The sequence below is a fragment of the Dioscorea cayenensis genome, chromosome 15, assembly GCF_009730915.1.
Source record: "Dioscorea cayenensis subsp. rotundata cultivar TDr96_F1 chromosome 15, TDr96_F1_v2_PseudoChromosome.rev07_lg8_w22 25.fasta, whole genome shotgun sequence".
Lineage (NCBI taxonomy): Eukaryota > Viridiplantae > Streptophyta > Magnoliopsida > Dioscoreales > Dioscoreaceae > Dioscorea > Dioscorea cayenensis.
In genome coordinates, this window is record NC_052485.1 from 6082547 (window position 1) to 6152606 (window position 70060).

The 70060-nt window shown below is 34.3% G+C and overlaps 9 protein-coding genes and 2 long non-coding RNA genes across 17 annotated transcripts; 7 read left to right on the forward strand and 4 right to left on the reverse strand.

Moving 5' to 3' along the window:
- Positions 1-1994: 1994 nt before the first annotated feature.
- On the forward strand, positions 1995-3154 carry LOC120276812. Its single transcript, XR_005541372.1, has 3 exons — positions 1995-2053; positions 2124-2190; positions 3079-3154. It is a non-coding gene; the product is annotated as an uncharacterized LOC120276812 (long non-coding RNA).
- Positions 3155-17317: 14163 nt separating this feature from the next.
- LOC120278138 (non-specific lipid transfer protein GPI-anchored 25-like) lies at positions 17318-19668 on the reverse strand. Of its 2 annotated transcripts, none has more exons than XM_039285060.1 (4): positions 19219-19668; positions 18653-18703; positions 18494-18547; positions 17318-17567 (listed from the first exon to the last, which is right to left on the reverse strand). In XM_039285060.1, exons 1-4 carry the CDS (start codon positions 19589-19591, stop codon positions 17434-17436), a joined length of 612 nt encoding a protein of 203 aa, XP_039140994.1. In that variant the 5' UTR covers positions 19592-19668; the 3' UTR covers positions 17318-17433. The 2 variants fall into 2 exon arrangements, with proteins under 2 accessions (XP_039140994.1, XP_039140993.1); XM_039285059.1 differs by having other exon boundaries at positions 17318-17570.
- Positions 19669-20066: 398 nt separating this feature from the next.
- Positions 20067-21591, reverse strand: LOC120277885 (non-specific lipid transfer protein GPI-anchored 19-like). Its single transcript, XM_039284737.1, has 4 exons — positions 21195-21591; positions 20644-20670; positions 20506-20541; positions 20067-20362 (listed from the first exon to the last, which is right to left on the reverse strand). Exons 1-4 carry the CDS (start codon positions 21532-21534, stop codon positions 20142-20144), a joined length of 624 nt encoding a protein of 207 aa, XP_039140671.1. The 5' UTR covers positions 21535-21591; the 3' UTR covers positions 20067-20141.
- A 1377-nt stretch (positions 21592-22968) lies between these two features.
- LOC120276986 (non-specific lipid transfer protein GPI-anchored 19-like) lies at positions 22969-24546 on the forward strand. The gene is made up of 3 exons (XM_039283725.1): positions 22969-23380; positions 23509-23652; positions 24180-24546. The coding sequence occupies exons 1-3, from the start codon at positions 23047-23049 to the stop codon at positions 24311-24313; spliced, it is 612 nt and encodes a 203-aa protein (XP_039139659.1). The 5' UTR covers positions 22969-23046; the 3' UTR covers positions 24314-24546.
- Positions 24547-28576: 4030 nt separating this feature from the next.
- On the forward strand, positions 28577-30363 carry LOC120277909 (non-specific lipid transfer protein GPI-anchored 19-like). Of its 2 annotated transcripts, none has more exons than XM_039284771.1 (3): positions 28577-28975; positions 29073-29213; positions 30095-30363. In XM_039284771.1, exons 1-3 carry the CDS (start codon positions 28645-28647, stop codon positions 30220-30222), a joined length of 600 nt encoding a protein of 199 aa, XP_039140705.1. In that variant the 5' UTR covers positions 28577-28644; the 3' UTR covers positions 30223-30363. The 2 variants fall into 2 exon arrangements, with proteins under 2 accessions (XP_039140705.1, XP_039140706.1); XM_039284772.1 differs by having other exon boundaries at positions 30098-30363.
- Positions 30364-31447: 1084 nt separating this feature from the next.
- LOC120277165 (non-specific lipid transfer protein GPI-anchored 19-like) lies at positions 31448-34088 on the forward strand. Of its 2 annotated transcripts, none has more exons than XM_039283917.1 (2): positions 31448-32222; positions 32302-34088. In XM_039283917.1, the coding sequence occupies exons 1-2, from the start codon at positions 31901-31903 to the stop codon at positions 32538-32540; spliced, it is 561 nt and encodes a 186-aa protein (XP_039139851.1). In that variant the 5' UTR covers positions 31448-31900; the 3' UTR covers positions 32541-34088. The 2 variants fall into 2 exon arrangements, with proteins under 2 accessions (XP_039139851.1, XP_039139850.1); XM_039283916.1 differs by having other exon boundaries at positions 31449-32222; positions 32299-34088.
- Positions 32473-35892, reverse strand: LOC120277164 (protein CDC73 homolog). Of its 3 annotated transcripts, none has more exons than XM_039283915.1 (4): positions 34803-35892; positions 34307-34389; positions 34097-34212; positions 32473-32609 (listed from the first exon to the last, which is right to left on the reverse strand). In XM_039283915.1, exons 1-3 carry the CDS (start codon positions 35788-35790, stop codon positions 34120-34122), a joined length of 1164 nt encoding a protein of 387 aa, XP_039139849.1. In that variant the 5' UTR covers positions 35791-35892; the 3' UTR covers positions 32473-32609; positions 34097-34119. The 3 variants fall into 3 exon arrangements, with proteins under 3 accessions (XP_039139849.1, XP_039139847.1, XP_039139846.1); XM_039283913.1 differs by lacking the exon at positions 32473-32609 and adding an exon at positions 32742-32849; XM_039283912.1 differs by lacking the exon at positions 32473-32609 and having other exon boundaries at positions 33981-34212.
- Positions 35893-41822: 5930 nt separating this feature from the next.
- On the forward strand, positions 41823-43550 carry LOC120276748. Of its 2 annotated transcripts, none has more exons than XM_039283431.1 (3): positions 41823-41910; positions 42020-42291; positions 43531-43550. In XM_039283431.1, the coding sequence occupies exons 1-3, from the start codon at positions 41853-41855 to the stop codon at positions 43537-43539; spliced, it is 339 nt and encodes a 112-aa protein (XP_039139365.1). In that variant the 5' UTR covers positions 41823-41852; the 3' UTR covers positions 43540-43550. The 2 variants fall into 2 exon arrangements, with proteins under 2 accessions (XP_039139365.1, XP_039139366.1); XM_039283432.1 differs by having other exon boundaries at positions 42065-42291.
- A 41-nt stretch (positions 43551-43591) lies between these two features.
- Positions 43592-44190, forward strand: LOC120276972. The gene is made up of 4 exons (XR_005541420.1): positions 43592-43688; positions 43778-43831; positions 43920-43993; positions 44126-44190. It is a non-coding gene; the product is annotated as an uncharacterized LOC120276972 (long non-coding RNA).
- A 2606-nt stretch (positions 44191-46796) lies between these two features.
- LOC120276718 (protein ANTAGONIST OF LIKE HETEROCHROMATIN PROTEIN 1) lies at positions 46797-51426 on the reverse strand. The gene is made up of 2 exons (XM_039283397.1): positions 51201-51426; positions 46797-47957 (listed from the first exon to the last, which is right to left on the reverse strand). Exons 1-2 carry the CDS (start codon positions 51346-51348, stop codon positions 46912-46914), a joined length of 1194 nt encoding a protein of 397 aa, XP_039139331.1. The 5' UTR covers positions 51349-51426; the 3' UTR covers positions 46797-46911.
- A 9581-nt stretch (positions 51427-61007) lies between these two features.
- Positions 61008-61611, forward strand: LOC120278099 (uncharacterized N-acetyltransferase p20-like). The gene has a single exon (XM_039285007.1). It carries the CDS (start codon positions 61043-61045, stop codon positions 61559-61561), a length of 519 nt encoding a protein of 172 aa, XP_039140941.1. The 5' UTR covers positions 61008-61042; the 3' UTR covers positions 61562-61611.
- Positions 61612-70060: the final 8449 nt, after the last annotated feature.

Consider the following 70060-nt stretch of genomic DNA (forward strand, 5'->3'; position numbering starts at 1 on the left):
TACTTTCCAAAAATAGTTGATCATCACATGACTCCATTGCTAAATATGCGTCTTTTCTTTAAATATAGTATGTTAGGTTGGGGATGGCGACTCGTTTAAATCGTGTATTTTCCACATGATCCTATTTTACCTATTTATTTGAAAAAGAGCTGCTTTGATTTAACTTATCTTGCTTCCATTTAACTCTCTTTCATATTTTTTTTTTTCAAATTTTCAATCTAAATCTTTTTCTATATTTTCAATTATTTTTTTTAAATTTTTTAAATTGTATATATTGTTTAGGAAAATTTTGGCTAAACTACCTTGTGGTTTATCATGTTATCAATTCGGGACTTGTTCTTTGAGTTGTAATACTTTAGTACCTTGTAATCTAAACTTTTTTTGCAAAAAGATATCAAAACACTTAACTTAGATACTTTTAAAGTCTTAACTATGCTTTTAATAAAGAATCCCATTTCCCACTGGATTTTAATTTAAAATTTCATCCTTGTTTATATTTTCTCTACAGTTGCCAAATTTTTATTTATACTCATATTTTCACTCATGGGTTTTATTTGTGCCATGTAACATGTAATTGGTTCTATTCCCTCACCTCAACTTTCATGTATAGATTGCTGTCATGATTTTTCATGTTACATATCTATGACTTTTGTTTTGTATCAAACTAACCTTATTCTTCTACTTTGCAATTATAGTTCGGATGACAATTGGCACTCAAAAATATCTGCGGCTAGCAAGGTTTCAATCCTTGTTCTGATGAAAAGATGTGGATGCATACTTAAGCGGTTTCTGATCGACGAAAATGATATAGGTAGTCCTGGAAATTTTCACACATTTTTTAACGAGGAATATTTTTTGATATTCAAAGTCATAGTGCAAATTAGATAGATGTGTTGTTTTCTTCTTTAAAAGTTTCCTTTTCCTGGTGTCAGGTGAGACTCCACTCCCAGCAGTGAGAATTGAAGAAAAAATTTGCGTCTTGCAAGAGTTTGCTCGGTTAATCGTTCATCCAGATACAGCTTCTGCATTGCAGTTGAAACCATCCTCGAGAGGAGCATTGGTAGATAATGAGAAACCTAGCGGGCGTGCTCATTTATTGTTCTGCTTCCATTAATATTTTACGAACTTCATGTTGCAAGGTTAGTACATTTCTGTTTCTGTGCCTACCAGCATTTATTGATCTCTAACTCGAGCTTTATAAATTGAGTAAAGGCATTTTTTGTCAGTGTACTTCGTGTTGATGTCCATTTTCATCAATATAGTTTGAAAATGTTAAGTGCCTTTCTTGTTTACTTTCATCCTATGAATGATGTGCCATTTGGCGACTTATGTGTCGTCAATATTTCATGAACTGTTTTTAAAAGGGTAGTTTTTTAGTGAACATGGAGATTAACATTGCTTTACTTTCATCCTATGAACGATGTGGTGCCATTTGGCGACTTATGTGTCGTCAACATTTCATGAATTGTTTTTAAAAGGGTAGTTTTTTAGTGAACATGGAGATTAACATTGCTGACTTCTACGAGCATGGGTAGGTCAAGTGACCATTATTCTAGCCATGTCACTTCCAAGAATAAAAATAAATAAAAAGATATCATATGGACCATATTAAAAACTTTGAAGGTAAAGCGATGAAAAATAATCGTCAGGGCAAAATGCATCATGGACCAAAAATGACTTTTCCCATTGATTGCATCAAGGTCCTATAGTTTTCAAAACCTGCAATTTAATCTAATAATACGAGATAATGGAAGTTCTTTTTAATATTAATTACACTAGCGTTTGATGTTGGCTTTTCATGAAGATAAATTTAAATGAAAATTTCTTTGTATTGATATGATGGAGAATTGACACTAGTAATGTTATAACCCAGTTTTTCTTTATGCCGTACTGCAGCACTTTCAACCCAACACTGTAGCGCTTACTTGCTACTGTAGCAGCCCGAGAACTTGTTTAAAATCTCAAATTTTCCTTTCCATTTCACCTCCAACCTTGAGCTAAGAACCCTAGCTTCTCCTCCATTCATCCTCTCCAGGCTTTTGAATGATTAAAGGTAAATAAATACTTTAATTTCCCTTAGGTTTGAGTTATCTCTTTGCTTATTTTGTTGATCTTAACCCTAGGTTGGTCCCCATCTCCTCTCTTTTGTTTCCTAGATCCATTGAAGTGAGAAGGACATGAGGAAGAAAGGTGAGTGGGCTAACCGAATTTCCTTTTGATCTATTTCGACTTTTTCATCATGTATTTGCTTGATTTGGTGCTGTTTTGATGTGATTTATTATATTGGAATTTTGGTTAGCTTTTGATGGATTATCATAAAATGTTTACATGAGAGATTTTCAAGAATTTATTTGATGATTCCATTGAAGTTCAAGGCTTGTATATATATCAATGTTGACTCACTATTATCCTATTTGTCAACTCATTTTGTTTCTCATAGTCAACTTGATAATTGTGGCATGTTGTTGATGAGGAAAATTAATGACCTTTGGGAGGGAGGTTTATCATGTTTGATGCAAAGAGAGGTGTGTGAACCTTTTTCACTAGATATGGTGAGTGGTTGATTTGGGTTGAGGAATAATGCACAATGAATGATGCATGTAAATTGGTCATATTCTTGACTTGTGTTGAATTCATGAGATGGAATTTGGTTAATGCATGCAAAGTGTTTGACATAATGCTTTTAAGGACAATATGTAAGCAATGACCAATTGATTGTTAGAATATGATAGTATGAGTTTATGGATTGTTGGAGATGATGCTATGTGTGAGATTTTTGTATATTAATGTTAATGGCATGGGTATATATGCTTATATGAGGTGTGTGTGAAATTGTTAATATAGAATGTCACATTGGTGAAAGAAGGCATTATTTTCCCTACATCTACTTTTGAAATGGAAAATAGTCTTAGAGTTGTGAAGAGTGTGTGCATGTTTATTTATGGATGTAAATTACAAGTGTTTGAGCATGTTGGCAAATGAAATTTGATTATGTGAGGTACTTATACTTATGTAATTAGTTGGTTTGGATATGGGAGAGATTGTTTATGTTTTTTTTTGTGTTACGATTATGTGAAGGAGTTCGAGAAAGGAAGAAAGATGTATTGATGCAGTGGTATACTCGAGACCGTTGATTCGCGCACGAATACCCGGTAACAAGCTTCCAACACCTGTTGATCAAAGATAGCCAGGAATTGGGAAGAGTAAAATCTTTATTACTCAATGAAATATTGATCACCAAACTGATTTTCTCTTGCCCGTAGGCTTACAATAAATAGGCGAAAATAGCACTAAGAAAAGAGATAATTTGAAAATATACCAAAAATGGTAAATTCTCAAATATCAGCAAAAAATAAAAGGCTTGACAAAATAAAGACTATTGCCACAAACGGCTTACAAATTAGAGATTTCTAGCCTAAGATATAACGGAATCAATTCTTACCAAAAAGGGCAAAATTAGGGTTTTCGAGGCCTAAACGATGGAATTCGGCCAAAAACTGGCATGACACACAAGCATAGCTAGTGACTTGTACTCGTTGACCCATTTTCCTTCAAGTAAGACCCTTAAAAATCAAAACTCCACCACTTGAAAAATTACCAGAATACCCTTGTTAGGCCATGTCTCATTTGTCCAGAAAGACACATGCTTGCTCCTCAATACGCCCCTCATCATGTATGCTCATATTAAAAAGTAAGGCATTAATGGAAACCTATGTAAAACAATGCAAAAGCATGAATGTTCAAGAATGAAAATGGTAATATGAGTTGCAATTGAATCGATAGGAATTGAGTGGTATGAATCTAGGATTGAAGGCATTTTAAGGGTGAGGTGACATGATGATTATGTTAGGTAAAGAAATGAAAAGTTGGTGAGTTTCTTTAGTGTTATTGCATCTTTGATATTAGAGGTGATCTTGAACTAATGTTAAATCATAATTGGGATAATTGCTTTATATAGCATACAACGGTTGATGATGCATGATGTTTCAAGGTTAGTTTAATATTGGAGGGGGAAAATTAGATTTATGTCTTCGAATTGATAACTTGTTTTAAATTGACAATTATGATAAGATGCATTGTTGATAAAATTGAAATGATGGGAAAAACCATGGGTGTGGATTGGATATGCAATTATAGCCTTTGTCAATGCAATACTCTCAATATAGAATTGTTGAGCATGCTAGTGTGTGGAAATAAAAGAGAGACATGATTGATGATATATGTATGTATGTGAGGAATTAAGGGCCAATGTTACCGTAGCTATCACTATAGTACACCCGACCTATTTACTTGTGTGTTGGTGTTTATGGCCTTGGCATTGAGGTTAATTATGACCTACTTATTGTGATTGAAGTTTGATGGAAGGACTTTGATGTTCTAGCCTTTGTAGGCTTATTTTGTTACGAATATTGTAAGTAATCTACTGATATTTTCTGTATATCATTTCGTTTTTATTTATGTCCTTATTTTCAAAATTTTTTGAAAATATGGTTGTGTTGAACATCCAATCATCTTTTAAATATTTGTTTTACCACCCATTTGTTTATAAGATCTATGTATTCTTATGCAATAGGATTGTGATCATGTTTTGGTATGATATTAAGATCAAAGTTCATGAAGTTAATGTATAGTGGATGCCATATATGTTTTGAAGGATGTATGTTGATCATAGATAATGTCGAATTGATGTCCAAGTGACATATAGGTGCTTGGAAGAAATGTCAACATGGGTGAATGTCAGAAGTGAATAAGTTAAGAGAAATGTTGTACTACAACCATGAGGCAAAATTGAGTCTTGAATTTCATGTTTTGATTTATTGTCTAGGATGAGGATAGCCTCTCTTTGATGATATTGTTACTGAAATTATGAGGATGCACTTTAGAAGTAAAGTAGATCATTTGGTGGCTTAGAGCTTAGAGACAATATTTCAGGGGCTATTGGGATATTTCCATACATATTTGAGACCTTTACATTGTAAGCTTCATGCTTGGAATTACTAGAGTTAATTTGCAAGTTACGATAATGAGTTGAGTGGAAATTGTGACCTGAATTCGGAGGTCATAGAGGCGGGATTTGTAGAAGATTAAAATTGAAAAATTGTAATGATTTATTTGATCTATCTATCTGCCAAATTTCATATTTATTGGGCTTACACTCTATAAGATATGATCCATTCTATTTGACGTGTCCTAAAAATAATATTGTATGGACTTATGGATTCATAGACAAATTCCGGACTTAATTAGTAAAATGAGACAAAGTGCTCAGTATAGAAAATATTCCTTATTACCTTGACCTTTAATCTACAAAATTTCAAGTTATTGGATTTGTAGATTAGAAGTTACGATCTATTAAAAGACTTGTACAAGATGATGTCTTTACAGAAAATCTTCAGGTTTAGCATGATTTTTCTCACTTCTGGAGACTAAATTTTGTGAATGATTTGACAAGGAAAAATATTCAGGATTGTCCTAAGTTTGTTACGGTCAAATATCTTTGCAATTTTTGGTATGATGTTGGAGTTATGTGTTGAGAAATGAAACATGTTAGAATTGATATTATGCTGAGACCTTGAGAGTGTAAACTTTCAAGGTGATTGGTTTTTATTTGATGATTTTTCATTTATATACTTTTGTAAATAATTTCTGTTTATTCAGTTATTTTCCCTAAAGTGGGATTCTGAAATTCTGTATTTTTGCTCGTGTGAGTATTTTGGGAAATACTTGTGAATATTCTGTATTTTGGCTTTGAAATCTGTCTGAATGTTTTGGTCTCTAATTGAGCGATATGCAACCCACTGCCGCTGGGGGGTTAAACCTCGACCTTGTCGACAAGAAATTCGGAAAAAAATGAGATCTGCAGTTTAGCACGTGTCCGATTACGTGAAATAATCAACGACTATTTGATATTCGGGTCTCGGGTCACCGAGGGTAAATAAATGACTTTTTTTATTCTGGCTCTGGGTCACCGAGGGTAAACAAATGACCTCTGGCATCTATAGTGAATTTGGAGACATATACTAAAATCAGTTACTTTCTGCTTTGTTCTTTTGATTTTGATTATCTGCAAGGATACGAACTTTTTGTTTTGTCTTTAAGTTGTATTTCTGAGATCGTATTCTGGGTTTTAAATTTTTATGATTGACATGGAATTAATCTTTTATTAGAATATTATACTCTGCATTTTGTTTAAATTATAATTTCGGAGATTTGTATTATTCTGAAAATTCGATAAGCTTGAAACACACTTTTAGATTTTCTGGTTGGAGTAATTTTATGTTTTGGAAATGTTTAGAGAACCAGTTTCCGTATTTTTGCTGGTAGTTATGAGTTATCCACTTGTTTTCACCCCACTCACTGAGTAACCGAGTTACCCAGCCTCTCTTCTTCTATCTTTTCAGGTTCTGGACTCTAAGGTTATTGTGCTTAAGACTAGTGATGTTCAGCCAGTGCTAGGATGGATCCACTAGGGTTGTCATTTTCTTGAAATTTGTGAAAACCCTCAGTATTTGTACTTTTGGATTCTTGTATCCGCAAGAGCTGCCTTGTATTTCTGCATCCATTTTTTATATTTTCTTTTTTCCTCCTCAATTGGTTTGTTATAAGTTATCTGCTCTGAATCAAGTTCTGAGGCCTTGCAGGCTTATGGGGTTTATGCCTTGTGGATCTGCGCCGCTTTGTCCGCATTAGGTCCGCGAGCCGAGTTCGAGGCGTGACAAGTAAACATTCTTTTTGGATGACGGCTTTGGAACCTAATGTGTTGATTTTGTTAGATACAAACTAAGCATGTTAACCACCTTTACATTAGAAGGTTGGTAATTATTTCCCTCGCCAAAACAAAAAAACCTGAAATGATTGAAGTTTTTCGATTTGGAATCGTCTTAGGACCAATTCCTATTACTTTGGTAGGATTATTTGTATGCATATTTACAATATAGGCATGGTGATCAATTGGATCTTTACTTGAGTAATATTTTTTTTATTAACCTCTGCTAAGTGAGAGGTTGAGGATCAACTCCCTCTCACGACATTGATCAAGATGGGTGGCTTATCCACTTTATCGAAAAAATAATAAGGGACTAAGCATATTATCTAGGCCCACTAAAGCTTAAGTTAATAGGTTGAGAAACCTGGGATTATATATCTTGGTCTACATGTACTAAATTAACCATTGTGGTATTATTAATTATGCTAATATGTCCTTTTCGGTATGTGGTAGCATACTTTAACTTGCCATGTTGTAAATAAATCAAATAAATCAAGCTATAATACTATGTTACATACAAACTAAATATATTATTAAACTTTAGTTCAGGCCAAAAATTAAGCTAATAAGTTGAGGAACCCAAGCTTGTATATTTGTTCAATGCAAGCTTAACATATTATCTAAGCCCGAGTTAACTCAAAAGCATTCATGTATAAGATGAGAAACACAAGCTTTATATATATTCAGGACTATATTTACTAAATAACTGATTCCGGATTATTAGCAACTCCACTAGATATGATAGAAAACAATTGTCATTTTCTGATTGTTTTGCAATTTATGAGCGCTTTATGTATGTGCATTTTTCGGAGATCAATACAAGTCTAGAGAACACCACTGCCTGTCCAAATGCACATCTATGGTATGAGGCACTTGCTTTTTCATGTGCCAATTGATTTTCAATTTTGGTATTCATGTCTGAAGATCTTCAAAAATACGCACACAGAAAACATGCAGCACAAGTGTTTTCAACCTTCTGTAATATTTACAAAGAGTTTGCTCGCCATGGTATATGCAATGACAATGATCTGTGTACTTTGTCCCTTTTAGATATTACGACAATTATAGTGTGAACATACTCACAAGCAGACATGCATACACCAGAAGACATCATGACATGAGCAATTTTCATTCTCGGCTTTCATCCTTCATTGTGTGATATCTACATAAGACAACATGCCATGCTTGGTGGGATGTGTGATATAAATAATGAACCAATACATGAGCCCTTTTTATTTATCACATGACCTTTAAGGCTTTATCGTATATTTTTATTCCAAATAACTAACAACAATATGATTGTTTTCATTGCCCAATTGTAAAAACACATTTTTCTTTTTTGGGGGGGATAATCTTTACTATGGTGGATCTGTAGGGGAAACGCGTGTAAGAGAACTTGTGACGGTGTTGCTTCGACTCACCGACGCAGAGCTGGGACTGCAGAAAAGCTAGATTTGGAGCATGATCAGAAAAAGCAGAGAAGATCAGTTCTTGATACCCCATTATTGATTTATCACTCCTGCTCAAGTTAAAGAACCACTGTGTGACACACAAGATATATATATATATATGTACAGCTAAAGTGGCTGGTTTTTCCAGTGTAGTTAGTTGTGTATTCGAGTTGTATATAGTAAAGAAATATATTCAAAATGAAATACTAAATTTGGAAATAGAAGACTTCTGTGTTGATCCTGCGCACTATAAATGATGCCCTTTGATTTTAAATAACATGTTTCATTTTCTCTTTCTCGTATTAATTTCTTTGCCTTTCATTTTCTATGTTCTCCACTTAATTTAATTATTGATAGAATTTCAATTCTATGTCTTATAATAAGAGTTATACACGTACGATATACATGAGAGATAATTATAATAACAATATACATGAAAGATAGTTATAATAGATGAGTTTTATAATATAGTGTGCACTAACAATATGATCTTCATGTAACAGTTACGGATTTTTGACTAAAATTCAGAGCATGGCATATCCAAAAAAAAACCTCATAATTTGTATGCTCAATATTCATCATGCCTTGTCAACATTGATTTCATTGATAAAAACCAACTATCCCCTATGCATTTAAAAATGTTTAAAAAATAACAATCTCAAAAATTGAATCAGTAAAATGTTATAAAAAAAATTGAAAAGCTTATATAGGGTTCTTATTAATAGATAAACTTTTTATGTCAATAATTTAAGAATTTTCAGAAATATACTTTAATATATTATAAGATATAAATATTTTTAGATCTTTTTATACAACTTATATATAAATGAGACAGATATATATAAATGAACATCAATCCGAGTAGCATCGGAGATAGATCACCTATAGTTTTTGTGGAGCATGATTGAAGAGCTACCGATCCATTTAGGGCATGTGGTGGCCTATTTAATCAAAGCACTAGTCTAAAATTCTCGAGTTGCGAGATTATTCGCAGGTCATATATCATGAGATATATTATTATTATTCACACGTCAGTATGTCTAGTAGTTCATCGGAGAGTTATGTTTCTTGTTTATCTTTCTGTGACGATGACCTCCCTTAGTGCAAAAACAATGCTGAGGTGCAAGAACGTCACTCGTAGAACGGGCAAGAGGGCGAGAGAGAAGGGAGAAGCTCTCGTCTGCTGCAGACTACCCTAGAGCTTTTTGCACAATGCTGTGCGCTATATGAATATATATATATATATATTTATGCTTTGAGTGCTATGATTATGATATTTGATTTACGCATTTATCGCATCAATCATTATCATATATATATATATATATATATATATATATATATATATATATATATCTTGTGTTTCATGTTTTTAAGTTAAAAATAGTATTTTTAGTTCTATACCAATTAGGAAACTACTAGCATATTACCATAAATATTGTACTCCGATCCTTATTAAAATAAAGATATCAAACATTTGTAGCCGCTATATATATCCACAAACATTATTAACTTTAGGGCCACAGAAAAAAAGAAAAGAGAGAAGCATGCCAATGTCCACATCTACAAAGAGCAACTTACGATGTCCGTGTCCATGAACCTCCCAAACGATTGTCTGATGGAGATTCTTTCATGGCTTCCGGCCAAAAAAACAGCAATTTTGAAGACTGTGAACAAGAACTTCTTTCACTTAATATCCAACTCTTTCTTCAACGCTTTACAAGCGAGTCATGTTAAGAGTACCAACGCCGGCATCTTGATGAACATGCACGGTTGGCTGTACAGAAGTGAAGTTCTTTTCTTTGATCACGCATCCAATGTCCCACCAGATTCTATGAAGTTTTTGAGCAGGAAAATAGAAATATTTTTGGGCTCATTTAATGGATTAATCTTTTTTGAGGGATATGATCATCGTTTATATGTGTTTAATCCTGTGACAAAAGCTATTGCGGAGATACATTCTCCCCCAAACGTTAACCTTGATAAAAATCTCATCGAATGGTCTAGTTCCGTGTGTGTGAGCTCTGACAATGGTGAAGAATTTGAGATGATATTCATAGCCAAAAAACCGTATCTTCATACAGAACCCCATCTGAAGGAGAGCTGCTTCAGGTTGGAGTGCATGTCTTACTCATCTAAATACATGTCCTGGGGAGTATCTTGCTGGAGATTGATCATGATGAGAGGAATATAGAGGCTGAAGATCCGGTGTTTCTGAATGGGTATATCTATTTTGTTTGTTTTAAACTAGTAAATCTCACGAAGATGGACGTCGAACAATACATTCTTGCCTTTCATGTTGAGAAGAGAAGGTCAGAGATTGTGCTTTTGCCAGAACAAGTGCAAAAAATGGATGGTCATAGTTATGAGGTTAGAATTGCACCATCTAGCAATAATAATACTGATGGACAGTTGTATATGATTCAAAAATATTATGAACGAGGGGTTGTGGTGTGGGTGATGATGTGTCATTCATCATCATCATCATCATCATCACAAAGGCTTATGGAGGAAAGTCCATGAGGTTGATATATTCATATTGGGATTAGATGTGGTTGATATAATGTCATGGGGTGAGGAACCAGATAAGGAGATAGGTAACTACATATTGATCGATGGCAAGCTTCTTGTGTTTTCGGTTTCAAAGTGGATATATACTTATGATTTTGTTGAAGGATCTTTGAACAAGGTTGGAGAACATAGTCAAGGCTCGTTTCCTCTACTTAGTCCATATGCCAATACTTTGCATTCATGTGGGAAATTTGAGCAACTAATTGAGGACGATTGATATGATCTAGCTCTCCTATATATCTTAGGAATATAAACAGTTGATTTGGTTCGATGGTTTGAAATTTTTAGCTTGTTATTCACGTAAATATCACTTGTCAGGGTTTGCAGCTGAGGTATTTGCCCTTGCTGTAAATACTCTGTTTATCTTTAAATTAATGAATTCACAGAAATAATGTATTATTATTATTATTATTATTAATTAATACATTATTATTATTATCTGTTTACATATATATATCATTAATCTTAAAGCATTACCTAGCTGAAAATTTTTCAATAAATCCAAAGATAATATATCTCATACATATATACTTAAATAATATGGGCTTAATTACTTAAATAATCCTCAGTACTTTTCTCTCTTTGTTTTTACATGGGAGATAAACCAAAGTCCAAATTATTACTGTCAGTGTATTTTAATGAAGCATTTTTAATAAAATATTAATAAGCAATAACAAATCAATATTTTGAAAAATAATAATGAAAAATTACAAAATAATAAAATATTAATAATAAAATAAAAAACTTAGTTCGATTGCATCCAAGAGTCCATCAACAAAGAGGTAAACTTGCCACTACATGACCGATATGATAACCCTATGTCACCATCGTCCGTCGAGGCAACTCTCGTCACCTCCACCGTCCTCACCCGCCTTCTTTCTATCACCCCAACGCCAATCTTTAAAAGCCGCCACCGCACCAAGAACCTCATTTTTGTCAAGAAGGAAGAGTCATTGGCGTAGTGACTAACTAGGCTTTAGTGTCAAAAATCCATAACACGCACAATCATGCATGGATCCCAACATTATGGAACTCAAAGTGGTAGTGAGTTCATGCGAACATGATGGATTATTTGATGCCACTAGAGTCATGGAGACTTAAAAGCATATCTCGGAATGAGCGAGTCCTTGCTCGTAATGAATATCACTCCCCTCAACTCACGGTCAAGCACGAGACAACTGCCGTGTTAATCCAAGTGAGATGAACAATTACACCTTCTCTGAATTAGCGAAGGTCGACAAAAGAACTCCGAGCAAAACCAAAAGTTGGATAGAACACAATGGATAAGGATGAAAGCTTCTAAACAATAGAGCTTTTACAATCTCAAGGCTATAGATAACATTCCACTTTTAAAGAGTCATGGTCGCTTAAAAAAGTAATTAAAACAATCAAAGAAGAATAAAAACAAGCTTGGTCATCAACAGTCACAATAACGTTTGCCTGATCAACTTAGTCAAACTTGGTCAAAAGGAATCAATCTTGGTCAAAATGGTTCAAACGACAACTAAAACACAATGATCAAAAAGACAAACTCGATTTTTGAAGTGAAATGGCTCATTTTCATGCCCAAAGAGCAAAAAACGACTCAATTTGTGTTACATGCGGCATACCGGAAAAACATGCAAAAAGCTAGGTCTCACAATCTACTTCCCTTAAAGGAATTTCGTCCACAAAATTGCCATTCTAGGGGGCAGAACTACTCGAGACACACTACAACAACTACCTCCACGTAGACTGCTACCTTCTCTCATGCTCTTTCTTTGTCCAAAAACTCACTCTGTAAACATATAGTCTAACACTAATAATGACATCACGGAGTCAAACACAAAAACTTAAGCAAAGTGAAAAGCTCTCACCCAATCGTAGACATCATCTACAATACACAAATATACATAAAAGATATACAATCCTAAAGCACAACAAGTTCGGATGTAGCACAAAAAGAAAGTAGCCAAGACCACAACAAAACACACATACAACTAGGAAATAGCAACAACAATAGTCCGAAAGCATGACAATCGCTTACAAGACAAGCCTTTAGATTCACACTAACACCTCTTATTCCTCTACTAAACTGCCAAACCTGAATAAATCGCATGAGCGCCATCATAGGTTGTCACCATATCTCCAATTACTCCGCACCATCTCGCGTAGTTGCAACATGTATCATGGCTCTATGTGGCATTGCTCCATGTAGATGTTCTAGGTCTCATGCTCACCACCGTGTGTGTCTCGCAAAGACTAAGACGTGAGTCTAAACTTGCTCTTGCCCGCTATTTCCCAAGTTGAGTTGGTTCTAAGAGTTATGCATGAGGTTTCTGGGACACCTCCGAAATTTCTCCTTGCTCATCCACGTAGTAGCACAGTAGCTGCACATGCCAGTAGTCTGTCAGCTTCCCTCTTCCTCATTTGCTCCTCTAGAAGATAGCTCTCCACTCTCTATCATTCGAGGAGGCAATCGTCGTTGTCGTCTGGGTGGCATGTTGGCTGACTCTCCAAGTGCGTTGCCTTTGGTCTTCACTCTTGCCTTTTATTTATAGCCAAGGTCCAACAATGTAGGCCATGAAGTCTATATATAGCGCAATTTCCACGAGTAGGTAGTCCGAACACTGTCATGACACATCACATCATTGGCTTCCATGCTTCAACAATCCTCAGCCTCATCTTCCGGCACATCCCAAGTGGTGGTGTTGTCGACGTAACAGAGCTAAAAATGACTCTAGTTATCACACCACTCGCACCTTTTGAGATCGACAGTGATGGCGATTAGGGGACCCAACCAGTGACTTATTCATCGGGGGAGGGACTGAGGGTAAAATGTCAAAAAACTATTTTAGTCAATATAACAATTGTATTCAATACAAAATAGTGCGATATTGTGACATTTAATTAAATCAATTACAAAAAACATAAAACGCTTTATCTACGCACGCTCGAGCTAGAACTCGTCATCCAGGCGACTCATGCTACTCGGAGGAGGTAATTGAATACGATCTAGCTTTGCACTTTTCGGAAAATATTGTAGAATCGCCTCATTGTCAATAGTTGCAAAAACTTCTTTCTCAATATAGGCAATCATGCATTTTGCTATATAGATTTAACACTAAACATTATTTAGTTATACATATATACATTATGAATTTATGATACATATTAATATTTGATATTTTCAACATTTTAACTCATTAAGGCATTTAATCGAACACATTGTAGATATATTTATAAAAATGAAGTTTATCATTCATGTTCTCTTTAATTCACCCATAAATTCAATTAATAAAATTTTTATAATTTTTTAAATTTATTTAAATGTTAATTTATATTTTAGTTTATAAAAATTAAGTGTCAAAACAATAATTTTTAAAAAATTCTACTAATAATATAATTTTATATATTATATAAATTAATTGGGTTTTTAAATTAATTTATAACATATCCATAGATTAAATTATAATTTTGTAAATATTTTTAAAAATATTATTATATTTTAGACTATAGCTATTAATTTATAAACAAATGATTTGTTTTTAAATAAAAATAAAAACCTAAAAAAATATTTACAAAAAATAAAAATAAAAATTCTATGAAGATATAGTGATAAAGAGAGATATTTAAAAAATAAAAATATATATATGAAGAATTAAAGATATATATATATATATATATATATATATATATATATATATATATAGAGAGAGAGAGAGAGAGAGAGAGAGAAGTGAAAGATGAGGAGGGGTTTGGTCGGGGAGAGCGGGCGGAGAGGGATTGAGAAAGAGAAGTATAAGGGAGAGAGGGGCTCACGGCCGACAAGGTCACCGCCAGTGAGCTGGGAGGTCCGGAGGAGGGGCCGTTGGCTACGTCGAAGGGGTTGATTTTGAGTTTTTGGCCAAGATGAGAAAAACTCCAGGTCGAGGGGAGCCGGCCCCTCGCTAGCCCCCTTGGTTTTCGTCCCGCGATGATAACAAAAAGTACTCTGCTCGAACCAATAACTTAATTGCACCTCGATGTTTCCACTAATATTCATGCTTGTGGTACTGGCACCACTAGCTGCCAAGAACACCAAAAACTGACTAGACTTATTCTCTATATATACACTAATTCTACATGCAAGACTCTAATTGGATCCACTAGTCGCTATAGAAGAAAATCCAAGTCAAGATCAAGAAATATATAAGGCTAAAGGAGTAGCTCTGATAGCACTAAAATTGTCTCACCCCAACTCACGGTCAGATATTAGACAACCACCTCGTTAATCGTAGTGAGGTGAATAACACCTTTTCGAATTAGCACAAGGCTAACAAAGAACCTGGGCAAATCAATAAGGGAATACGCCAAACCAAAAGCTGGATAGAATACAGTGGATTAATATGAAAACTTCTGCACAATGGAGCTTCTACAATTCTAAAGCTATAGGTAACATTCAGCTTCAAAGAACTAGCCAGCAAAAAGTAATTAAAACAACCAAAGAAGAATGAAAACAAGCTTGTTCAACATTCACAATGACTTTTGACCAGCCAACTTGGTCAAACTTAGTCAAAATGGGTCAAACTTGGTTAAAATTGTTCAAACGACAACTTGAACACAATGATCAAAAGACAAATTGATTTTCAAAGTGAAATGGCTTATTTTCATGCCAAAAAAAAAATTTCGATTTGTGTTTTTGTGTATACCGAAAGACAACAACATGCAAAAGCTAGATCTCACAATAAAAGCTTGGATACTACTGTTAAGTTCACCGATTCCAAAATTTAAGATTTTTTATAATTTTTTTAATTTAGTTTATCTATTAAAAATAATATTTTATTTTAAAAAAACCACATAAGTTAAATTGATCAGCAAATCTAATAGTCCCAAGGATTTAGACTTAAATTTACCCTGTTTTAAAGTTGTAAAGACCTAATGTAAAATCTAGAGGGTAGGAATAACAAGAAAGTGAAAAAAAAAATATAAAGCTTATTTCAGTGATTTATATAATAATATATAATGATTTCTCGTGGGAAAATGCACATGCCTCTTAATTTTTTGTTTATATATATATATATATATATATTTGTTGTTTTTAAATATTTACTATGTCTCCACATAGAGCAGGGAAGTATTGAACTATGTTTAAATATGAAGATGTCTAATGTACTAGATTCTTAAACTAAGTGAACAAATATATCATAGAATTATATATGATTACCCACAAATTTTGCCCAATTTTGTAGAATTATATTAAAAAAATATTAAATTTAGAAATGCTTACTGTCATTTTGTGTTGATCCTGTGCAGTACTGGTACATGAATGTCCCTTAATTTTTTTTATAAAAAACAGTATGTTATATTTTGTTTTCTTTATTTTTTTTTTAATTTGCAATGTCTTGCTTTATTTAGAAATTTTCAAAAAAATAAAATAAAAATTAATATTAATTTTTAAAAAATAATTCTAACAATATAAAATTATCTTTTTCAATACAAACCCAATTTGTTCTCACTAATAAGCATATGCATGAAAAATAATTCTAGCAATATAAAATTATCTTTTCAAAACAAACCCAATTTGTTCTCACCAATAAGCATATGCATGCCAAAAAGACTCACAGTAGATGTACTATAAACAAACAATTACTTAATATACAAAAATCCTCAATTTGATGTATATTACTATTTTCTGGGTTTTATGGAAAAAAATATATATAATAGACTTTATATTAAATGAGGTCTCTTTAAATTTATATCATTATCATTATTATTATTTTAATTTAAGACTCTTTGAATACTTGAGATAATATGTAGAACATATATATATATTTATATATATGGTACATTAGAGAAAAAACAAGTTATTATTCAAATGTGTGTATATTCAAGTAATTAATGAACATGAGTAAGAACAGAATAATGTAGCAGAGAACCTTTATAAACTTATTATTCAGAAAGAGAGACAATGGCAATTGTCACCAAATTTTATAAATTGATATTATTGTGAACTTCCCATATTTAAGTTATTCTTATCATTTGGTATTTATAATTGTAAATGCTTGCAATAATTGTGAAAAAATAAATCTGTAAATTTATATTTAAAAATTTTGATTTATTGAATTTTGAAATATTTTTGAAGCAGTGCATTTAATTGATTGCAAAAATATTTTTTGATTTTATTTTTTTAAAAGAATATCTTAAAAAAAAGTTTGACCCAAAAACAATAAATGAATGGTAATATGATATGCGAAAAGTCGAGAGTTCAATTTATAAAATATCATTGTGGACTTGAGACATGTATAGAGTGTCTTATCCACATATTTACAAATAATAATAATAATAATAATAATAATAATAATAATAAAATTTATGGAAAATGCATGCAGTTGCATATGTCTATTAATTATAAAATTTATGGAAAATGCATGCAATTACATATGTCTATTAATTTAGAAAGATATATATGGCCATAGGCACCAATAATAAACGGATAATGATCAAATGACTAATCTAAATAACAAACCAATAGACTGAAAGAGAGCATGAGGAACAAAAAAATCCTTTCTGAAGAGCATGAATCCTAAAAATCAAATCAGAACAACTACACAAGGATATGATTTACAGTAGTTGTTCACAGTTTTACAGAGAAACAAAAGAAACAGTTTAGTTTGCATGTGCATGTTAGAACAAAAGTAAAACAAATGGGATCCATAAGCTTACCAGCTGCTGGATTGATTGATCCCAAACCACTCTGCCAGCACTGCTTCCCCTCCTGCCTTTCTTTTTCCTCCGAATTAACAAAGATGAAGAAGCCTCTTCTGATGATGATCATCAAACTCATTATCACTAATCAATCAATATTCATTCATTCATTCATTCATTCATTCATTCAACATGTTTTAAGTTTTCTTTTTCTAAAACATGAACTCGGTAATATAGTTCACAGATGAAAATTTTTAATTATTAATTTGATGCTTTACTAATTTATGAAGACATAACTAACTCAAGAATATTATAAAGCTTATCTACAATTAGACACTAATATAATTAGCTTTCTATGATACCATTTTGTGTATACATGTATGCATGACATTGTGCATATATGGCCTATTTTATTTTCTTTTTCTCATATGCTTTTGGTTTTAGAGTGAGTTAAACATCCAAGTGTGCAACAATAAATATGATTAAAGAATTTTCATCTAAATTATGAATTTGCAAAGATATATACGCAAAATTAATTAATTAATTAATTAAAAAATCCAGCAATGGACAAATAAAAAAATATTGTATAAAATATATTTTGTTAAAATGCATCAGAAATAAACAGTGATCAGGAGAATATTGATATAACCCAACCATAAAGTAAATTAAATCTCATATGTATGGTTGGGAGATCAAATCACTACTCACACATAGTGAATAATATAAATAATAGTTTATTTATTTTGTAAAAAAATACAAAAAAAACACATCATAAATATCTTTTACAATTCAATTATTACATTTTTTTTAATTCCAAACCTATTTTATTGTATAAAAGGAGTGTTTTAGTAACTTTCTTAAAATTAAAACTAAAAAGTTAGGAATAATAAAAAATATGCATATTATGTTGATTTATCCAATGTGTCAAGTGTTAACAATCACCTGATTAGAAACTTCACACTTAATCAATCGTCTCAAAAAAGTTCTAATTATTACTTTAAATAAATAAATAAGCATGTGAGAAATTAAGCAAGCTCACCAGGAAGAGGCTGCTGAGCCGGCGGCTTAGGACTCGGAGCTTCGGCTTCAGTATCTGAAACACAATTCCAAATACACCCATCAAACACCATACGAATTGCATGCTTTTTACCATTATAAGACAACCCAACAGAGGGGTATAATGGGTATTTCAACTCACCAGCAGTGCCCTCTTCAGTCACGTTGCGGAAGGATGGCAACCTTCGAATCCCTGTTGAAAAAAAAACCCCATAGAAATATCAGAGATTTTAAAAAAGAAATCAAGAAAATAGATCAAGATCCTGCTTTTTCCACCGCACGATCGAATGATCGGTTTAATCCGGCCGTAAAAAGAGATTTGTTTCTCTTATTCTCTTGTGGAAAATAATTTAGAAATTTGAATTAGAAATTGGGGAAAATAATTTAGAAATAGAAGGAAATTGGAGGAAATCTTTTTAGGAAAATCAAGAAAATAGTTTAGGATCGCGGCAATCCCGTCCACACAATCCGATGATCGGCTTCATCCTCACCGTCCAAACAATCTACTACTTGAGTATTTACCAGAACCTTCTTTTTAAAATTATCAGAAAATTCTATAAATTAATTAAAATTTTCGGAGAAAAAAAAACCAAGAAATATGAGAAAATTTTTCATAGTGTTCTTTAAAAAAAAAAATAGAAAAAAAAATTGAGAAAAAAAATAATCAATAAAATGGGGGAAAATCAAGGAAAGAAAGAGGGATGGAACCTCGGCAGAGATCACTGAAGTTCTTGGCGTCGGCGGCGGAGCGGCCGCAGGAGACGAAGAGGGAAGTGAAGAGGGAGCCATTGACGGGGAAGCCGAGGAGGATCGGCTCGCGGATGAGGTGACAGAGGCACGCCGGACCACTCCAGGTGCCATCGACGGCGGCGAAGAAGTTAGCGCAGCAGCTTGTGGATGGCGCCGTACTGCCGCCATCGGAATCCTCCGCCAGTGTCGGGAGGCATGGCGAGATCGCCACCAGCTCATCGGTGCAGGGCATCGAAGAAGATGATGCCGGAGGTGGAGGAGATGCCGATGGACGGAAGACGGAGAGGAGGATGATGAGAATGAGGAGAAGGAGATGAGGTTTCGTCGCCATCAAGCTCGCGAGATTTCTTTGTGTTGACTTTAATGCCCTCGCTTTCGAGAACAATCACCGTCTTATATGTGACTGGTTTATTGTGTAATATTTTGTAACTTTATGCCTTTTCTTTTTTCTTCTTTTATATTTGACTACTTTGCTTTTCTTTCCCGCTTTTTTTTTAGAATTTGTTTTTATACCCTCGTAAAATTGATTAATTATATATACATATATATATATATATATTTTATTAAAAAAAATACATATTTTAAATCTATATAATATTTATTTTAACATATATATATTTAAAATGTATTCCACATCTAATGGACTCTTTCTATCTATTCTGTTGTTTTAAGAACTATAACTTCAAGACTACTATTCTTTTGTTATTGTTTTTAATGAACTATGGTTTATTCATTTTATAAAAAAATAAAAAAATAGATCCATACAAATAAAAAATTAAATAAAACAAGAAGATGAACAATAGAAAAATACAACAAAAAAATACAAGAGGATACATATATATATATAATAGACACTAATACTGTAATGAAACATTTAAAATCTAGTTCAATATGAGAGTTCCAAAGATTAGGAGTAGTGCAGCTGATGTAATGCCTGAAAGCTTAAAAGCCGAACTGGGAATCACAAGGGTTGGTTGCCCAGAATTCGTCGTCGGAGTTTGAACTATGGCCGGAGGAGTGAGCGCCGGTGGAGACTGTGTTGGAAATGGGGGCAATGCTTGTGATGAAGAATCTGATCCTGGCACGTTGCTTGTTGTTGGAGCTAAATAACATGGGGCAAATTCGGGCACGGTAAAAATACTAATTTATATGAATTATCTAATATTTTTATTTAATAATATTTGTTAAATTATTAATAGAATTATATAAATAAACAAATAATTGGAAGCCTGAGTGAGGACTTACATAGAGGAGGAAGGGATGGTGCGAAAGCCACTGGACCTGCCATTTAATCAATCAAAACATAAAACTTAGTAAAAGCTTAGTAATAGTATTTGAGTAAAATTTGAGAGATTTTGGTAGACCATGAGCTTGTGATATTACCTGGAGCTGGCAAGGGAGTTGAGGAAGCTGCAAGAGAAATAAAACATGTTATCATTTATTAATTAATATAAATTTTTATATGTTATAAAATACTTCCTAAAATCTTATATATATGTTCACTTCAACTAATTTATGATCATTAAAAAATCAATTAAAATTAATTAATAGTTTGAATTTATAAAACAATGACTCAACTTTCCAAAATTACTTTTTATTTAAAAATTCATAAAGATTCTCTTAATTCTCTCTATTTTCATTATATTTTTTTATTTTATCTTAAAATTGATGTTTTACGTTTTTTAAAAGAATTTGAAGTGTAGTAATACATAAAAGATAAAGCATAAATTTAAAAAATATTACTTAATGTTTCATAATTTTTTAAATAAATCTATATTTATAAAAAATAAAACAAACATATAAATAGAATTAGAGGAATATATTAACAAAAATAGAAGTAAAGGTGAGTGCGTTATTGTTCCTCTTTATTTTTAACAGAAGTGGTTTATCAAACCCAAAAAATATATATATATAGTAACAGAAATATAACTTACTTTTGCATTGGAGAGGAACAGATTTTGAGTTGCAAATTTTAGGAAGTGAGATTGCCAGAGCACGGTTTATGGGGATTGGAACATTGCCAGTAATAATCATACAAGCACACTCAGCACTGCTACTGATTAGAGAGCCAAGGGAATCACAACAGTCGGAAGTTGGAGATCCGCCACCATTAGTGCTTCCAGTGAGATAATTCAAGCATGGAGTGAAGCTACTTAACAGTGTGTTTGTGCATGGGGTTGAAATCTGAGAAGAAGCTGGTGAGCTTGTGATCAATAAAATGATCATCAAAAATGAGACTCTAAAACTTGAAAAACAATTCCTTATGATCTCCATGGTAATAATAATATTTTTTTTATTTTTTTTGGAGGAGTTAATTATAATTTGATGGATGGTAAGGATGAGAGAGGGAGAGGTTTGAAAGGAAGTATTTATGGGAGGGAATTTGATGGGTTGTTTGAAAGTAGTTATGAAGGTTATCAACTTTATCTAACTTAAAAGTTTTTAGTTGGTAGGTTAACTAGCTTATATTTTTTTTTAATTCAAAATCTAAGATTTGAGAGGGAATAAATTAAAAGCATTAATTAATTTAGTTATATATCTTTGACTCCTGAGGTTACTTGGTATTTATAAATTTAATTAAATACATGCAATTCTAATTTATATTGAAAAGTTGTTGGCTTGATTAGTTATTAGGTATAACACTAAGACGTAAAGGTTTTGTCTTGCCATTTAGGCCTTATACTTTTATTGCTTCCTTGTATATTCAATTTAATGTTATTTAATTATTTTTTAGGTTCACATTATATTGAGAAATTAAAATGAAGCCAATTTACAACTAGCAATGTAATGAAGTTAATTAAGGTTTTTTTTTTTTCTGTTTTAATCTTTGATTTGAAACTGTTGAACATGAAACAATTTAACAAATATATATATGTAAATTTAAAATTATTCAAAGTTGTTTTTCATTAGTTTTTTAAAATAAAGAAAAGATAAATTTAAGAGTCCAATTAGGCTGCTGCTATGAAGCCATGAAACAAGGTATTTGGTAGTAGAATCCAAAAAGATGCTGAATTAGGCCAACCACATAAACCTAAACAAGCTTCGTCTACACCACACCAACTCCCATTTAATTATTCAGTCTAACTAATCTAATCAACAATCACCATTCTCACACTAAAAAAAACAAAATATACTTAAAAAGTTCCCAAAAAGTTGCCAAGTTTTCATTAAATTTTTTAAAATTCTTTTTATTTTTTTGAGGTTTTATGCTTGTCTGCATGGACAAATTTTATATAATGATTTTTTATATTTTTATATCTTAAATTTTCAAAGAGAACAACATAGATTGGCCTAAAGTGGCAGCCACAAAAATTTTAATCTCTTAAGTAATTTAAAATTTAAATTAATGTCTACAAAAAATAACAATTGGAAAATATGCTTACAGAACTCTTACTATGTCGTTTCACATTAGTTCAAAGCCTGTGGTTCCTAAAAACCATTTGGTTAAAAAATTTTAAAAAAAATACAACTACAACAATTATAAACTCTCATAAAATAATAATAATATTAATGATAATAATAACTGGTCAAGTCCAAACAGTGGTTTAATTTATAAATAAATAAACAAAACAAAAGACCTATAAAAAATGACAACATATATTTTCAAGGACTATCCAATAATCAAACCATGAGTAGTTTGAGATTGGCCAACCACACCAAACACAACCCCTTATAAAACCCCTACCCCATCTCCAACCTCTCACAACATCAACTCAAAAACCAATACCCCAAACACACAAAACCCTAACCCTAATCCTTGAAACCACACTAGCTAGTACTACTCCAATGGCTTCCACACTAAAACAAACTAGTATGATCTTCACTGCTGCAGCACTTGTTATGTTCTTCTTTATTCACACGTCATCAGCTCAATCAACATCATGCACTACTGCTGTAATTAGCTTAGCACCGTGTCTTAGCTACATCACCGGAAACTTGACAACACCGTCATCGTCGTGCTGCTCACAGCTGGCAAGCGTCGTCCAATCTCAAGTCCAGTGCCTTTGCACTGTCCTCAACGGCGGTGCGTCGCAGTTTGGTATTGCTATTAACCAAACACAAGCTCTTACTCTTCCTAGTGCATGCAAGGTTCAGACTCCTCCTATCAGCAGATGCAATGGTACTACTTTGTTTTTTTTCTTTTCTTTTTGTTTTTAATATATATATATATATATTATTTTGAAGTTGTAAGGTGGTAGAATGAATGAATGAATGAATTAATGAATGTGTTTTGGTTTGATGATGAAGGTGCGGCTGGTGGTACTCCGGTGGCTCCTCCGGCGGCATCTCCGGCAGGAACTCCGACAGTTCCTAGCAATGATTCTCCGGCAACTGATAACTCTCCGACCACCCCTTCTTCTACTCCTTCCGTCCCTGATTCTCCTTCATCAGGTGAGATTTTCAAGCTATATATATATATATATATATAACGTTTGTTGTAATATATATATACATTTTGTTAATTTAAAATTAATCACTTGTAACCACAAAGTCAATATTATCAATATATGTAACATTTAATACTGTTTAGGGTTGACCGGTAAAACGGGCTGAATAGTAGTTAATGAAGGTTAATTATGATAAATTCCAAGAATGTAAATCGTAATGAATATATATATAAAAAAAACATATATGATTCATAGAGAAAAAATTTAAAAATAACAAAATTTAAAATTTTTTAAAAAAGACAGATAAAGCATAAATCTATTTTAATAATAACACTAATAAATATATAAATTAACTAATTATAAACAATATACTATAAATTTAGAAACATATACTCTCATTGCATAAACATAATATCATACTTTTAACAAGTGTTAATTAGTTATCAATGAAAACTTCAAAATATATGTATGTATATATTTATATATATATACATATATATAACATAGTTATGGTGTTGAATGAATATGCAGGAAGTGGATCAAAGACAACTCCAACTACAAAAGGGCAGTCAACTGATGCAAGTTTTGCAAAAATGAACCAACCTTTGATTCTGGGTTTTATGGTCCTTTCAGCATTTGTGTCTCCCTTCTTCATCACCTTCTGATTTTCATTTATGCATCAGATCAGCGCATAATTATTTATGCTTAATTTATTTATGATCATACATATTTTTATGTATTTGACTTTATCCATTATTAAATGTATGCGTTTTTCATGTGTGTCAGAGTTTATGTTTTTTCTGTATGTGAGGAGAGCTTGTTGTGACTTGTGAGAGTTATGAGAGTTATATTGTACTTTTGATTTATTAGTCGGTTATATATTATTGCATTTACAGCATTTGTTTGTGTCAATATATATATATATATATGGTTATTTTTTTATTTTTTTGATGGAGCCTATTAATTATTATAAAATACTAACTAAAAGTTAATATCCACAGTAAACTAGATATATAAAAATAATATTAATATTTAATTTATAAGAAGAAAAGAAATAAACAATGATATGAAGAAAATAGGAAAGAACCAAGAGAACATAAAGACGAAGGGTAAATAATTTATATAATTAGGTAACTCTTCATTCACTTCTATTTAAATCACTGTATTATAAAAAAAATTTAATTATGTATTTTAACTTTAGATTTATGCAAAATTTTCAGACCCGGAGAAAGATAGGGGTCAGGGGTTCAACCGGGTTGAATCAGAGTTGAACTAGGGTCAATAATTTTTATTAAAAATAATATAAATTTTATTTATATATAATTAAAAAAATCAAATATTGAAAAAAAATAAAAAATAAAAGCATGACTTTTAAAAATTTAAGCAAGTATTTTACATAAAATAATTATTGAAGTACACCACATTAAAAATGAGAAATACACCAAATAACATAAACACAAACTAATATAAAATTAATTGAGAAACATAAAAATATTCTTGAGGAAATACACAACTAAGATATCCATAAAAAAATTTAAAAATATTCGCTTGGTCTCTCTCTTCCTTAGTTTTATAATTTTACATTATAACCCCCAAACATTAGTATATTATAAAATAAAATAAGAATTAAAAAAAATTGTCCAAACCTGGCTTGATAACCCGGCCGGGTTGATGGTTCAATCCGGTTTTAAGACCGGGTCCGATCAACCCGGTCCGATCAACCAGTCTGGTTTAAGTCTGAAAACACTGGATTTATGTTCAATTGGGTCACCCAGGTTAACTCTGTTAATGATGTGATGCCGTATTATGCCCTCTTGCCACATCAGTATGTCACGTGGATAAAAACTCTCTTTACTTTAGAGATAGTGAATTCATATAATTGGTTATTCGTGTCATATAAACAAAAAAATAATTTGATTTTTGAGTTTTTGAATTTTTGAATTTTTTTTAGTTAAACAAGTTGTAGTAATGTCTCATATTTAATTTGATTTTTTATCCACTTAGTACACTAATATAGCAAGAGAGCATGGCGCGCCATACCACATTAGCACACCATTAACGGAATTAACCCAGGTGACCTAATTGATTGCAAATATAAAATTAGGGTACCTAATTGAATTTTTTTTATAATTTATTGACTTAAATAGGAGTGAACGAATAGTTTGGTGACTATTTAAATAATTTACTCAAATAAAAAAAATACAGTTGAGGTTTTGTATATGTACAGAGTCTTTCAAATAATAAAGAATGATATAGTTAATTTTTAAATAATAATATAAATTATTTTACTTAGGCAACGCCCGCTCTGTCTATTGGTATTAATTTTTTTTTTTTTTTTTTTTTTTTTATAGGGTGTTCTGTGTTCATGCTGTTATTAAGGAGGTGGGTTGAAAATTTAACTCTCATACAATGATGGTAGAAGTGGGAGAGATATTCCTTGCCTATGCCTTGTCCACTTCTTTTAAAAAAATAAATAAATTATTTACTTAAGCTTCAAATAATTTTATCCATAGAGTTAAGGCTCTCAGTGTTATCTGCTTTACCGACATACTGGATGTCCTTGTCTAGGTTACCTAAGTGGGTAATCAAAGCAATAGACAGGATTAGAAGGGATTTCCTTTGGTCTGGCACTGACATTGAACATCCTGGGTGTAGACTTGTGGCTTGGAAGAACATCTGTCGGGCGAAGGATCAAGGTGGGTGGGGGATCTTGGATCTCTCTACATTCAATCTTGCCCTTTTGGGGAAATGGCGATGGAAGATGTTGATGGACTCGCACTGGGGGAAGGAAGATTTTGCGATTCAACTATCAGGTTCCTGATTGGGACTTATTTAGGGCTCCGCTTGGGAGAGTCTCGTTTTTTTGGTCAGGTGTTTCCCGGTGTCTCCCCGCTTTTAGGGGATGTATTTTGGTCCAGGTGAAATCGGGTTCTGAATCGCTATTCTGGAAGGACATGTGGCTTAATGGCCTTGCGCCTATGAATACTTGGCCTGAAGAATTTCTTGCATCGACTACGCCTCACGGGACGGTGAGGGAGCTGGCTTGGTTACTGGAGAGGCCGTCGTTCGTGACTGAGCCGGCTGTTGTGCAAATCCGGTCTAGACTGAACTTCGCGTCAATGAGAGATAGCGATCTTAAGATGTGGGGTTTGACGGCCAATGGCGCCTTCTCGGTCAAGTCCTTCTATGGGCTTTTGAATGAGGGAGGTCTCATATGCCCCATGGCTAACATCTTTTGGAAAGGCCCCTGCCCAAAGAAGATTAATATTTTTAACTGGCTTGCCTGGAAGAACAAGATTCTCTCCTTGGAAAATCTTGCCAAGCGTCGATGCAATAGGCTGCCGACTGACACTTGTGTGCTCTGCCATGCTGACGTCGAATCTGTGGATCATCTTTTCTTAAGGTGTTCGTTCTCTAAGAAGGTGTGGTCGCCCCTCTGTCGTCTCTTTCAGCTTCAGGAGATGCCTATGTCTATGGCTCAATTATGCATGGAGCGCCTGGAGGTCGGCCTTACGGCCAGCGGTTAGGATGTTTGGGGTTTTGTTGGTCAAAGCTTATGTGTGGTCGATTTGGACTACGCGGAATGATTATATCTTTGCTGATAAATGCCATACTCCTTTTGATGTTGTCAGGAAGACAGCTTATATGTTACTATCTTGGTATTCTGCAGCTCCTGATGGTGTGAAAGCGAAGATTGCTGATCCTATCTCGGCTATCAGATGTAGCCTAGAGTTTACTGGACCTCGGTCCCTGGGGGTAGTGGACACCCCCATGCCTGAGGTTGATCAGACCGGCGGGAATGAGTAGTTTGGTATCTTTTGGGTTAGGATCGAGGAGACCCGTTGTTCCTCCAGTTATGTTCGTTTTTGATTCCACAGCTAGTGGAAGTTCGTTTGTAACTTTTGTTTCTTTTATTTTAATGCATGTGGTTTATCTATTTTTTTCAAAAGATTTTTTTAATGATTTTGAAGAAAAATCTTTCGTTTAATTAAAAAAAATTAGTACTTTTACCTATTTGAGTTTTCTGAGGGTTATGTGCTAAAATATGCATTTTATTTAAGTTTACACATATATGCACTTTTTAATGAATAGGAATATACATAAATATAATTTATACGGTTTTTTATTAGGGCGTCTACACAAACACACTTCTATAAATATTTATATTGCAAATATGGGTTTTATATTGTCATATCCGCTGGCATTATTTTTTCCATGTGGGCACATGTGAAGATAAGCACGGTATTGGCCCCTCACATTGCACATGCATTATTTGTATAAAATTATTTGTTTTTAAAAAATAGCATTTTAAATTATAATATCCATTTTCACCAATTCTGTTCATAAGATCATCCTTAATTTCTTCCTTCTTTTACTTTTAGTTTTTTCTTCCACCTCATGTTTTGTTTTTGCTCGTTTATCCTTTATTTTTACCTTTCATGTGTTTGTCTGTGCTACCCTTTATTTTTTTCAAAAACAAATCTATTTTCAAATATATATATATATATATATATATATATTCATTGTATTCGAGCAAAAGCTTAACTGCAAGTTATATCAACTGCCCAACACAACTATTTTTTTTTTACTTGGAGCTTTGGAATGAAATAATAATTTTTTTTATTTACCTATATATCTAATTTTTTAGCTTTTGATATAAGAATGTGAAAAGACAAAAAATGCATGTAACTATTTGGGACTAACCACTTCTTGTTTGGTGTGTCTGGGCCGGGTATATATATATAATTTTGATCTCCATTGGAACACACAAGCAAGTAGGTTGGCTTGCAAAAGAATCATATCTTTATATGAAGCATCACTCAACTACTACCTAATCAAGCCATCATTAGGAAAAGTTGGCCACCCAAAGGCCCCATGCAAACCCTAACCTCCTTATACTATATAAACCCATGCATGCATGCAAACATTCCTCACAAAACCTCAACCTACTCCTCAAACTCTCCAACTAAAATCAACTCAAAGAGTTGTGAACACAATGACTACTCTTTTAAGCATAACAATGATGATCATGACCATGGTGATAGCTCCTACAGTCTCCGGCCAGCAGAACTGCATTCCGGCCATCACGAGCTTATCGCCCTGTCTCGGTTTCATCTCCGGAAACACCACCACCACCACCACAGCACCTTCTCCGATGTGCTGTTCTCAGCTTGCAAGTGTTATAAGTTCACAAGCTCAGTGTCTTTGCTCAGTTGTTAATGGTGGTGGTGCAGCAGCACAGTTAGGACTAGTTCTTAACCAGACTCAGGCTCTTGCTCTTCCTGGTGCTTGCAATCTCAAGATCCCTCCACTCAGCCAGTGCAATGGTTAATTAATTTTATTTAATTTTTTTTTTTTAATCTCAGTTTTGGTGTTAAATTGTTAATTATATATATGTCTTAATTGTTTGTTGTTTTGTGGCAGTTGTGGCTGGTGCTCCGGCAGGGTCTCCGGTGATGGCTCCGGTGGGAGCTCCGGCAGCTTCTGTTTCACCGGTTACACCTTCGGTTTCAAATAACAAGTCACCTGCTGCACAATCTGTCCCTAGTCCTGTGCCTACTTCAGGTAATATATATAAATATATATTTAGGATATGTTTGGTGTTACCCTTTATAAACTGATAAATATTATTATAAACATTAAAATCCCTTTTTTATGCCAAATATTTTTTTAGAACTAAACAACAAAATTATATATTTATAAGTTTTACTAATTATATAAAAACTTCAATTTGATATGCTATAATATAATATATTTATGAGGTAATTTTAAGCGGTTTGGATTGATACATGAAAAAAAATACATATAGAATCAATGGAACTTAAATTTTTTTTCAATGAAAAACTATTTTTTGGAGAGCTATGATTAATAATACTGAAAACAGTAAGTAAAAATAAGATAAAAAATATGGTTTTTATGACCCAAATACTTTTTTATATTTTTTTTAAAATTACCATTTGTAGTAAATCATATAAACATAAAATTCCTTAATTTATTTGAAAAACATTCAAAAACTAATTAAAATAAATCATTAAAATTCCCTTAACAAAAACATTACCAAGTATTAGAAAAAAAAAAATCCCAAAGTTTTGATATCATTATTTTATACTGTTTTGTTGTTAAATGTACAACATCATTCACATGACTATCATTGGTGCGATCAATCACTAGTGCTGACGAAGTCTATTCACACACACACACACACACACACACACACACACACACACACACATATATATATATATATAAGGTTGCGTCTTTAGGGAGGCAGGGATGTCCCACCGTACCACAATGACCATTAATTAGATTCAAATTTAATAAATAGCAGTATCTAGTTAATGATTGATTAGCATTAATTAATCATTGTGTACATATGAAAAAGTTTGAATGTTTATATGTATGTATATATATAACAATTGGTTTTTTTTTAATCTTTTTTAATGCAGCAGGAGGGGGATCAAAGTCAGTTCCATCAACAAAAAGCCAATCCTCTGATGGTGTGCTTCAAAGATCAGCCAATTATAACCTTGTGGTTCTTCTTCTGGCTTTTGCCTGCTATGCCATCAAATTCTGATTTGAGGAATGCTTTGTTTTTAATGGACATGATTCTTAACTTATTCATGTTTGGGTCTGTTCTTTGTAAGCTCTAGTGCTTGTTCATGTTATTGTTACTGTTTGTTTGTATGGCGAAAATAATTATTGAACTTGTTTGAGATATTTTCAATAGCATTTAATTTCCATCAAAGTTTAATTTGGTTATATATATATATATATTTATTTGATGTGACAAATCATTACTTGAACTAGTGGTTCAGATATTTTACTTATCAAAATGACAAATTCAAACATCAAGTCATGTAAAGTAATAGTACATATGTATTGAAATAGTAGCTTCATGTTTGTGTACATCTTTTATATAACTTGTTCATATCTAATAAAAATAATAATAATAATTGATGTGAGATCCAAGGAAAAAGATGGTAATTTTTTTTTATAAATAAACTTGAAATATTACTTTCATTCTATTAGGATAAACTTTTCATAAAAGTAACCAAAGTTGAAAACTTCAGCTTAAAAAAATTGTGTCAAAATTATTAATTTATATAAAAACACTTCATTTTTTTTTAACTAGCAAAAGCACTTATTTTTAAAGAAGAATTACACTCCTAATAAATATTTATATTTTATAAAGCCATTGTTTATCATTTTCACTAAAATAACTGAACTCGATTTTACTTCCACATGAAAAAAAAAATCACTGTGGTACCAACCTCTGTTGGTTTAAATACCACAAGCATTTGTCTCTTACTAAAATTTTTAAATAAGTTAACTTTAAACAATATGACTATATAAACAAATAATACTATTTAAAAATAAAAAAAATTATTTTTTTTTTTGGTCAAAAATATACTAACAACTACCCACCTTGATGACGGTATAAAAGCAATGATTTCTGAAGATCCATCTATTATAATCCACACCACTAAATCAACAGAAAAAGCACAAAATCACAAGATCAAGTATGTCAAATAGCTCAAGAAGTATTATTAGAAAATCTAAAATGACCATTTCTTTTTCTTTCCCAGATAAACAACAAAGCAATTGAGATTCAAACATCATACACAAGAGGATGCATCATAATTTAGTTCTTTAAAACAAATATCAATAAGTTTGTTTGGAATCAAATCTTACAGTAAAATTCAAAGCTTATCACAAGTCACATGCTTCCATGAGAGAATATGCATCATTAACACTTAACGCAAGAACATCAAACTCTCATAAAATTGTGAAGAACTAAAGCAATCTTACCTTCTCATTAATTTAGTGTCAAAATTTGAACAAACATGAGAATATCCAATCCCAAAGTAATATTATAAGAAAGGTGACCTTAAAAACAGCTGATTGAAGACATAATTTAAACCCAATTATTAGTTGGAATGCTGCCATCCAACATCAACTAGACCTAGTGCAACAATATCTCATTTCATCAAACATTGGCATCATCACACCAGGAGAAGGTTTATCAACCATAACAACTCTGGGGCCACAAACATACCAGATAAATTGAAACTCCACACTCTTATTTCAATCATTTGATCAGTGAATGCCAACAGTTGAGCAGAACTTACGAAACTAAAAAACGAAGAGCAGGTAAAGCAGGCCACCAGCCATCTTTCGCTTCGACAAATCATTTGCATATAAACCTCACAATTTCCACTTCAACACTACTCGAACTTGAAGCTCAGAACAATATGAATCTTGCAATGCAGTCGAAGGTGAAGCTGGCAATGGTGATTGTATGTATGCTATGTTACCAATCAATGGGTCAGCTAAGCTGCATGCCTTTTGCTACTAGTTTGTCATCTTGCATGAGTTACATCATGGGCAATGCGACAGCACCTTCACCACTCTGCTGCTCCAATTTAGCTGATGTCATTCAGACACAGGCTCGGTGTCTCTGCACAGTCCTCAACAGCGGCGCTGCTCAGCTGGGAATTCCTGTGAATCAGACTCAGGCTCTCACTCTACCTGGGGTTTGCAGTGTCACAGTGCCAGCACTTAGCCAGTGCAACGGTATGGTGCTCAATTCAAAGAGAAATATTACTCGCACTTATCTGAGTTTGATTGTACTGAAAAGATTGTGTTGCAGCAGCCGCTGCAGGAACAACACAAGGAGCTCAGGTACCAACTTCCTCTGCAATTCCCTTGGCACCACCAGCATCAGTGGGAACTGCTTCTCCATCAACACCAACAAACCCTTCAGTCACTGACATTCCTAACGGCAAGACATCCCAAGGAGTATCATCTGCTGCTCTTCTTTCAGCCAAATCTTGCAATTCCATGCTGTCCCTTGTCATCATCTTCGCATCTTATGTCTCCATCAATCACTAGCTTCTGAGCTCTCATGTTTGAACTGGATCGTTTGTACTTTGTTGCTACCAGTAGTACTGATAATTTTCTCTACATGATAAAAGCAGATCAGGAGTACCCAAGAGCTTCTAACAGTAAGATTTCACTTAAATCAGATATTTATGTCCAATTTCACTTGAATCAGATATTTATGTCCAACACGCAGTGCATGCCATTAGAAAAGTAGGATAAGCCTAAACAACTAGTAGAATTGCCATCTTGATAGTTCTTCATGGACGAGTGAGCCAATCTGCAGGGTATGCTGCAGTTTCCCCTGGAATCATCCAACAGCTTCCAAAAGACAAACAAAAATTAATTGCAGAAGCACTAGAAGTTAATGGTGATTCATGGCTTCAGTAGACATTATTATAATACATAAGCTGACAGTTCTCACGTAGCCAAACAAATGAGACATGATAATGAACTGTCCAGAAAATTAACCTCCATAAATTTGAACAACCTCCTAGTACCTTTAGTAATCTCCTATGGAGCTGATTCATGAAATCTCTAGTGCATGTGCAACAGACAGTTCACCATATTCAAACACAACGACTAATTGAGTGTTTCTTCATCATATTAGACGGTCATTCATATAAGGCATCACAACATGGCTATAAGAATTGATCCCACATAACTGAAGCTCTGCAATAGAAGGAACATCAACCTCAAGAACATATGAGATGTCACACACTTCCTGCTTGGCCCTTGAACTAGGGAAAAGGTTTTTCTCTATTCAATTATACTAAACCCCATCATCCTAAATAGAAAGTTTGAAACAATTGGGACCTTTTCTGAGATTGGATGCGGCTACAATTCCCAATAATGCTCCTCAAGGAAACTAAGATAATAATTAAAAAAAGAAAGAAAGAAAGAAAGTGGGGAAAAATGAGTGCAGCGCTCAATAAATAAACCAGGAAAATAAAGTGGATGCGCAGCAATAGCCCTCAACAGGCAGAATGCTAACATAGCCATTTATTTAAGTAACTTAACATTGTCATTTCCTTCATCAAACTTCAATCATATTCTTGATCTTGCTCCATCCCCTGATCCTAATATAAACTGGTAGCGTACCAGCCAGCTTACTAGGTTCAACAGTTCAGACAATGTCTTTTAATTCTATTGCAAATTTGCAATTACCATGAGTATCCTACCTCATCAAAACTAAAATACTAGCAATCCCAATAGTCTCACCAAAGGAACAACAGTGACAATTACTCCAAACTCTAGATTTTATTAATTGAAATACATTCTTTTTGCAATTTGAAAATCTAGTCATACCATTTGCCATCACTGTTTTTTCCAAAGAGGTATCCAGACAATTACGTGATCATGCTAATGAACCAGTACATAGAATGAGAAAAAAATTGCAAGAAAGAAGTCAAGGTCTTGTAGACAGACATATAACAGTAAAAAGTATGATGTAAAAAAAAAGTATATTTGAATAAAGCTTTTGACTGAAATCTTCACCTCAACATTGTTTAGAACCCAGAAGAACAAACCAGATAACAATAACAATTAAAAAAAAAAAAAGAGCTTACAACATTGTTATGGACAAAAAACTTCATGTATGTGAGCGTGACCGCATAAATTCTTCTAGCCGGTTCCAAACCTCAAGCGCTGCAGCTCTGTCTTGGTGCCTCTTGTTCTTGCTAATCTAAACCAACAACACCATGCAAAAGAAGATAATATGGATGACATAATCAAAAAGAAAAAAAGAAAAATGAGCCTGACAGATCAAAAATGCCCACCGAGATGATCTTCACATTCCATTGTTTCACCATCTTTGCAGATTCTATACTGTCATCCTCAAAGCGCACATAAAAACCAATGACTGCAAAAATTTATTTTTCCAATAAGTTAGCATTCATCTTATCTCCTATCAGCCACATACAACAACAAAAATGATTAATACCGTCAAGCTACCCATGTGACATTGTAATGCAAGCGATTAATAAACAGGCTTGAATTGAGAAACATAACACTAATGACATTTTGCATCAAATAAACATGACAACAAAGTTGTCAGCTTGCTGAAGCAAATTACCACTGTTAGCCAAGAATGAAGTCGCAGAAACAAATTAATCTTCAAGTAAATGCACCCTTCCCAAAACGGTTATTTGCTTTGTCATATAAAATAAGCATGGTAAGCATTAGAAGTTTAGCACTACTTGCATGGAAACTAGTTTCTAGATCACATTCTCATTCATATATAGCACATGAATAACAGAAGCTAGGATCACTCACTCTTGTTGAAAATCTCCACATGATCCTTGAAAGGCCAGTCCTTGAACTGCCACTCCTTCCCCAGAACAAACACAGCAACCACCCGGTCCCAATCCTCCGGCTTAAGCACTGAAGGCTTGTCCCTAACTTCATAAGCCGCTACCACCTGATCCCTACTGAACTTCTTCCTCACAGTCACAAACTCTGGCTTCTTCTCTCCGGCCGACTGCTTCACCTTCACATCAGACGGCACAAACACCCCATCTTCAAGAAACTCCTTCACATTATAGATCGTAATCAAAGTTTGGGAGGCGCTAGGCACCAGAATGATCGGAACGCCCTCCCCAACCTTACTTCCCTTGAGATGCAACATCTTAGGCCGCGGCGTGGCGTCGTAGCCACCGGCATCGTCAGCATAACCAGTGTCAGAGCCCAAGATGCGAGATTTCGCGACGAGGCCGTCCTTGCGCTGCTGCGAATCGAGCCGCTGGCGCTCCTCCTGGCGGCGGGTGGAGGCAGTGAGGACGGAGAAGAAGTCGCGGTTGCGGCACTCGAGGAGGGCCTCGCGGTCCTTGAGGGGGCGTTCCAGGGAACGAATAGTGGAAACGAAGCTGGGATCGTGAGAAGGAGGAGCAAAAGGGATATCAGCAGGGCGAGAGGGAGCAAGGGGGAGGTCGTCAGGGTGAGGAGGGAGGAGCTCAACGGCATCGGAGGAGGAGACGCGGCCAAGGAGGTAGTCGAGGAGGGGCTTGCGATCAGGGAGGGTGACGGCAGGGACGCGGCTGAGGCGAGCGGATTGGAGGTACTCAGTGTGCTTGAGATGGTGATGGCGGAGGTAGTAGAGGAGAGTTTCGAGGGTGTAGAGATTTCCTTGCTTGGATCGGTAGGCGGTCTCGGCGGAGCAGGGGAAGGAGTAGTCACCGCCGAACCGGAACTCCTCGCCGGAACGGGTGATCTTCTCCAGCTCGCCGCGGGCTGCGAAGTCGCGCAGAGCAGAGAGGGGATCCATGGAAATGACGAGAGAGAGAAGCCAATGGATTTTGCCGGGGTTTATTGAATGTGGTAATTTGGGGAAAAAATTAGGGTTGGGAGTTGAGTTTAATTGGAATGGATTTTTTTTTTCATATTTTCATTTAAAAATATGAATTTCAACAGATTTTTAAAAATATATTATTATAATAATAATTATTATTATTATTATTTTGAGAAAAGAATTGCACATAAGCTAAAGACTACAAGCCTAACAGGGAAACAAAACAACTAATTAGGATAACACAATTAAAACCAAAACCCCACATTCACATAAGTCTTCATAATCCATCTCGAAAGATCTTTACCCTGATAAAACCAAAAAAAAAAAATTTATTTGCGTTAATAACCAAAAAGCCAGCCCCACCAGGCTGCTCGGCGAAATCCAGGATGCATCAGTAAATAAGATGAGCTTAGAGGAATAAAAAAGATCCAAATTAAAGAGATGCTTGCTTCCCTAACTTATCTTTTATTCCTCTGCAATATTCCTTGACATGTTGCAACGTCCAATAAGGAATTTGTCTCAAGTCCATATGCTTGCTTCTAAAAATGATTTGGCATCTAGCTTTAGAGATCAACCCAAGAGCGACAACAATGACAGAAGCATTGAAATTGCTCACTGTGGACCCCACTCTCTTTAAAATTATCTTTTTGTTTTTTTATTTAATTTAATTAGTTTCATTTAAAAGTTTTATCTTATCCTTTCATAACCTTCTACCCATATTTTTAGAGTAACCTCCCACTCGCTGATTTTTTTAAATCTCAATAAAAAGGGATAAACTTGCAGTCTTCTCCCTATCGTCTCTTTAGCGTTGTGGTGGCAGAATCGAGAGGTTCTCCTAGTCCCGATTGTCAAACGAGGGATCTAAGCGACTTTCCAAATACTGAGGTTAGGCGATCATCCGATTTGTACTCTTGTGGTGGTCTTGTTTTAGCGATGTTGGGTGTTTGTTTGGTGTTGTATGTTAGATGTTCTCTCGCTTGTAGGTTCTTCATGTTCTTTTTAAGTTTCTCATTAAATACGCTCTTTATAGTTCGCTAGTGGTTCGATGAATTCGAGCAAGCTTTTACTTCTCCATGTTTTATCCCAGTTATTTATGGATGCCATTGTGTGAATTTATATTATCCTTCAAAGGTTAATTAGTAATGCTTTTAGCGCTTTAATTTTTCTTCTTGATGCACTCGTCATCTGTTTGGGTTAGGGATGTGCGAGTGTTTTTGATTGAGGTCTTATAGTATCCAATGATATTTATGTTCTGATCCTTTATAAGATTAAGTGTTATACTTGGAATCCAAGACTCCTAGTTAATTTGTAAAGTTAGGGTTATTGAATTGATTTTTATGTCTATAGGTTCTTTTTGTGGAGAGTTAAGTGGGAGTCAACTTGGATTTTTGTGGGTTTAGCGAATATCGAGTAAGTATCCCACATATAAATTATACTATGTATATAGACTTTTTGAAACTTGTTAAATTTGTGAAAATATGTATTTTTATTTATTTATTTTGAATAATTAAATTTCTGTATATTATTCAAATTATATTTAAATAATTAATACTAATTTCGGAATTATTTTAAATTATTTAATATTCTAATTAATGAGATTCTTTAGAATTCCCACGTGTTGATTTAGTTAAATTTCGAATTTTCAAATAATTCTTTTAAATCCTGATTCTTTTTACTTTTGAAATTTCATATTTCTGAATTTCGGATAATTATTTAAATTTCTGAATTCATGTGTTTAAAGTTCAGATTATGTATTTATTTATTTATTTTGAATTTAGGGTATTATTTAAATTTTTATTAAAGAATATTATTATTTTTATTATTTGTTCATATTTGTATTCCATTAAGCGGTGTATTTTGATATGACAAAAAAATGGGATCATATTCATCTGTATTCTTGTACTTTTGCTTGTTTTTGAATTTTTGTTAGTTCATCGTTTTGTGAACAAGGTACTTTGATATAAAAAAATTAGTCCCCAACTAACTTTTGCAATAACCCCATCATCGGGGTTAAACACCCGACCGTGTAGACACGTATTTTTGTTCTAGAAACTATAGTTTCCCAACGCTTGCCGTCGGTGCGGAATATCGGCCTTTGTTAATTTTTGGCTCGGGTCACCGAGGGTAAAAAAATATGACTTTTTGTTTTGTCTCGGGACACCGAGGGTAAATATATGAATTTTTGTGATTTGTTTTTGGGCAATAGTTGTTTGGGGGACCTATATGCTTAATTTTTTTGACATCTATGTTAAGTGAATTAAACTTATGGTTGGTTTTTGCAAATTATTAAATTATGATTTTTTTGATAAGTGATCCCTATATTTTTTTAGTGGGTGCTATCTTGGGTACGTCAAGCTCATAAATTTTGTTGTTATTTTTTTCTTTCGGATCGGGAGTAGAGGTCGCTGACTGGATAGCTTAGCAGGATCGTTGGGCCACCGTCAATCTTCTTAGCATGTAATAAGTCCCGTTTGTTGTGGGCATAGTTTTTTTATTTGATTAAATTTGTAGCAATCATAGCAAGACACTTAGTTATTTCTTTTTAGTCTTTGAACTCCATTCTTGTTTCTAGCCTTTGCTCTCTGTTAGACTTTTTTTTGTGATTTGTTGAGAACAGGTTTTGAGGCCTTACATGCCTACTGGGCCTCAGCTTGGTGGGTGTGTGGCCGTTTGTCAGTGCACTGGGCCTGGGGAGCCAGGTTCGGGGCGTGACAAATTTAGTCACCATGCAGCTATTACCCCCAAGCTAATTACCTTCCATGAAGTTTCCATGGAAAATGATGTTTGAGCCTAGCAGAGAACAAATTTGATTCCATACCAAAATAACTCTGGGACACTATTTGAAAAGGTGTTCAATAGTTTTACATTCCTTTCCACGTAAAACACAATTGATAACATGTGATAGATTTAACTTATGGAGCTAATCATAAGTTTAAATTCTACCATGGAGGACAAGTCAAGAGAAAAATTGACCTGAGGGGGCACACACAACTTCCAAAGCTTTGACCAACTATCCCATGAGAAGCAGTCCATGTCACTACTGTTAAGAAACTTATAAACAGAGGAAGAGAGTTTGTTATTATTGGAAACCAGGGTCCAGACCCATTGATTACACCGCAAAGGGTCCATAATGCCCAGTTTCAAGCTACAAATGTTGACATTCAAAGCAAAAAATGTTCTCCATAGCATTCGAATCCCTGTTATTGTCAGCAATAGTCTCTGAAATTTGCATCCACTTAAGATCTAAATCCATGTTCAAGAAAGTTGGCTTAAAAGCCAAAGGAACATCAAAGCACCAAGGATCATATAATAAGGAAGTACTGCTAGATTAATCAAATTAAGGAGTAAATTTTTTTGCAGGTTACCTAACTTTTGACTTTTTTCTTTTAGGTAACTCAACTATGATTTGTATCAAAAAGGTCATCCAAGTTGTCAATGTGTTACATCGGCAGGTCACTCTAATAAATTAGACCGTTGAATGCTGATGTGGCGACGGAGCTTACACAGTCAGCCAAATTAACGTCCTAGTTAGCTTTCCACATCATCACTAACCTTGTCTGCCTTATTACAGTCTTGAAACTAGGGCTTTGCCACATGTCAACAAAGCCCTTTCATCACACAAAAGCAAGATGGGGCAAGACTCTGGTCTTCTACTCTTTGACTAAAAGGGTGATAGGGACGGAGAGAAGAAGAGGGTTTCGGTGGTGTTTTCCAAACTTCTCTGTGAAGGTGAGATCGAAGGGAAGGTCTTCACGGCTGGGAAAGGAGAGGAAGATCTTCGCGGTGAAGATGGCGGTAAACTGGGAGGTACGGCGAGAGTGGGATGATGCCCCTGAGTACTGTAAGTACCCTCTTCTAGCCCCTTCTCATGTTGCCATTCTAGTGTTTGTTTGCTTCAAATGGAGCTAAAATCCAAGCTTAGTTGTGTTATTTAACGATAACATTGAATGTTTTTTATTTTTGTGTGTATAGATCATGAAGTTCTTTTGTGATTGTTTAATTATGAAGTTGTTATGCTATTCTAAAGTCTTTTCCCGTATGGAGAAACTTTGTAATTGTTCCATCTAATGGTCAAAATTAAATATGCTTGTTGTGGTTCACTATTCTGGTTGTCATGTTATTTTCTTTTTACTTTTGCCTTTAAGTTTCCTTCCTGATGAATGAATACTCCTTCATGGTGTTCCCCATTTTGGTTGTTATGTGGTCTTAATTATGCATCTTTTATTGGGATTTTTATATCCTTGTCTGGATGGATATATATATATATATATATATATATATATATGTTTATAGTAATTGTTATTTAGTTATTTGTATTATTGTTCAATCATCTTTGGTTTTTAATTGGTTTTGAACCATAATTGGTTGGAACCAATTTAGATGTTTAAATGGGTGGAACCAACTTAGCTGTTCAATCTTGATGGGCAATTAATACATAAATTAGTTGTTTGGTTGTGAATTTCAGGTCTCCAATCTGCAGTACTATACATGTATAGTATTTGTTTTTTTTTATTGTTGTTCATGAGATGGTATTTGTTATTTACTTCCTTTTAAATTTCATGTCTCCAATCTGCAGTAATGTACATGTTGTTCATAACATTGGACAACAGAATAAATTATGATGCATTTTACAACCATGTCATGTATTAATTTCTATGAGAATTCCTTGTAACTGGACCTTAGTATTTGATTTTGTATAGCCTAGCCAGTCCTACACAACCACTTGACCTTTAGTTATTTTCAAAACAGTGCCAGATGCCGAGTTATTTACTATAAGGATGCATTACAAAGTTGATGAAATAGAGGGCATGGCAGGATATGTTGACTATTGTTGTGCTGACCAAATATCAAAGATTGAACTAATATCCATGGCTAGAGAGTTGAATTTGGAGGTTGAGGGTTGTTCTATATGGTGGTTAGACACATCAAGTCACGATAGAGGTTACAAGGAGGTTAGAACTGACCTAGATGCCCTAAAAATGGCATTTTCAGTAGGGCATAGCAAGGAGATTTATGTTTGTGTGAGACTCCCTAGTAGTGGCAAACCAATAGCCCGTGACTTTGGCTGTACTCCTTTGACTAATGAAGATGTGGGGCTAGGTGAATGCAGTAGGGTAGCACTTTTAAAACCTGTTGTTGATGAGGATGAAGATGTTGTACCTGATGAGAATTTGGAGGACATTATAGTTAGTGGACATGGCAGAAGGCATAATGCAGATGAAGAGTGTGATTTTGAAGTCTCAGACTATAATTTCAGTGATGAGTATGAAGAAGAGGAGTTGTTTAATGTTGGTGGATCAACACCAAATGTTGTCAGTGATGGTGAAGCTGCAAATAGAGGTGAAGAAGAAGACATTATAGAATCTGATTATGCTGATTCAGAGGGTTTTCATTCTTGTTCTTCAACAGATGAAGATGATGTGGCCCCTCCTAAACCTAGATACACTGAGTTTAATGAAGAGGTTGACATGAGGAACCCACAATTTAGAATTGGGATGAAATTCAGAAGCTTCAAGCAATTTAAGGATGCAGTGAAAAATTATGGTATAAAGAACAGGTATGTGATGAATTTTAGGCCCAACACAAAGACAAGATGCAAGGCATTCTGTAAGAAGGGATGCCCATTCTATTTGTGGGCATCACCTATGGTTGATGACAAAAAAATACAATATGAGATAAAAGGCGGGTGTCTTGAAGCATGAATGTGCTAGAGATCATAGCAATAGACATGTGAGTGCGATCGGATAGCTAGACATTACCTTGAGCAATTTAGGGCGATCCCCAATTGGAAAAATTGTTGGTATTGTACAAGTCGTGAAGATCAATCAAGAAGTGAACATCAGTGAGGTTAAAAAGCTTACAGTGGGCAAAAATGTATTGCGATTAGGTAAATAAAATGTGTTCCTTTCATTGTTCTTTGTTATGCAACTTGGGTGTGCTTGATTATGAATTTTTGTGTTTCATGTGTATTGACCAGGATCATAGATGGTGATGAGGAGTCACAAATAGCCAAACTTCATGATTACAGGCTAGAGATAATGAGGACACATCCAAATTCCACATTTATCATTCTTGCTGATGAAGGGGTCTTCCAAAGTATGTATTAGTATCATGTTGATCATCAATTAGCATTTAACTTCCTATATGTATCTTTAATTTTGAATTAGCTAAACTATTAAAATTGATTTTCTATTTCTCTATCAAGGTATGTATCTCTGTCTTGCTCCATTGAGAGCAGGTTTCTTGGTAGGTTGTAGGAATTTGGTGTCCCTTGATGGCTGTTTTTTGAAAGGAACCTATGGGGGACAGCTCTTGACAGCTGTTGGGATAGATGCAAATGACTGCATCTATCCCATTGCTTGGGCTGTAGTCAACAAAGAGAACAAAGAGAATTGGACCTGGTTCCTCCAGCTACTTGCACAAGATCTGGGGATTGTTGACAGCCACAAATGGGCCTTCATGACTGATAGGCAGAAGGTGAGATTTAATTCATAATGTTGTATGTCCTAATTGTGTTCTATTGTAATTAATTTATCATATTGATTCTAATCTCTTTTAATTAACTGCTGATTTTGTATCATGCTGATTATTAATTAGTCTCATGTTGGTTCTGATTTTTCATATTGGAATTGATGCAATGCTAGCCTTGAATCCTGGTTAATTAATTAGGTTATGCTATGTCACTTTCATAATTAATGAGTATCATACTTGTACTAATCTTTTATAATTAACTAATGATTTTATATCATGTTGACTATGTATTAGTATCATGTTGATTATCATTTATTATTTAATTTCCTATATGTACCTTTAATTATGAATTGACTGAACTATTAAAACTGATTTTCTGTTTCTCTATTGAACTCCTATACTTGTCGATGTGCCTTGGATGTGGATGATGGTGTCTCCTTGTCACTGTATATGTGTAACAAACCTACCAACATTAGGGGACTAATGCCCGCAATAGCTGAGTTATTCCCCTACAAAGTGAACATAGATATTGTTTGAGGGCATATTCACACCAACTTTAGGAAAACATTTAGAGGCAAAAGCATTGAAGGACCAACTTTGGTCTTGTGCTACTGAGCAACATATAAGTCAGCATATGATAGAGCCATGGAAAATTTGAGAGGAATGTCAATAGGAGCATTTGAATACATGAAGAAAAATTGAACCCAAACATTGGAGTAGATCACATTTCCAAAAGTCAATTCAAATGTGATATCCTTTTGAACAACCTGTGTGAAGTTTTTAACAGTCAAATATTGGAAGATAGGCTCAAGGGGGTTAATACTATGACTGAAATGATAAGGACACAATTAATGAGAAGAATACAAAAAAGGAGAGATGCAATGGACAAGGTCACTAGCACCCATTGCCCTAGAATATTGCAAAAACTTGAAAAATCCAAGCAATTGAGTTGGATGTATAGCACCACATGGTCAGGTGGAAACAAGTACCAGGTTCTTGGCCCTGATGGACAATTTGTGGTTGACAAGATAGATTGCTTTTGCTCATGTAGGAGGTGGCAACTTAGTGGGATTCCTTGTAGCCATGCAGTGTCAGTATTGTATTACAACAAAGAAAAACCTGAAAACTACCTACACTCATGTTATGAAGTCAGTACTTTTATGCACACATATAGGCATATCCTGAACCCAACTCATGATAAGCACTCATGGCCAAAAAGTGACCAAGGTCCCATCATTCCACCAGAGCCAATGAATAAGAGGAGGGGCAGGAAAACTTTACTTAGGAGGAAAGAAGTGGATGAAAACCCTGGCTTTTCCAGGGGAAAAGTAAGTAAGAAAGGTGTGAAAATTAAATGCAGCTTGTGTGGTGCAACAGGCCATAATAAGAGATACCATGGGCAGGTTGGTAAATGTCTAATTCTTTTAATTTCTTCTCTAATCAAATATATATTCCAATGAGGTTAACTAAATTTTATTTCCATCACTGGCAGAACAACACAACAAGTTCAGCATGGACATCACAGGGATTTGGACCTGTGCCAGAGGTAAAACAGTTCATTATAGGGTTGGCTTAATTATAACATAATTACACTTTGTGTTATTTAATCTGTTAAAATATGCAGATAATTGCAGAACATAATGTAGTTGGGTTAGATTTAAACATAGGTGGTGTTGACAATGACTTGGGTGGTGCTTCTCAAACACAGGTAAAAGTGATACCTTTCTTTTATTTTTTCTAGTAATGTATGAATTTTTTGTAGGTTGCCACAATGTACATAAATGGGCCTTTATGTCTGATTTTTCTAATAAAAAATTGTTCCTAAACATCATCTTTCAAGGAAACTCAACTGAGGGAGCCAAATCTGAGCAAATATGGAAAAAGTGTTGCATCAAGTGAAACACAAACACCATGGAACCCTGTTTCACATGTAGGAGCTAGTAGGCTTCCTTTATTTTAATTATTCATAGTGCTTGTCATTCTTGTTGAATTTGGTACTATTTTTTACTTATTATAAAGCATGTACAGATGGTCACAATTGATGTCCAACAAATGTCTGCTGCAAATGAAGCTAAGGTGCCTATATCACAGGTAAATATTCTCATTCAATTTATGAATTTTCAGCTAATCACTCCAGATGTTTATAATCTACTATAATTCTGGTATTTGTACAGACAGTCCATAAGGGATCATTTTCAATGGAACCTCATTTACGAAAGAGCGTAGCAAATGTAAAGGGAAGGGTCAAAGCAAGGTCCAACAACAATGAGTCAGTTCCTTCTTCAGGTGTTGATGGGAAAAAGTCTCAATTACAACAAAAGGATGCCGAGAAAGCAACAAGGCGGGATTTCCTAACAAGAGGAGGCAAGTATGGTTACCACTGTGTCTTGGATCCTCTGCAAGTCTGAGAAACACTTACAAAAAGGCTCCTTGAAGGGATCAGATGCCATTATTTTTTGTATTTTGGAAAACTGTATCTTTTGTGGATGGGCAACACTAGTTAATAGATGTTTACAAAAAAATGCGATTTAGAAAATCTACAGTTGTAGATCTTTTTATTTTTGTAAAGCTGTAGCATTAGGAAGTCTGCATTTTTGTTAAGAATGACTACATCTATTGTAAATCTCCAAATGGTAAATCTGCAGCTATTGTAGAGTTTTCTACTTCTTGTTTTAATTTGGAAAATCTACAACTGTTGTAGGGAATTGTACTTATTTGCAAAACTGCAGCTTAATGAGATATAAGGTTATTTAGTCTTCTTAAGGTGTAGCTATTTCTTTTTGTGCATAATCGCATCCGTTATAGATAAGTATGGTTTTTACAAATTTGCGACTTAGGTAAATATGCACTAGTGAAACTTTGCACCAAACTGCAGCTATTGTACATATATGTTTCCTTAAATAGGTATTTTTCAAAATTACAATTCCTATTAAAAAAAAAATGAAATTTTCTTCTTAAGAAGATGATCTCCACAACAAATTGACTATTCAAATATCTGTGCCTATACATAGAATTTCTGAAAACTTTTATGAAGTATTGGTTTTTTCCCCCTCTTCAAAGATGTAGAACATCAGTGCTTTCATTTAATACATGGAAAAAAAAACTTATAGGTATGCATTCCAGTACACTCTTGTTTACAAGAAAAACCAATACTCATCAAAACAATACTCACAGACCCAAACCCTAGATGTGAATCAAGATTAACAAATCATCCCCGATTCTTTGCCCACGATAACAATAATCTCAAGGATAGCTCGCACTGCATCTCATGATTACCAAATCATCCCCGAGTTGCCAGTGAAAGTGCGCGTGCAACTCGCCCTTTTCCCTATGCGCTCGGCGACCTCCTCTGTTCTCAGATTGCAATACCTAATGGTGAACGGAAAAAGGAAAAGAAGAATATGTATGTGATGACGCAGAATGCTAACGTGGCATAAGGCTTGTGTTAATTTGGCTGACTGTGTAAGCTCCGTCGCCACATCAGCATTCAACGGTCTAATTTATTAGGGTGACCTGCCGGTGTAACACATTGACAACTTGGATGACCTTTTTGATACAAATCATAGTTGAGTTACCTAAAAGAAAAAAGTCAAAAGTTAGGTAACCTGCAAAAAAATTTACTCAAATCTTTAAAAACCTCCACAATTTCACATAAAAATCTGTACACCCAAGAACAATTACTGGGAGGAACTAACCGCCAGTTTGACATAGAACCACACTTAAGTTTGGCCAGTTTCACCCAAAACAACGTCCTTGTTATTCAAGTATTTCAAAGCATTCTTAGCCATTAAAGCAGTACAGGCAATTCTCAAGTCCCTAAGGCCCAACCCCCCTTCCCCTTTCAATCTTGTCAAGTGTAGCAATGTTCCAACTTACTAAAGGAATCCCACTATGATTGTTGTCTTTTTGCCTAAGGAAAGCACGAGCCAACTTGGGAATGGAATCCAAAATAGAATCAGGAATAGGGTAGCCAAAAGATAATAAGTAGGTACAGAGAGGAGGAAACTATTCAGGAGAATTCTCTTACCGGCTTTAGAAATAGAATTATAATTCCATGAGGCAATAGATTGGAAATACGAAAATCAGAGATTGGAATTGATTAATTCTAATTCTCCGGGGAGCAATCATCACCCCCAAGGTAGGTGAAAATAAATGGGCCAATTTTAAAATTTAGGATGCAACTAATGCTCTTGGAGACCTTCCTGTTGAGCCACAAAGGGAAATAGACAGCAGACTTAGAAACATTAAGGTTTTGTCCAGTTAAATGAAAATAAATATCAAGACAAAAAATAGTCTATTATTATTATTATTATTTCATTTTATTTTATTTTTTTAACAAAGACCACAAGACCTTTTTTTTTGTATCATAAAAATATATAAATAAATAATAATGATTTATAAAAAATATATAGGCAAAATATGATTTTTAAAGGTTTATAATGGTAATTACTCTGTTTTGATCATAAAATCCCATCTTTGGCATAATGACAAACTCTCAGACAAACAATTCATCCATCAATTGAGAACATTTTCATAATGAGCAATGCCTTTCAGATTGATCTCTTAACAGATAAACAAGTTTCAATCCTCAAAGCCATGAACAACATAAAACTTTGCTTCTCAACTTCACTGATGAACTTCAAGAGACTGCAAATGCACAGCCAAGTTCTCTCTCATTGTCTGGCCAACAGAATCCATTTGCTGGCAGCTCTGCTCTTTGTAACCAGCATCATGATGATCAGATAAAACAACATCGGCGCGCAGCTCATCACAGTTGTCGATAATAATATTGTGCAGCAGACAACATACGAGGATGATGCTCGGCAATTTATGTTTATCAGGTCTCCACATCACTTTGTGCAGGATCCTCCAACTTCCTTTTAGCTGTGCGAGCGCTCTCCCGGCGAGCAACCTCACCGCCTTGTGCTTCTCGTTGAAGCTGGTCATCGTAGGCGATAGCAATTTACCTTCGTATGGAGTCATGAGCCATGAAAAAAGAGGATAAGCGGTGTCTCCGACAATGAATTCTCTTATTTCCTTTCCTTCAGAGGACAGCTTCACTGACCCGTTCAATCGGCCACCGCTCTCACATAGTTTGTAAAAGCCTGAGCATTTGAGCAGACGGGAAATGGTCATGCTTCCAGGCCAACCTGTGACTATGTCGAGAAATCGTAGTTCATGATCCACAATCACTTGCAAGAACATGCTGTAATTGCTCTCTTGGTCACACCAGTCGTCAGATGATTCAACTGCTGGAAGAGTCATGATGATGTGAGTTGCATCGATTGCTCCACAGCAATTGGGCAACCGAAAAGTAGTTTCCAAGTTGGTTTTGATTTGCTCCATTCGATCAGAGTCAGGCCAATTGAGGTGATGTCTTGCTCGTTCTTCCATTGATTCGATAAACCTCCATGTGACTTGAGATACTGTGGATTGCCCGACACCAAAGGCCGCACCGACTGACACCTGAGACTCACCAGATGCAAGCCTTCTCATGGCAATGGCAACTTGTTTCTCCACACTTAGAAGCCTTCCCTCGATGTTAATGAGACCAGATGGCGGCCTTGACACTAAGTCCTCTCTCACAAGGGAACATATGTAATCAAATGTTTTCTTCGACACTCTGAAGAAATATTTGAAGGCTTCATCTTCATCAGTAGGAATAGCCGCTCCTGCATTTCATATAATAGAGAAGAAAACCAATGAATAAGGGTGTTCACACATATTACTTGACATGAGATTTAAATACAATGAAATATCATTTAAAGCTAGCACAAAGCCAAAGATAAAACACTAATCCTATACAGAAAATGCAACTGATTATAGTCAATGTAAAAGAAAACACAGAAGTTTGACTCTATACACAAAGTTCATTATAAAAATTCCTATTTACACTTGAGACTAAAATGACCATTTGAACAATCCTGATCAAGATGATTCTAAATCTAATCGAACTATATGAAAATTTAAGCACCAAGTAGACAATACTGTGGTGGCATAATTGGACAGCCGAAAAAGAATTAGATTTAGAAAGCAATAAATAAAGATATTGAATGAAATATCAAAAGCAAAGTGAGCTAACAAGCCATATTGCCATGATATACAGAATGTTATGGCAGAATAATGCAAAAGACAAATTTCTAAAACTTAATAGTTTTTGCAGCCACAGAAAATTTAAATTCAGAAAAGCTGATTTAATGCCATGTTAGGCATGGTAAAATCAAAGGTGGAATGAATCTCAAGGTTCTAAAGAAAACAAAACATATAGAAATTTAGACAAGGTAACATCTAGCAAGAAATAATTAAGGGGAAAAGCTATCTTTCATCCAAATACTCTATCCCAGTCCTCATTTTCATCTATGTTCTTTTAAAATGTTCAATTTAGTCCATATTTCTGTGTTTCTTTGTTTATTTCATCTTTAAGAGATGGATTGAATTTCAGCAACTGAACTGATCGTTCTAGATAAATTGTCCTCGAAACATGTCCAAGATCATATCATGTACCATATCCATCCAACAACTAAAGACCCTACATAAGAAGCATGCCCTGTTGCACCTCAAGAACTTGTAGGGACAGCATAAAATACCACAAAAATATATCATCAGTACTCAGACTGAAACTTTATTATTATTATTATTATTATTATTATTATTATTATTATTATTATTATTATTATTATTTTTCCATTCCCATCACCAAAGCCATAAATATCCATTACTTAAAGAGAAATAATATGCTCAATGGAGTCTTTTCTTTCCCCACTTGACCACCCTCCCCACTAATTTCTTCCAACTTCTCCACAAGGAAGTTCACAAACAAATAGCTAGTTGTTAATTTGCCATCATGTTCTATACTTCTATCAATGTGTCCAAGAGATGAGCAAAGATTGTCTACATGATTCTCTAAAAAAAATATCTTGATGTACACTTGAAAAAAAATAAAATAAAAATCACAATCTAATAGTGATAATTGAAAATTCAGGACAATTCATCCTTTCAACTGTCCAAGTTCATCAGAGAAGACAAACATTTTATTAATATTAGTTTCCTCTGTCCCAAGGCCCAATTCATATCAATCTTCTTTGCAACTGATTCTATAAGAGAAGTTATATGCGGTTTATATCTTTCCTTAATAGATCCACCGAGCATCAATCACATTTTCATGTTTCTGTGAAACTTTTCAACTGGTTGGAAAGAACTGAATATTCATAGCCTTACATCATGCTCATTCCTCCAAAAATTACTCCGTTCTAGACAGGTTTCCCTCACTCTGACAGAACATGGCCTTCCAATCATAAATGACATATGTTATTTGTGGGGAGTAAGGTGCTTATTCCTTTGGCATAAATAAATTTTGTCGTATATAGATTAACAAGTCTCTTGTCCTGTCAATGTTTTTGTTTGATTTGCATTTTTCAGAAGGCAATTCAAAAAGGAGATCATCCGCATGGTCATAATGTATGAGAGATCATGAATAACTACAGATCATGAAGGAATTTCTGATAGGTTCCTAAAATGTAAGATTATAATGGCAATGTTACAAGGCCATTCTAAAAATCCTGCCACACCCCAGCAAACATCATTTTGAGAAATTGAAGTCTATTAATAATCCAGCTACGATTCAAACATCAAGTACAAACCTAGAAATCCAACATGAACACTTACACTTCTCACTTTTTTTTTATTCATATTTGATAATTAGGATGTAGACCGCAGTGATAGAGTTAACCACCAATTCCACGTAATGCCTTATAATTTCAAGCTTAAAGGCCTGCATGAAATGAATCCTTTCTGAGAAAGGATCCATCATGCATTTGGATTTGCAGCCATATGCAAATAAAATCTACTGCATCACAATCTTAAGCCCCCTTAGAAGGACTAACAATGCATACTATCAGAGCTAAGAACATTTGTTAAAACATAAAGGAGGAACACACAAGAACAGCTCTTATATTTGTGCTCCTCAGCTATGAGCCTATGAATACTCAGGCACTACAGAGGTGAAAGAAAAAACAATTATGGAACAAAATCTAATGAATAAATGCAAATCTCACAAACACAACTGCCTAAATTTATCATCTCAATACTGTGATGCAATCAAAGGAAACAATCACCACAAAATGTAGCCATATCATCTACTGCGTTACAATCTTCTGACCCTTTGGAAAGGGTAACAAATGCACACCATCCAAGCTAACAACATAAGTTAAAACATCAAGGAGGTGTTATACAGAATAGAAGCAGAACTAATGTCTGAATTCCTATACTATGAATACTCATGCACTGAAGAAGAGATGAAAAAATAATCATGAACCAAAATCTAATGAACAGCGGCCCCACAATCAGAAATCTTCCACCACATTACTCAATCTACCAACAAATAGCATCTTGGCATGCACAAAGTCATAGATTTCAACGGCATGAAACAACTATTGAACCCAATCATTACAACCTTACTGCCAAAAAAGCATCTACTGCATTACAAGCTTCTGGGCCCTTGGAAAGAGGGACAATGTATATTATCCAAGCTAACAACATATGTAAAAACATCAGAAAGGTTGATGTTTTCTTGCCTCAAAGCTTTAAATTCTCATACACTGAAGAGATGGGAAAAAAAATCAATTACGGAACAAAATCTAATGAATAAATGCAAAATATCATAAACAACTTCCTCACAAACAGCTCCACAGTCATACTCAATCCACCGAAAAATCCCATCTTGGCATACCGAAAACCATCAATTTCAACACCATCAAGCAACCAAAGAAACCAATCACTACAATCTCACCACCACAAAATGCAGTAAAATTCAAGACAAACAAACTGAAATGAATGAAATTCCAATCAATCAAACTTAAATTTCAGCAAAAAAAACTTCAACTTTGAAGAAGAAACTGAGCAACAAGTGGGAATACCAGAATCGGTGTTCTTCCTCCAAAACGCATACCACCAATCCACTTCGGAAGCTTTGGATTCTGCTGGTTTGGGCTCAGAAAGAGGGTTGCTTTTCGATCCATCCTTGAGTTTTCTTTTGGTTTTCTTCGATTTCTTTGGGGGAGCCATGGATCAAAGAGCAACTCCCTTGGTTCCTCTCTTCTCTCTCTCTCTCTCTCTCTCTCTCTCTCTTGCGCTACTTCATGATTCCCCTCTATTATAATTTTAACTAAAGTCAGGGTCTTTTTTGCATTTATATATTACTAGCCTAGGCCCTAGGAAATATAAAATATATATATATATATATACTATATTATCTGGTTGAATTATTAAATATTATTTTAAAAATTTAAACTTAAAAAACACCTAAATTAATACTCTTCTCTTCTGCCAAAAAGTTATTTATTTTGTAGATTATATAAAAGAAAAATAATCAATTTGGGGCTAATAAAAAAGGTCACATCTTAAGGACTTGCATGATAAATAACCGATACATAAACAACGGTGGAGAAAAACGGAAAGAAAAATTGGAGTCAGTGCTTGAAAACAAAATAAATGAAAGAACTTTTTTTTTTTGGCGACATTGAAAATAAGACTATAACCAATGTATAGAAAAGCAATGAGTGGGCTGACGCAAGGTTGTGTGGAACTGTAGTGCTAATGTCTATCTACTAACGTAGAGATTATTTAGGGAAAATTTTGCTAATGTTGTGTCTGGGTCATTTGGTATGATTTTTTTTAATAAAATAAATAAACCATAAATTTATTAGAAAAATCGGGACGACATCGAACAAATAGCACAAGAGCTTGTGATGAGTTATAATACTTTCATATCTTATAATTTAAATATTTTATAAAAGAATATTAAAAAACTTAACTCTGTTTATTTATTATTTTAATTTACATTACTAAAATATATACTGTTAAAAATTATTTATATTTATTTGCATAATATTTAAAAACCATTCAAGCTATAATTGAAGATAGATGTGAATGGGTTCTTAATTAGTATGTAATTTAGTAATATAAATAAAAGTAAAAATCATATTTTAGTAATATAAATAAGAATAAATAGATAAATTCAAGTTTAAATTAAAAAGAGTTAAGCATTTTAAGACTTTTTTTTTAAACAGTTTAGATTATAGAGTACCAAAGTGTTACAATTAAAACCACAAATTTCAAATTGATAAAAAGGCAAATCACGAAGTACTATTATATATAGTACTATTTATATGTGTTTTATGTGAGAAGAGTTATATTTTTTTTCTCTAGGTCGCATGGCAGGAGGACTGTCAATTTGGTATGATTTCTGTAAATTTTTAAAATATACATGGTTGGCTTTCATTACTTTATATAATGTCTAATTGAGTTAATAAGTCTCCAAAGAGTCGGTAGACTAATGCACCTCTACTTATCTTTTAATCAACTCTGATTGTGAAAAATAAAAACATAAGATGACATAAGTTTGATTAAAAATGGTTAAAAAAATATTTATTATGTTTATTTGGGTTTTTTATTTTGGCATATCAAGCAAATGAGATATTACTTATACACCATTATGAAAGTATTATTTATTTGTGGATATTTATGAATCACTTTTACTTATTTATGTAGTTTTCATACTAAAAATCAATTAAAAAATTTTCTTAAAAAAACTAAATTATTCCATTCCCTCTTGTGTTTATTCCAGTTGAGAGATGAAAAGAAAAAAAATAAAATGTTTGTAGAAATTTATATATATACATATATATAAGTAGATGTTATTTTTTATAAGAGTACATTAGTAATTATTCACTTTACAAGGGTATGCAAAACAATTTTATCTATTTATTTTATTTTGTATTTGTTTATTTTTGACTCACGTGGTCAAACAAAGGCACTCCTACTGATTTCCTTTTCCTTTGTATAATTTTATTCTAAAAAGAATATATAATTATTTTAATTGGAAATGCACGCGCCAACTAGCGAATATTATACTTACAAATACTTTTCTTTTGAATGGAATAAGAGACGGATTATGAGGCCCTGTAAATCTACCAATAATAGCCACACCATGCCATTTTGAATATTCACTTGTGCTTTATGTATATATATATACATATATAATATTATTCTTTACTATGCCTTAATATGTTATTCCAAGGCTTTATATTAAATATGTCCTAACAACACCTTTTAATAAATTAATTTTGTTCTTCTCTAATTTTTTAAGGTCAATAATAGAATACTTGAACTTTGGGAAGAAAGTATTATCATGTAGTTCCAATTTTTTTATATTTATTGAGTATTAAAATATCGATGATTGCTCGATTAAATTACCGTTGTTTAAATTTTAAAATTTTTAACATCTATTGAAAATCACCATTGTAACTTAAGTCACATGCTATATAACGTGAAACAGCCACACGGACCAGCCACACGAATGATGTGGCTGGTGACGTGGCTGCTTCACGTGGGTGCCTAATTTTTAATTTTTTTTTAAAATAACCATGAAAAAGGGTTTAGGGTTAGGGTTATGTCTGTGCCGCCGCTCCCCCTCCTCTCCCTTCTCTCTATCACTCTCTCATCTTCGTTCTCTCCTGCAACCCCAAACCTCGGCCGCCGATGTCCTTCTCTCCCACATCGCTCTCCCGGCCGCCGGTTGCCCTCTCTCCCGCCGGTTTTCTCTCTCTTGCGGCATGAGTCCCCAACAGCCACATGAACCAGTCCAACACCCTCGCTCCAGCCCGCTCCCGACGCTGCTCCCGGCGCCATTTCCCTCTCTCCTACATCGCGTGGTTGGTTCTATGAAATTCTTGGGAAAAAGCCCGGCTAGCCTTGAAACCAAGTACAGAGGCAATGATGCCCTAAAAATTTCTCTCCTACCCTTTTTCTCAATACAACGATGGTATAGTAGATTGGATGGCCTAGTAGGCAACCGCTATTGTTATTGTTGTAGAGGGAGGGGGAAGAATGGGAGAAAATCATTATTGTTGAATTTGAGCCTCTGTTTTGATTCTATTGCTTGATATTTTATTACTGTCGATGTGCTTGGTTTGTGTGGTTGCTTCGCTCTATATAGCATTACTCTTACCATTTTGTGGCTATGATGATTTGCCCTATGAAAGAGAATAGAGATTAGGTGGCGTGACAACTTTAGTTGCAGCCCTTGATTCATGTTTATCCATACGAAAGAATAGAGGGGCAAGATCTGAGCCTTTATTGAAATATGAATTCAATTTCTGAATTTTTTCTGTAATGTGAATGTACTTGCAGGCATATTTCATTACTTCTACTTGCTTTTGTATTTTGGTGTCCCTTATGTGGTGTTTTTTGAGACAATACTTCTTTGGCTTCACCAAGTTCCACATGTCTCTAAAATGGCTGCAGTTTACTTGAAGTATTTCATTCCAAGAATTTTCGCTTATGGATACCTGCAGTGTGGTTTTGAGGTTTTTGCAGCCACAGTCAATGGTTTGAGGTTTCTGCACTAATGGTTTGGTTAGTATCAATTTTTTTCTTTTCTTTTTCTAATTGAATCATATCCACGGTTTGAGGTTTCTAATGGTTTGAGGTTTCTACAGGTTTCTCAATCTAATGGTTTGAGGTTTGTACAGGTTTCTGCACAGTCAATGTACTGTTTTATTGCTCATTTGTTGCAGAGAAATGTTTTTAATTACTAGGAATTTCTTAGCCATGGTCTCAGATTAATTTAGGCACACTTGGTGATGAACTTCTTTGTGTGCTATTATTGTTTAGTAAAACTTAAATTTAATAGTGTCTGTTGTACATTGCATTATGTATTATACACTGTACCCAGCATTATAAATGGTAGTATTTCTTCATATCCTTGTTAACCTGTGTGGCATTACACCTTATTAATAAGTGGCAAAGTTTAACGGATTTGATTTGTATGTGTGAAGCTTTGCACAAGCATATGTATTGTGGTAGTTGACAGGATTGCTTATAGTAATAAAATTTATAGTATCAGGATAAATTACTTGAGACCATGTAATGTTGAGCAGGGTTACACGAGTACAGTGGTGTTAACTATATCTTCTATGCTTGTTCTGACTGTCCTTTATAAAATTCTATGGACCATTAATGAAAAATCATTCCCATTTTCTTGGTTAGGAAGGAGCGATGAGAAGGCAGATGGCGACAGTGCAGGATCTAATCGAGGAGTTCAAGGTCCGGACCGTCTATTGGGCCATCTGCATCTTTGCCATCTCTTACTTCCAGTCCCGTGAGTTGTTGTTACCTGTAAAATTAGTTTCATTTGTTATCCAGGTTTTTCTAGTGATTTCCGTTTGCATTATGTTTCTGTGGATTGATCTAGATTATCAGAGTTTTAATTATGGGAATTGAGGTGAAATTTTGTTTTTTTTCAACTTATTTAGGAATTTGGTCTTTATTTTAGGTTTAAAATAGTAGAATATGACTAATAGTGCAAGCCAATCTGGTAATCATACTGATTATATGTTTTACGTTTGATGTGTTTTCTCCATGGGGATCACATTTTTCATTTCAGAAATTGATCATGAATGTTGTTTGTTCAGGTTGGTGTTCTCATTGGTAAATCTGGTGAAACAATCAAGAATTTGAAAATCAACTCTGGGGCAAAGATTCAAATCACAATGGATGCTGATGTTGATCCACGTTCTGCAACTCGACCTGTGCTCTAGAATTATAATTTTGTTTTTTGACTGGTTCTTTGAAAATTATAGACACCAATCTCTTACCATTTGTAATTTCCGGGATAACAATCATACAAATCACATACATTAAATTCCCAGGTTGTTTATCAAGATTGCAATTTCATCAAGATTGCAGCTTGAATTATCTCAGCATCCTGAACACCAACCAAATAATATAAAAAGAAACCTAGATCCAGGGAGACAAATTCATAAATTTCTCACCTTCATTAAAAACAACGACTACCACCACATAACAATACCTAAAAAGCCTTCCTCGTTTCAATTAAACACATCAAAATACCTAACCAGTTAATGTCAAATATGTTTTATAAACCACAATCATTGCCTTGCCAAACAAAGGCATGCTTTTACATGGAAGAAAAGAGTAACATATGCAATTGATAATATATGATACTTCAATGAGTTGCCATGATAAACAAACAACAAAAACAAGTGAGCTCATTAACAAATTCTACATAGAATGGTAGTGATTCCTTGACTTGAGCATTCTTCAAGTAAAGCAACTGCATGTATAGAAAAATCATATCAATAACAGCCAGCAAGGTAAGAATAATATAAAATTAGAAAACAAATCAAGATGTCCTTCACCTTTGTTGTATACAAACTTGGGTCTGCATGCACATCACCAAGATCCACAACTGCAACATTTGAAAATTGTAAGTATAAATCTAATATAAAAAGTACAAGAGTACGACCCATAAATACAAAGTGCAATTCACCTTGATCAGAAATCATTGCACTGGCTTGCAAAACCTAAAGAAGAACTATGATGCATGTCCAAATTGATCGATATAGAATTTGAATTCACCTAAGAAAAGAGATTATAGTCCAACAAATCAACATTTGAAATTAAATGATTGAAATTCTTAATTTGGACATTAGTGACAATTACAAAAGGATTACCACGCTCTCTTGTGTGCAATGATCATCTTGTGTAAATTTTTGAGCTGATGCATCTCCCTTTATTTGTGCCTTCTGCCAATAATAACATGGATGTTATACACTCAAAAAAAAAAAAAAATTCATCGAAAAAAATGAGAGCAAATAATGAATATGATGCTACATAAAAATACCTTTTTCTTGTTTTTGATTATTATTACTTCAACTTTTGACTTCTTCCCTTTTGATGGTGGACGACCCTTACTCCGCGCATATTGGACTACCCTTTTTGATAGTCTTGGGTTGAAGAAGTTTTTTGAAGTAGATATTTGTTTGCCACCTCTTACACATGCTAGCGTGTAATATTTTAATTTTCCATCATCATCTAATCTCGTGTTGTTTTTGGTGATGCCAAACCCTTCACGCTGCGCATATTGGACATACAAGTTATAAACTTCTTCTTCAGAATCAAGCATCATACCGGCCCCCGGCACAATACTTTCAACTAAATCCAAATCTACCGGTTTTTCTTTGGCATGTTCTTCATAACTTGAACATCCAACTTCTACATTATCTTTTCCTTGCTTAGAACACCCAAGTGCCACTTCTTCCATGTTCTTGCTTTAGACACAAATTAGACAAATGTTTAGAACACATGAAACAAATCTTTAAATATATGTCTAAACAAAACTTTTCATTGTATCATTCATACAAATACAGAACCTCTCCTCGAATTTACTCAACATAAATGTCCAATCCTCACTAATCGGACCAATATCCATCTCAAGCAAAATTAATAAAAATAAATCCAAATCACAACAATAAATTTCTATAGTCTTTCATAAATATCCATCTCAATTAACTCAGGAGTTAAACTATTACTCTAACCTTAAACTTAAATAATGAAAACTGAAAATAAAAAAATATGGAAAATAACATATTTGTGTATGTCAACCTAGTTTAAGGACTACAATTCATGCAAAATTAACACAGAGTCTCATTCTGAAGGGAAAAGTTCAAGGACTACAATTCATGCAAAATTAATTGGTTCTATCAACTTGACCACAAAAATATCTATTTATAATCTTTCATAAATATCCATCTCAATTAACAAAAAAAAATGTAAAAAAAACATACCTTTCTGGGATTCTCACAGCGGGGGTGTCACGGCCGGGAGCGCGGGTGCGGATGCTGGACAAAAGGGCAACCGCCGGGGACTTGTGCCACAAGAGAAAGGGTAGAGGCACCGGGAGCGGGGGTTCAGGAGACAGTAAAGCGGCATCGGGAGCAGCGTCGGGCGGTGGCTGGAGTGAGGGTGCTGGACTGGTTCTTGTGGCTGTCGGGGACTCATGCGCCAAGTGAGAGGAAAGCGGTCGCTGAGAGACCGATGTAAGAGAGAGGGAAACAGCGTCGGGAGCAGCGTCGGGAGCGGGCTGGAGCGAGGGTAGCTGGATTGGTTCGTGTGGCTGTCGGGGACTTGTGCCACAAGAGAAAGGGTAGAGGCACCGGGAGCGGGGGTTCAGGAGACAGTAAAGTGGCGTCGGGAGTGGCGTCGGGAGCAGCGTCGGGCGGTGGCTGGAGTGAGGGTGCTGGATTGGTTCTTGTGGATGCCGGGGACTCATGCGCCAAGTGAGATGAAAGCGGTCGCTGAGAGAGCGATGTAAGAGAGAGGGAAACGACGCCGGGAGCGGGCTAGAGCGAGGGTAGCTGGATTGGTTCGTGTGGCTGTCGGGGACTCGTGCCGCAGGAGAGAGGAAACCGGTGGCCGAGAGAGCGATGCTGGAGAGAGAAAAATCGGCGGCCGGGAGAGCGATGCAAGAGAGAGGGAAATCGGCGGCCGGAGTTTGGGGTTGCAGGAAAGAGGAAAATCGGCAGCCGGAGTTTGAGGTTGCAGGAGAGAACGAAGACGAGAAAGAGTGAGAGAGAGAGAAGCTGACTCATTCCTCTTTTTGAGTTTCATGGTTATTTAAAAAAAAATTAAAAATTAGGCACCCACGTGAAGCAGTCACGTCACCAGCCACATCATTCGTGTGGTTGCTTTGGGTTATATAGCAATACTCTTGATTTATATATAGTATGTCATTATAAAATAAACTGATTTTTTTTTAATTAAATTCTTTGTCACCCTTTCAAAAGCACCATTACTTTAGTGAATTTTAAATTATTTTCCAAGAGATTACACCATCATTTCTCCTGCGATCAAACAATAGTTACAATACTTACTATTCACTACAATCATTGGTGGAGCTAGAATTTTGTTTTTTGTATTTTTTTGGGAGGAGCAAGTGAAAAAAATATAAAAAAATCATGAGGTTGAAATAATAATTTTAATAAATATTTTTTAAAAATATAATATAAATATAATTTTATATTACATATATTTAAATTTATAAAAAGTCAGAATCAAACAATATATTTATAATTTTTTTAAAAACATAATTTTTTAATTTATATACAAATTTATAAAAAAATAAGGTGGCCAAACAATATATTTTTGTCAATATTTTTTAAAATTTTAATTTTTTTTAAAACTATATGTAATAATTTATAAAAAAAAAAAATCAAAACTATGACTTTCCTTTGGGACTTATTAAACCATATCTAATAATTTTATTTATATATTAAATATAATTTGACGGTATAACATAGTCGAATGTAATATATATATTATTGTGGAGGCATATCTCTCATCTCTTTTTATTCTACTCTTCACCCACACCTGGCTCCACTCCTAACTATAACAACACTTGCCTTTAGAGGCATATAATTTTAAATAATTATTTTATATTTTTTTAAATTAAATTAAAGAAATATGACATGTGCCTCTATATATATAATATTTATCTTTAAATGACATATTTTTTAATTAAAAATAATAACATTAATATGATTATTTATTACCACTATTTTGATATTCTTAAGTGCTTTTAATAATATCGTTGTTATTATAAATTGTGACTAAATATTTTTATCATATTTATTTTCCAATACAACTGTCATTATATGATATCAGAAGTATATATATATCAAAGTGATAATTATAGGTGAGGTCGATTTACGAAATATTAGAGGCACACATATGTGTCTCTAGAATGATAGTCGGAGGTAAATATATTAATTTTTAAATGATTGTGTGGAACTAAATAAATGGTCATTATAGACTAGATTAAAATCTTTAAATTAGTTTATATTTATACGATTAGAGACGATTAATAATTTATTTATCTCTAATGTTCCAATAAATACATTTAGCAACTGGTGTATAAAAAAAACAGATATTGTAAATGCCACCAAATCAGTGAGAGAATTATTTAACCTTTTGAGATTAATATATATATACACGTGGCACTATCTTTTTGTGGTGTAGTACCAGAGTTCGTACATTGCGCATAATTATATGTTAATATATTTTTTTATCAAAATTAGTGATTAGTCTGTTAAAAAAATAGAAACATGTACAAGTCTCGATGGAGCAAGTAGGAGAAGGGTCTGTGCACACGTGTGCGATAGAATTACCCGTACATAATCATTACTTACATTTTCAAAAATACGCCCTCACTCGTGATTCAAACTCTCACCACTTATGAAAAATTATAATTGAGATTCAGATATCAATAGACCATTTGGCTGTTGATTGACATATATTGGTATTGTTATGTGCAGAATGCCTGCATGGGATCACAACCAGCAAGATGCACAATAAGGTTCCATTAATAAATGCTTCAATTCATCACCGGCTAATGAGAAAAGAAGTAAAAAATCGAGTGAAGAAAGGAAATTAAAAAGTATACTTCTAACTAAAAAAATTTATTTTAGTTTAAAAACTAAATTTTAAAAAATAAAGAAACATAAAAATATTTGAAAATATAGAAAATATATATTTTGACTAGTTGGAAGTTGTTGAGCATCAAGGCCTATCTCTGTGTTTACAAAAGAAAAGGAATATATCTTCACACGAAAAGGAATAGGAATATATATATGTCAATATAAACTATATTAAAAAATTAAAAATATGCATTGCCAATACCTTAATTTCTTTCCAAGAAACCTCCTCCATATTCAAGCCCAAAATCTTTGACTAATTGCCCAAAAAGTCAACCAAACTCCAACAGTCAAACAACAAACAAACTTTACATATACAACCCCTCCCTAGCCTCCCTCTCTCTCTCTCTCTCTCTCACACACACACACACACACACACACACACACACACCCAGCTTTCCGCACAACAAGAAGAAGAACAACACATGGAGGAGGAAAAGATAACTCTCCGGCCATTCACCATCTCCGACGCCGACGACTTCATGGTGTGGGCTTCCGACGACAAAGTAAGCCATTTTTGCAGCTGGAACACATTTACTGACAAGAACACACTCATAGACCACATCGAAAAAACCATTCTCCCCCACCCTTGGTTCCGGGCCATATGTCTAAATGGACGTCCGGTGGGAGCTATCTTATTCACGCCGGCGACCGGTAATGATAGTTGCAGAGGTGAGCTTGGATATATGTTGGCTTCACAGCTGTGGGGGAAAGGAGTAATGACAAAGGCAGTGAAGCTGGCAGTGAAGAGTGTGTTTGAGGAGATGAAAGGGTTGGAGAGGGTGGAGGCTTTGGTTGATGTGGAGAATAAAGGTTCTTTGAAGGTTTTGGAGAAGGTAGGGTTCTTGAAAGAAGGGGTGCTTAGGAAGTATTTTGTTCTTAAAGGGAGAACTAGAGATATGGTTATGTTTAGCTTATTGTCCACTGATACCATATATGCATGAATGATGTGTTTATGTATTGTTAGTACGTATTTGTGAGTTATTTCAATAAATTGTGGTTTTTCTATATTTAATAATAAAAAAAAGATATTTGTGAGTTATTTGGCGGTGTATGTCTTGTTTTGATCTCTTATATCTATATATATATATTGATCTTGTTGAATTAATTATATATTTTTTGTGTGCTTTTTTTAGTAAGGGTTTTGAAATGTATTTGATCCATATGAAGAGAGTCCTGTTCTTGGTTGTCGATTTGCATGTATAGGATAGCAGAAGGTTCATAGCGTGTGTTTGGAGTGAGGATTTATTGGATGACAGGATTAATGATCAACAAATATATATATATATATATATATATATATATATATATATATATTGACAAACATGAGGATTACACTATAAATCCAGTCTCACAGCTGGGGATTTTTTTTATATCATTGGCTCCAATTAGGGCTGTAAACGAGCCGAGCCGAGCCGAGCTTTGCCTTGTTCAAACTTGGCTCGTTACTATTTAATCGAGCTTGAACTCGAGCCGAGCTTTCTTCGAGCTTCATTTTTTATGTTCAAACTTGGCTCGTTACTATTTTAACCGAGCTCGAGCTCTAATCGAGCTTCTTTCGAGCTTCATGCTCGAGCTCAACTTGTTAAGAAAATTCGAAGCTTAGACTTAGCTAGCTAACTTGATTAAGGCTTGACTATTTTTTTTATATTTTATTTTTTTATTTAGTAAACTTATTTAATGAATCATTATCAAGTGTGACTCGACTCGATTTGAGTTTGATTATATTAATGATTGTTACAAATAAAATTGTAAATGATACTATAAACAAGCTTTTAATTATACAATAAACGAGTTCTTCACAAGATTTAATTAGCCGAGTTTGGTGGTGTTCAAGCTTGGCTCGTTTATCTTATGAGCTCATTTAACTTAATGAACTAGTTGACCTGAGCTTTTAATGAGCTTAGCCTTCGAATAGTAGTTTATAGCCCTATATGTGTAACTCAAATTGACAACAATGACATAGTCACATATACACTTTAATATACATATACATATATATAATGTAATATACATATATATAATGTAATATACATATATATATATATAAACGAGCTCACAATCGAGCTTGTTCATGAGCTTGGTCACGAGCTGTGTTCGCGAGCCAAAACGAGCCGAGCTTTTGGCTGCTCAAGCTTGGCTCGTTTATTAATCGAGCTTGAAAATGATGTTCAAGCTTGGCTCGTTTACAATATGAGCTAAACAAAAACGAGCCTTTATCGAGCCGAACACCGAGCTACTCACGAACGGCTCGGCTCAAATACACCCCGAGCTCCAATGCATTTTGAATTTTGGACAATGAAAGTCTCATAAATCTTGGGTGTATACAGTGCATTTAACAAATATCTTCTATATTCTATTTGTTTCATCATGTGGGTTAAATTTATTTTTTTAATTTAGAGTTTGAAAGAGAAATTTTAACAACTAGACTTTGATTCAATTATGCTAATAAAAATTAAATATTTTAAAATTAAAACTTCACTTTTTATAAGTAATAAGAAATATTTATTAATATTTTTATATTAATTATTATTTATATATATGAAAAATTAAAATTTCAGTAAAATACTTGTAATATAATAATATTATCATCAATTAATAGGCAAACTCAATTGCATAACAAACTAAAACACCGCAAATAACTAATAAGAATTGATTTAAATGGTAAAGGTTTAGATCATTTAAGCAAATAATTTTGATCTCAAGTTTTTACATATATAAAAAACTGAATAAAAACAATTTGATTTTAAAGTTTCTTGAATTCTATGTTAGAAAACTTATGGGTCAAAAGAACAAATAGAAAATAAATAAATAAATAAATAAAGTTTTTAGTAAATATTTTTAGTAGGTCACCAAAGCATAGTTTATTTTCAATTTGACTATCGAACTTTAATTTGAATAAAAATAATCACTTATTGTTAATTTGGTTTCACTGAGTAGTCATCCAAGGGATTCCAGCCTCCATTTGCTTACGTGGCCTTCAGAAAAGCAAAGTCAGTATCTCTGTGACTGTACTTAGCCTCCATGTCACACAAAAAATGCCACACAATCGTCCACATCGATCAACATCCTGCTTCTTTCTCCTTCCTCCCAAAGAAACAACCAATGTAGGGGTGGTAATGGGGCGGGGACGGGGATTCCCCATCACCGATTCCCTGACGGGGGGAATTCTCTTCCCCATCCCCATCTCCGTGGGGATCCCCACGGGGATTCTCTAGTTGTAAAAATATTATTACATATTGGAACATAAAAACAACTCAACATAAATATATACATAAAATTATGATAAGATCAAAACTACTTAACATAGGGCTCTTATATCTAATTTTAATTGTTATTAGTTTATAATAAATAGTTTATGTGATTAGCGCAATTAAATTAAAATTAGAGTTTTTTATATTATCACCTATGCCATTGACTTTTTAATGATGGAAAAATTATACATACATATACACACAATATATATATATATATATATCATTCCCCGTCCCCATCCCCATTTAGGAAACGGGGACGGATTGGCCCCCGTCCCCGCCCCCATGGGGAAGGGATTCGGGGAATCCCTATCCCTGTCGGGTTGGGTCGGGTCTATCCCCGCGGGGATCGGGGATTCCCCGCCCATTACCTCCCCTAAACCAATGGCTAGTAGAGGACATAAATTTATAAAAATTAAAAATTAAAAACTATAATTTCTTTAATTACAGTAATTCAAATTTAGAGAGTCATTATTAATTTTCTTTTAAATGAAAGCCATTAATAGAGTTTCATCACTCACTTCCAAAGTCGTGGCAATGGAAAGGAGAGGTTAGGACGATTGGGCATCGAGCTTCGCTCAAATCCTCATGAGCTTCAGTGACGAGCTTTGTGCCTACCTCTGCTGCTACCTCGTTAAGACCTGTGATCTGATCCTTCTTTTCATCTTTTGCTAGGGTTAGGGTTTGTCTATAGTTTCGTTTTTTACCATGAGCTTGCTTTTGTCTCCTATTGTCTAATAAAATCTCTCCACTCTAATAAATTTAATTTATGGCTTTGTTGTCATTAAAAAATTTGGTATTTGGGAGAAAGGAGTAAGAAGAAGATACTAATGTGAACGATAATGTGGCTGGGTAAGAATGGCATATCACCTTTTGGGTGACATGGAGGCTAAGTGCAGTTTGCAAGGATGCCGACTCTACTTGGAATACTTCAAGTAACTACTCGGTGAAACCAAATTAAAACTAAGTGATCATTTTGATTCAAATTGAAATTCGATGCTCAAAAATAAAAACAGACTACAGTTTAGTGACCTATTAAAAAATTTATCCAAAAATAAATAATAAGTAAATAAATAAACTCTGTAACCACATAAAGAATAAACAACGGCGGCTAAGAAGAAACTCCATCCCTCTTACAACTCATTCCACTCAACCATTTACATATACACACACACACACACACACACACACATGAACAAATGTATCAATGAATGTGTCAATGATCACCCTCCACGCCATTACCAATTGTAACACTGAGGTCATCATGACCTGGGCCTTGGATACATAAGTGGTATGGTGTTACATACCCATGTGTGAGGGCCATGAAGACATCTAATGTGAGCTGGTCAATTGAGTCAAAATGGCTTGTGAGGAGCACGTTTAGGTCGTTTCTATTGACAAATTCTTCTTGCTAGGTTGGAGGGTCTATAAAAGGGACTGATAACATAGGAAGAAGAGCAGTGAAAAAGAAGTAGAGATTTGGGCTTAGTTCTGGTTCTCTGGTGGGTATCTCCGGTAGCCATCTTGGTAAGGAAGTGATTCCCAACTATATTACTATGTTTAGCTTTATTTTTACTTGATCTACAACTCTGTGAACCTTGATTGTTCCTCTGATACTTATTTGGGTAATTAGCTAGTATCTTGTTCATCTGATGAAGTTTGTTCTGTGTGGGATTCTTACTCTTTGATTGAGTTTTGATTGTTTGAATCAATAATTCATAACATTTTGGTGCTTTCATTGAAAGATCTCTACCTACTTCCATCATGGATGAAATAGATAGCATTCTTGATGATCTCTGTGAAAATTCAGAAAGAATTCTTGCATGCCTAGTTCAAGAAGAGGAATGGATCAATAGGTTGAAAAGGATGAACAACTCAACAGGTTGGAACAATCATTAGAAGCCATTTCCAAGTATTTTGAAGCCCGAAGCTTTGCAAACAATGTTTGGGTTATTCCATCACCAACCTCCAGCTTCTTATTAGATCCGAATAAGAAATCTACTTGTAAATTGTTTGAATTCAAGGTTGTTGAAGTTTCTCTTAAGTTGTTTGATGAAATGTCTGAGAAAGATAGGGTTTCCTACAATGCCAAGACTGGTGGTACATCCCTTGCAAATCAGTGGCAAACCTTTCTTCTAATAGCAATTCGGTTGCCAATAATGAATTTTCTCTTCCATAACATTCCTCTATGATATTTTTTTATTCTAATTAGCAACTCATTTCTTTGCAAAGGCATTTAGTGTTAGTGTAAGCCCTAGCCCCAATACATTATATGAACTCTTATTATTTGGATAATTATTATGAGGCATCGTTTTATCTATTATTATTTTTGTGCATAGTTAATAAAATAAAATATCCTTGAATATTGATTCTGCTTAAGTTATCAAATGCTTGATTTGGATAGTAAAACCTTGAAGCATAAACCAGAACAATATTCTAAATGTCCCTAGTCGATTATTTTCATGGGAATGTAAATAAATTAAGATTAGTATGTCTTTCGTGAGATGGCCTTATTTTACGGGTCATAGGATATGGGATATCAATCAAAGGACATAGATACATGTTAGGGAATAGTGTACTTGGATCGATCCGCTCTTGAGAACACTACATGGTTGTAAAGTCATAAGTGTTTTTCTTAAGCAATTCTTGTACTCGAATCTTTCGACCTGAAACCACTATAGATCTCGGATGAATCCATACATGCTTTAACTTACACCTAACATCATTCGTAACTGATTGGCAAGTACGAGTATGGTTGGGCATGTTGCGGTTCACGTTGAGAGACATGAGTGAAGTGAAGGAATTTTCCCTCTCCGTAGAGAGAGTGAATATCACCTGCCACTTGATTAGTGAGACTAAGTAGTGCGTGGCCACGCCCCAAGGGAGATGATAAGAGTTATCATTTACTTGACCTAGTCAGTTCATTAAGAGATCAAGAAATTAATTAGAATTAAAATAAAGGTGACTCGCTCCATGCCTTATGCTAATTAAGATATTCAGTGGCAAAGGATTGTATGAGGTTGCGATAGGTTCCTTTAATTCTCGAAATTGACCTTCATTTAATATTGGGTAATCGTATTATCTTACTAGAGAATAATTATGATTTATGATCGTTATAATTTTTTAAGCTCATTGTTAATGTTAAATGGACCTACAGGATTGTACACTAAGAATGTCGGGATCAAGGTTCAGTATTTGTTACTTATTGGACCACCTATTTAGGGTTTGGTGAAAAACCTAAATTAGGTGGAGCGAATAACTTATTCGGGTTTGGTCTTATTAAGTGTTGATCCAATCTAATCGATTTCATTAATTAAAATGGTTTAGTTAATCAACTAAAGAAGAGATTCTTAATTTGATTAGGAGTGAAGGGTTTTTTCGTAAATTAGGGTTTTGGGTTTCCAATATAAATAGATGGTCTAACCCTAATATAAAAGAGAGAAAAATAGAGTGATTAAGAGATTGTCTCTTAAGAAACCCTAGCCGCAACCCACTCTTCTCCCTTGGCCTCCGCAGGAACTCGCCGCCGCCGCACCTACAACCCCTTTTCTCTTGAATCTCGGGTGCTTGCTATTCAAACCAAGAAACAAGTGTTGTTTCTTGAGGTACTAGCATACCTGCTTGATTCCTAGAGGCGTTTGTGTGTACGTGATAGTAGAGAGGAGTCACGATTCACAATCCTTTTCGATTTCGGAGAAACAAAGGTGCATTCAGAATCGTTATCAAAAGAAAGATATAACTTTTAATTATCTATTTATTTAGAATTTAATCTTAGTTCTGGCATGCGTTAAGGTTTTATCATGTTTACTTGCCGTTAAAATTTTTTGTTATCCGTCGCGTTTTACCATGTATTTTTCGTATGATAATTCCCTTGTTAGAGTGATAAGATCCCAACATTCAATTCAATTTGATTTCCCTTCTTTTGATGGAAATGAGGCCTCACAATGGATTATCAAAACTACACAATTCTTTGATTATTATGAGCTTTCTAATGCCCGTCGTCTCAAAATCGCTGAAATCCACTTTGATGGGCTAGTGGTACCTTGGTTTCAGAGGTTGCAACAGTCCGGTGCTATTACATCTTGGTCTGAACTAATGCAATTGAATCGGCTTTTAATCTCTCATATATATGTGGATGCAACATTTGATGTATGCAAAGTTGGGGAGCTCTTAGCTGCAACCTCTTAGTTTCTGCCAATCAAATATGATCTTTATCCTAATGGGGGCATCTAATACTCGGGAACTTCTCATTATCAACCGACAACTCATGGCCATGGAACTTGTCTGAACCGCAGCTGAATTGCATGGAATGGTGATAATGCCCAAGGTTTCAATGCTCAGCAGCAAGCATTTGTATATTTTCCACTTATGCAGCGAATACAACTAATTGGATATTCATCTTAGCAACAAACCAAAACTCAGCTCTATGATCTAATGAAATCTACATCATTTTTACATTCCTACTGCCTTTTCTATGCTTTGGCTAGCGTATTCTAAGATTCCCTTAACAATGGATTGAAATGGGAATTAAGTATGGATATCAATCCTTGGCGTCCCGATCTCCTAGCCATTGTGGTAACCTATGCTCCTACATCAGTTCCACAACTAGAAAACCTATTTTAGGGTATTGTTGAGAACCAACAAATCAAGGATCATTGTCAATTAAAGAAGAGAATATATGACTTCTTGGGTTCTTACAAAGTTGGCGAACCCATCTTTCCAGAAATATGTGGTGAACTTGCATTCTTTGAATTTCCTAATGATTATATAGCCGAATTAACCAAGAAGTTTAGTGCTACTATGGTTTCCCTTGAATATCCGTCCTATGAGGAGAGTTCTTTACATAACTTGGTTGAAGGTTTTGGTACTGATTGTTGGCTTATTGACGAATATGGAATAATGGTTGCACCGCATCCTACTTCCTATATAATGAGGAGGTTCATGTCATAGTAGAGGCCCATGCTCATGATAACATTGTGCAGGAGTATGTAATAGCAGCTATCAGGAAAATATTTCCCTTCAAAATTACTTCAGGACAAAATGTGGAATTGATGCTAGAGTTTCGGTTCTATTCTAGTGCAATATAGCTTATTGACAAGCTACTTAATATTGAAAGAGTAGAGAAGTGCCTCGAGTTCATCATAACGAGACCTCTCAATTGGCTAATCAATATTGACTTTCTGAAAATGACAATGAAAAAACACAAGAATTCTAATGTTCTCAATGGGAGTATTGTGCAAGGCCTCTACAGTTGAAGATTTTGGTGTTTCTCTTTTGGGGTTGTAGAATTTAATTAATTTCTATAAAGATATTGGTTTACAATTTAGCATTGTTGGGATGCTTGAATGGGTCATTCATCTAATGGAAGATGTTGTTCTTCTTGCATACCTTGTCTATAAAGTGTTATCAGGATAGAGGAAAACTCTATGCTAGTTCAATTCACAGTTGAAGGTATCATCTACTATACATAATAGATGCTTGGTTCGATTTACATTGTCATCGCTATGTTCGAACAAAGAGCAAAGCATCATCCACCATGGTTAGTTGCACTTCAAGCATTTTAGAGAGTATATCGAATTGGGCCAATAAAATTGTTGGTTGTGAACAGGTTTGGGCAATTAGAACTAGCAAGGTTGCAAATCTTGCTCAGGCTTAGGAAGTGCACTTTGTTCTGGGGTTGCAAACAAATCTTACAATTGTTGCATCAATTAAAGTTATACATGAAGGCTCTATTGATGGAAGAAATTGGAAGAAATTTTTAATACAATCTGATGTTGATAGTTGCCATGCCGGTAGAGCATCTCTCAATCCTGAGTTTGTGGAATTTGTTTGTGTGCTCATTAAGGTTGTTGTAAGTATTAATTAGAGCATGGGTTCTTGAGTGAACATTTGCAGATAATAGGCATGATCTCATGATTTTTAACCAGCAACACTCAAACTTAGAACTTGAGGACAAGGTCTATTTCGATGGGAGTGGTAATGTTACATACCCATGTGTGAGAGCCATGAAGACATCTAACGTGGGCTGGTCAATTGAGTCAAAATGGCTCATGAGGAGCACGTATAGGTTCTTTCCATTGATGAATTCTTCTTACCAGGCTGAAGGGTCTATTAAAGGGATTGATAGGAGAAGGAGAAGCGCAGTGTAGAAGAAGTAGAGATTTGAGCCCGTTTATGGTTCTCCAGCGA

Excerpts from the sequence above, each read along its gene's own strand:
- LOC120278138 (XM_039285059.1), bottom strand. The coding sequence starts at position 19,591 with ATGGCGACGAAACCTCATCTCCTTCTCCTCATTCTCATCATCCTCCTC. Across the intron at positions 18,704-19,218 it reads CTTCAGTGATCTCTGCCGAG|GGATTCGAAGGTTGCCATCC; the intron begins GTTCCATCCCTC and ends TTTTTTCAACAG. Across the intron at positions 17,571-18,493 it reads GGCTCAGCAGCCTCTTCCTG|AAGAGGCTTCTTCATCTTTG; the intron begins GTGAGCTTGCTT and ends GATCATCATCAG.
- LOC120277885 (XM_039284737.1), bottom strand. The coding sequence starts at position 21,534 with ATGGAGATCATAAGGAATTGTTTTTCAAGTTTTAGAGTCTCATTTTTG. Across the intron at positions 20,671-21,194 it reads TGTTCCTCTCCAATGCAAAA|CTTCCTCAACTCCCTTGCCA; the intron begins GTAAGTTATATT and ends TTTCTCTTGCAG. Across the intron at positions 20,363-20,505 it reads ACCATCCCTTCCTCCTCTAT|CTCCAACAACAAGCAACGTG; the intron begins GTAAGTCCTCAC and ends CATGTTATTTAG.
- LOC120276986 (XM_039283725.1), top strand. The coding sequence starts at position 23,047 with ATGGCTTCCACACTAAAACAAACTAGTATGATCTTCACTGCTGCAGCA. Across the intron at positions 23,381-23,508 it reads TCCTATCAGCAGATGCAATG|GTGCGGCTGGTGGTACTCCG; the intron begins GTACTACTTTGT and ends TTGATGATGAAG. Across the intron at positions 23,653-24,179 it reads CCCTGATTCTCCTTCATCAG|GAAGTGGATCAAAGACAACT; the intron begins GTGAGATTTTCA and ends ATGAATATGCAG.
- LOC120277909 (XM_039284771.1), top strand. The coding sequence starts at position 28,645 with ATGACTACTCTTTTAAGCATAACAATGATGATCATGACCATGGTGATA. Across the intron at positions 28,976-29,072 it reads TCCACTCAGCCAGTGCAATG|TTGTGGCTGGTGCTCCGGCA; the intron begins GTTAATTAATTT and ends GTTTTGTGGCAG. Across the intron at positions 29,214-30,094 it reads TAGTCCTGTGCCTACTTCAG|CAGGAGGGGGATCAAAGTCA; the intron begins GTAATATATATA and ends TTTTTAATGCAG.
- LOC120277165 (XM_039283916.1), top strand. The coding sequence starts at position 31,901 with ATGAATCTTGCAATGCAGTCGAAGGTGAAGCTGGCAATGGTGATTGTA. Across the intron at positions 32,223-32,298 it reads AGCACTTAGCCAGTGCAACG|CAGCCGCTGCAGGAACAACA; the intron begins GTATGGTGCTCA and ends ATTGTGTTGCAG.
- LOC120277164 (XM_039283915.1), bottom strand. The coding sequence starts at position 35,790 with ATGGATCCCCTCTCTGCTCTGCGCGACTTCGCAGCCCGCGGCGAGCTG. Across the intron at positions 34,390-34,802 it reads TGTGGAGATTTTCAACAAGA|TCATTGGTTTTTATGTGCGC; the intron begins GTGAGTGATCCT and ends AAATTTTTGCAG. Across the intron at positions 34,213-34,306 it reads GGAATGTGAAGATCATCTCG|ATTAGCAAGAACAAGAGGCA; the intron begins GTGGGCATTTTT and ends TTGTTGGTTTAG.
- LOC120276748 (XM_039283431.1), top strand. The coding sequence starts at position 41,853 with ATGAGGACACATCCAAATTCCACATTTATCATTCTTGCTGATGAAGGG. Across the intron at positions 41,911-42,019 it reads TGATGAAGGGGTCTTCCAAA|GTATGTATCTCTGTCTTGCT; the intron begins GTATGTATTAGT and ends TTCTCTATCAAG.
- LOC120276718 (XM_039283397.1), bottom strand. The coding sequence starts at position 51,348 with ATGGCTCCCCCAAAGAAATCGAAGAAAACCAAAAGAAAACTCAAGGAT. Across the intron at positions 47,958-51,200 it reads GAGGAAGAACACCGATTCTG|GAGCGGCTATTCCTACTGAT; the intron begins GTATTCCCACTT and ends TATGAAATGCAG.
- LOC120278099 (XM_039285007.1), top strand. The coding sequence starts at position 61,043 with ATGGAGGAGGAAAAGATAACTCTCCGGCCATTCACCATCTCCGACGCC.